General features: G+C 48.6%; 2 protein-coding genes and 1 long non-coding RNA gene across 12 annotated transcripts in view; 2 read left to right on the top strand and 1 right to left on the bottom strand.

Moving 5' to 3' along the window:
• The first annotated feature begins 4,121 nt into the window (after positions 1-4,121).
• On the top strand, positions 4,122-24,744 carry LOC311626099 (E3 ubiquitin-protein ligase TRIM39). Of its 7 annotated transcripts, XM_084890982.1 has the most exons (10): positions 6,441-7,641; positions 9,701-9,796; positions 16,105-16,335; positions 17,704-17,726; positions 18,338-18,453; positions 19,135-19,319; positions 22,212-22,312; positions 22,417-22,499; positions 24,356-24,481; positions 24,568-24,744. In XM_084890982.1, exons 1-10 carry the CDS (start codon positions 7,189-7,191, stop codon positions 24,732-24,734), a joined length of 1,581 nt encoding a protein of 526 aa, XP_084747108.1. In that variant the 5' UTR covers positions 6,441-7,188; the 3' UTR covers positions 24,735-24,744. The 7 variants fall into 7 exon arrangements, 6 of the variants coding, with proteins under 6 accessions (XP_084747103.1, XP_084747105.1, XP_084747104.1 ...); XM_084890977.1 differs by lacking the exons at positions 22,212-22,312; positions 22,417-22,499; positions 24,356-24,481; positions 24,568-24,744 and adding an exon at positions 4,122-4,257 and having other exon boundaries at positions 7,182-7,641; positions 19,135-21,067; XM_084890979.1 differs by lacking the exons at positions 22,212-22,312; positions 22,417-22,499; positions 24,356-24,481; positions 24,568-24,744 and having other exon boundaries at positions 6,382-6,482; positions 7,182-7,641; positions 19,109-21,067.
• An 8,725-nt stretch (positions 24,745-33,469) lies between these two features.
• LOC311626107 lies at positions 33,470-37,022 on the top strand. Its single transcript, XR_014795639.1, has 2 exons — positions 33,470-33,606; positions 34,645-37,022. It is a non-coding gene; the product is annotated as an uncharacterized lncRNA (long non-coding RNA).
• A 29,217-nt stretch (positions 37,023-66,239) lies between these two features.
• The window catches only part of GNL1 (G protein nucleolar 1 (putative)), an 8,252-nt gene continuing 4,366 nt past the window's right edge, over positions 66,240-70,125 (bottom strand). Inside the window, exons 9-13 of one of the 4 annotated variants that reach the window (XR_014795632.1) lie at positions 68,053-68,231; positions 67,825-67,987; positions 67,477-67,617; positions 66,559-67,135; positions 66,240-66,503 (exon numbers count right to left, since the gene is read on the bottom strand). Coding sequence is in view for 2 of the 4 variants with exons in the window: in XM_084890973.1 (XP_084747099.1) it covers positions 66,888-67,135; positions 67,477-67,617; positions 67,825-67,987; positions 68,053-68,231 (731 nt within the window). In the remaining 2 variants the exon portion in view is untranslated. Of the gene's footprint in view, positions 67,136-67,449; positions 67,618-67,824; positions 67,988-68,052; positions 68,232-70,125 lie in introns of all 4 variants that reach the window. The other 3 variants (XR_014795633.1, XM_084890974.1, XM_084890973.1) reach the window with 3 other exon arrangements.

Here is a 70,125-nt window from a genome sequence, read left to right on the forward strand (position 1 = left end):
TGTGATGTAAGTAAATATACATCAAATTTTAAAGACTTAATATTAAAAAAAAAAAAAAATATCTCATTAACTATTGTTTAAAATGAATTACATGTAAAACTGTATTTTTAAATATATTTTATTGATTTTTTACAGAGAGGTAGAGAGAGGGATAGAGAGTTAGAAACATTGATGAGAGAGAATCATCGATCAGCTGCCTCTTACACACCCTCTACTGGGGATATGCCCACAACCAAGGTACATGCCCTTGACCGGAATCGAACCAGGGACCTTTCAGTCTGCAGGCCGACGCTCTATCCACTGAGCCAAACCGGTTTTGGCTGTAAAACTATTTTTTTACAGAATGGATTAAGTTGGTGAAATTAAATTTCACCTATTCTTTTTAATTTTTAAAAATGCAGCGACAGCCGGGACCGTTTTGGCTCAATGGATAGAGCGTCAGCTTGGGGCCCCGGGTTCGATTCCGGTCAAGGGCATGTACCTTGGTTGCAGGCATATCCCCAGTAGGGGGTGTGCAAGAGGCAGCTGATCGATGACTCTATCTCATCGATGTTTCTAACTCTCTCTCTCCCTTCCTCTCTGTACAAAAATCAATAAAATATATTATATTATATTTTATATATTTTATTGATTTTTGTACAGAGAGGAAGGGAGTTAGAAACATCGATATTATATTTTATATATTTTATTGATTTTTGTACAGAGAGGAAGGGAGTTAGAAACATCGATATTATATTATATTTTATTGATTTTATTGATTTTTGTACAGAGAGGAAGGGAGAGAGAGTTAGAAACATCGATGAGAGAGTCACCGATCAGCTGCCTATTGCACACCCCCTACTGGGGATATGCCCGCAACCAAGGTACATGCCCTTGACTGGAATCGAACCCGGGACCCTTCAGTCCCCAAGCCGACGCAATATCCATTGAGCCAAACCGATCTCGGCTAAAATATATTATATTAAAAATAAATAAATAAAATAAAATGCAGCGACAAATAAAAAACTTAAGTGTTTTACATTATATTTCTAATGAACAGAACTGCTCTAAGGAAAAATAAATATCTTCCATTTACATCATATTTTTAAAAAATAAAGATAAAGAGTTAAAATAAAAAATACCATATGAGCCGAAACCGGTTTAGCTCAGTGGATAGAGCATTGGCCTGCGGACTGAAGAGTCCTGGGTTTGATTCCAGTCAAGGGCATGTACCTTGGTTGAGGGCACATCCCCAGTAGGGGGTGTGCAAGAGGCAGCTGATCGATGACTCTCTCTCATTGATGTTTCTAACTATCTCTCTCCCTTCCTCTCTGGGAAAAAAAAAAAAAAAAAAAATACCATATGAGATCCTAGGAAAGTAAATTAGAATCAGGATGGACTTCTTAAAGAGGACAACTTGTCATACATACACGTGTATGCAGACATAGATAAAAAGATAAACAACCCAATAGGAAAAGCAGGCGAAGAGCAGGATTGGAAATGCCCAGTAAAGCAAATGCTACTGACAAACATTTAACAAAAAAACACTCTAAATTACTAAAGAGAAAATGCAGTTTCAGTGACTGAGACATCTCTTCACTGGTTGGGGGTGGCCAATGAAGATGACACCTGTCAGGGTGTGGGAGAGGGACAGCTCATGCTCGGCTGCCAGGGCCATGTGAGGAACAGGCTTCTGAAAAACCAACACTGCAGTACGCATTACATTAAAACTAACATCCTCAACAGGGAGCCATCCTCCGAGTGATATTCCACTATACATACTGACATATGTTCAGAGACTATTGTAACACTGTTTATGCAGCAGCAAAAATTTAAAAAGGAAACCAAGAAACATTCAATAAATTAATAAATGCCATCTGCTGACAAAAGGCTGAAAAATGTATGGTACCTGCAGCATAAGACCAGCTAGGCAATCATTAAAAATATTAAATGAGCCGAAACCGGTTTGGCTCAGTGGTAGAGCGTCGGTCTGCGGACTGAAAGGTCCCAGGTTCGATTCCGGTCAAGGGCATGTATGCTGGTTGCGGGCACATCCCCAGTAAGGGGTGTGCAAGAGGCAGCTGGTCGGTGTTTCTCTCTCATCAACGTTTCTAGCTCTCTCTTTCCCTTCCTCTCTGTAAAAAATCAATAAAAAATATTTTAAAAAAATATTAAATGAGAAATATTAGCAAAAATGTTTACACTTGAAATATCAACACTGGCTCCGTGGTAGGGATAGACTATCTCAACATGCAGTGTGGGCATCAATAGGTACAACCTTATGGGAAGACTCTATTAGACGTTTCATGTCCTAGCCTTTTGACCCAGCAACCCAACTTCCAGAAATCTTATTGCTCTATGGCATGACAATCTAAACATTCCTGTGCAAACATGCCAGATCATTACGTTGCACACTTTAAGCAATACAACATTGTATGTCAATTATATCTCAAAACTGAGGGAGAAAAATGTATGTACAAGGATGTTCACTATAGCCTTTATTTAGTAAGTCTTGGAAAAAGCTAAATGTATACTCTACATAAAAAGCTGCATAAGCTATGTCTACAGAATAAAATAACACAGACTCGCCCAACCCACCATACATGACCTTAGCAGTTTTCTACCTGCGCTGCTAATTTGGCTATTTCTTCTATACGACTCATTAATTTTAAGCCATCTACTAGTCTCCCTTTCTGATATAAAAACAACATTTAAAATGTTTACAAATTTTCATCCCATTAAAAAAAATCATCTCATTGTAATTCACTTTTTGCATCCTTTGGTATAAATCAGCATTACACACTCATCACTCTCCCTGCAAAGCCAGGCTACCTTAGAATTGGGGCATTTTGTGAACTAGAACAAATACTGCTGCTACAATTTCTTTTCTTTTTTTAATATATTTTATTGATTTTTTACAGAGAGGAAGAGAGATAAGAGAGCTAGAAACATCAATGAAAGAGAAACATCGACCTTACACACCCCCTACTGGGGATGTGCCCGCAACCAACATACACGCCCTTGACCGGAATCGAACTTGGGACCTTTCAGTCCGCAGACCAACGCTCTACCGCTGAGCCAAACCGGTTTCGGCCCGCTGCTACAATTTCTAATGTCCAACAGCAATGAGGCGGGTAGGGAGTTAATAAATGTAATTTTCTCAAGTTTAATCCTCTTCAATCATTGGCTATCGAAAAGTGAGCAAAAAGCAAAAGAGCAGTGAAGAAAACACAGACCACCTGTAGGTAGCATGTGTGATCACAAATCTTTATAACTCGCACATTTGAGTAGTTTCTGGCTCCCAGGACGTGCGGCTAAACACCGAGCATTGTCAAGAGCATCACAACTCACCCGGACACGTGGGGCCTCGGGCCACCGCCCTCGCAGGTCCCCTCCCTCTGCCGGATGCCGCAGCCCCGGGTCGGGGAGAGAAGGCGCGACCCTTCCGCCGGCCCCAGCTCCAGCCCTCCCGCCATCGCCCATCCCTCCGGCCCGGGCCTGCGAAGCTTCCAGCGGCCAGGGCGCTGCGCGGCGCGGTCCACACCAGACCGTCTCCCCGCGGGCAGAGGGCGGCCTCGGCGCGGTGCGCAGGGCGGCGCCGCGGAGCCGGGCGGCGCGCAGGACGGCGGGAGCCGCTCCCGGCCCCGCTCCAGCGGGGACGGAGGTCACGGCGAGCGCACGAACCCCGCGGCTGGGAGCCGGGCTCCGAGGGCAAAGGGCGCGCCCGGACCCGGGCGGAAGTGACGCGCACGGAGCCCGCAGGCCCGCCCCGTAAATGGCGGCCGCAGCGAGGCGCCTTCTCCCGGACTGGCCGGCAGGGGCAGGGGTAGCTCCAAGTCCGACCCGCCCGGCTCCGGCAGCTCCCTGCGCCACCAGAACCAACCGACCGAACCCGGCCCGAGCCGAGCCGGAGCCCGGCCCCGCCGGGCGGTCCCCTCCCACCGCGCCCGGCGGCGCCCGGCGGGCTGGCTTCAGCGCTCAGCCACGCGCATGCGCGGCCCTCGGTGCCGCGGGTTCCTCGGGCCGCCGGGCGCCCCCGTTCCGGCCGCCTGCCCCGCGGTCCCTTCTCGCCCTAGACTCCGGCCCGCGTCCCTCACCTCCGGCTCCCGCCCTCGGCGGCCGCCGCCGCCACGGGCTCCCGGCCGCCAGCCTCCAGGAGCCACTTCCGCTTCCGGCGAGTATTGTGTGTCGCGCCGCGGGCGGGGCGGGGGGAGGAGGAAGGAGGAGGCAGCGCTCCGGCGGCTCCGCGCCCGCACTGCCGGATCCGTGGCCGGGAAGGTAGGTGCCGTCCCGCCGCCGGGCCCGGGCCCGGGTCCGCCCCGCCGGCCGGGCCCGCACGCCGCGTCCCAGCGCTCGCGTCACCGGCCGCACCTGCCCGCCGCCTCCGCCCGCCTCGGGCCGGGGACGTTGGCCGCCCCGGCGACGTCAGCGCGTCCGGCGTTGCTTGGCTACCCCGCCTGCCCCCTTCCCGCCGCCGCTGCCTCCCGGTGAAGCTGACGTCGTCCCGGCGGTTCCGGCTGCGCCCGGCTGCGGGCACCCCACCTGCACGTCCACTCCTCAGCTGGACACGCACCCCTCCCTCCCTCTCAGCCCCCGCGCCTGACCTGACGGGAGGAGATGGAGACCGGGTGGGACCGAGTTGTGAACCACGCTCAGGAGAGGGTCGCCCGGTGGGGCCCGGACAGTGTAGAACCAAATGAGGACGAGCCTGGAGTTGGCGCTTCTGCACACACGAGAAATAGAGAGAGACCTGCAGCCCAGAGCGCCGCGGCCCCAAGTCTCCTTCCCTAACCTCCTCCCATTGTTTCCCCTCACATTGCCAGTCTAGTTCCCTAACTGCAAACAGTTCAGCTCCCCCAGGAGAGGAGACCTCCTAATTCCTGGAAGACTTGGGGAAAGGGCAGGCTCACCACCATTGGGGTCCCCTAGGTGGGGAAGCCTCATGGACTGAACAGTCTCTCCTGGTTGAGGGAAGAATTTGAGATTCAAATAAGTTACTCCAAATTAAAGACTAAATTTGTGCCATCAATATACACAGGAATAATAGTCATTATTAACCCAACTCATTATAGGGTCACTTCTCTCTCAACACAGACCTACTAAATTTCTTTCCCTCTGTCCGGTCCCCTGTAGGGGAGGGAGGTGGACAGGAGGGGTCATGCAGATAGAGAAATCAACCATTTTGTGGGTAAAAGTGGTGTTTTACCAGCAGAGGACTAGGTTTCTGCCTTATATATCTCTTTAATGCTTTTCTCATTCTTTTGAGGCTTCACTTGAGGGAGGTTTTGATTGCCTCTTTATTTTCTTCCCCAACCATCCAATACCCATTAGCTAGAAGCACAGTGTGTCCAAGGAATTTGTTGTTGATAGCTGTTTCATAAGACTCCAGTCACTACTGAGTGAAAGAGACTTCAGCTCTCTTTTCAAGAAGTTTGAGTTATTGGCCTGGGTCAATAATACACTCTTTAGTATATATAGTTGCCATGAATTTATCACTTTTCAGTAGTTCTAAATGTCCAAATGCAGGAATAGAAATGGGATTTGTATAAATCGTTTCACTCCAAGAGGAGGGCACGCGTCCAAACTGCGGCTCTCGAGCCACATGTGGCTCTTTGGCCCCTTGAGTGTGGCTCTTCCACAAAATACCACGGCCTGGCAAGTCTATTTTGAAGAAGTGGTATTAGAAGAAGTTTAAGTTTAAAAAATTTGCTCTCAAAGGAAATTTCAATCGTACTGTTGATATTTGACTCTGTTGACTAATGAGTTTGCTGACCACTGCTCTAGATTAATCTGATAGAAGGAAGAATAATATCAGACTTTCCTGAAAAGAAGAGGTTGTTACCCTTGCCTAACTAATTCTGCTTATTATTATTTAAAAGAGTGAGAGAACAGTGTCGGAGAATCTGGCTTAGGCTCCAGGGGACTATTGCAAAAAAAATTCTGTAACGTGCCCTGGCTGGTTTGGCTCAATGGATAGTGTCTGCCTGCAGACTGAAAGATCCCAGGTTGGATTCTGGTCAGGGCATATGCCCAGGTTGTGGGCTCTATTTCCAGTGGGGAGCATGCAGGAGGCAGCCAATTGGTGATTCTCTCATCATTGATGTTTCTATCTCTCTCCTTTCCTCTCTGAAATCAATAAAAATCCGTAAATTTAAGAATTCTTAATACTTTGATTTTTATAGCACTGCACTTTCTCAAACTCCTTTTTCATCTATTAGAAAAATGTCAAACTAGGCATAGAACTGGTGGGGAACATTGGCCCATGGCCATATAAAGCCTGTAAAATCATTTGGTCTGGCCCTGTTAGGGCATTAGATGTGAGTTAATTAAATGTTAGACAAATATACCAGGCTAATTTTTTTTTCTTTTCTTTTTTTGTTTTCTTTTTTTAAAAACAGGCTAGTTGTTAAGTTGATAACTTTGTATGGCCTACAACGCTACACTAATAAAAGAGAAAGATGCAAATTGACCGTACCTTCGTGATACCCACCAGCCAATCAGGAGTGAGTATGCAAGTTAACCTAACAAAGATGGTGGGTTAATTTGCATACATAGGTGCCAAGTGGCTGGAGGCGGTATGCTTGCATCGTTGCCATGGCGACAACACAGGCATGCCAAACCGCCCCAGTCTCTCCAGGCCTCTGGGCAGCATGAAGGCAGAAAAGCGACTCTGGGCAGAATGAAGGCAAAAAGGTGGCTCCGAGCCGGAGCAAAGGCAGTGCCGCCAGCAGCCAGGGGAAGGAAGGCCCATTCTTGCATGAATCTTCATGCATCGGGCCTCTAGTGATGTTATAAATATCCAAATGGCCCTTAGCAGAAAAAAGGTTCCCCAACCCTGGTCTAGAAAATTGGTTTTAGGATACAAGTGGGATGAGCCTGGATCAGGGGTATGTTGGGCTATAGTTAAAGGAAGCCTCTGTTTCTAATAAGGGAAAGCAGAGCTAAAAGACAGAAGAGATGGGGGAGAGGGGTATCAATTTGCTGCATAGGAAAAAAAATTTGATTGATGGCTGGGAGTCACAAGTTTTGGAACTAGAGTAACAAAAGAGAGGTTGAATCTAACAGAAGATGTAAAATACCAATGTGGGGCTAACTCTAGAATTGGGGTTTTACATGTGGGTAAATGTCGGGGCAGGGATGTAGAAAAAGAAAGATTTAAACCTCCAACTAACATTTTTCTCTGCCTCCTTCCTATCCCGAAGTTAAATAATGGCAGAGACGAGTCTGTTAGAGGCTGGGGCCTCTGCAGCGTCCACAGCCGCGGCTCTGGAGAACTTACAGGTGGAGGCCAGTTGCTCTGTGTGCCTGGAGTACCTGAAGGAGCCTGTCATCATTGAGTGTGGGCACAACTTCTGCAAAGCTTGCATCACCCGCTGGTGGGAGGACCTAGAGAGGGACTTTCCTTGTCCTGTCTGTCGAAAGACCTCCCGGTACCGCAGTCTCCGGCCTAATCGTCAACTAGGCAGTATGGTGGAAATTGCCAAGCAGCTCCAAACTGTCAAGCGGAAGATCCGGGATGAGAGCCTCTGCCCCCAGCATCAGGAGGCCCTCAGCCTCTTCTGCTATGAGGACCAGGAGGCTGTGTGTTTGATATGTGCAATTTCCCACACCCATCGGGCCCACAACGTCGCACCACTGGACGACGCCACACAGGAGTACAAGGTGGGGAACCAGGCACGTGAAGTCAGCATGGGGCAAAGGGAGGCACACTGTGGAGGGAGGCTCTGGGTAGAGGATCAAAAGCTCCTGAGGGCAAGACTGTATCTGGGTCTCATTCTATAGTTCCCTCTAAGGCAGGGGTCCTCAAACTTTTTAAAGTGGGGGCCAGATCACAGTCCCTCAGAGAGCTGGAGGGCCGGACTATATGAACTACTAATTCCTACTGTAACACCTCGGCTGTGCTCACTGCCCAAAAAACCTGGCGGGCCGGATCAGACTCCTCTGCGGGCCACATGTGGCCTGCGGGCCGTAGTTTGAAGACCCCTGCTCTAAGGTGCATACACAGGGGACTCCCACACAGTACATCTACCAGCCATCCTCAAGCATGAAGAACAGTGGCAATGAGTACCCCAAAATTTCTCTCTGACCTTTCTAACACATTTGAGCATGAGAGGTTTTGGACTATAACATTTATATATATAAAAGTCTAAGCAACCATTTGATCAGTAGCAATGACACACACTGACCACCAGGGGGCAGACACTCAACACACAGGCATAGAAACATGGAACAGACTGATGAATCTCAGAGGGGAGGAGGAAGGGCGGGAAGAGATTAACCAAAGATCTTATATGTATGCTAGAGGCCCAGTGCATGGATTTGTGCACCAGTGGGGTCCCTTGACCTGGCCTGTGGGGGTTGGGCTGAAACTGGTTCTCTGACATCCCCTGAGGAGTCCCGAGTTGTGAGAGGGTGCCGGCCAGGCCGAGGGACCCCATCAGTGCCTCTAGTATTTTTCATAATGAATGAGAGCACATACAGAAAATCCACGTTGGAAAGAACTGAAAAGTTGTCTAGTTTCCTCATTCTGTTCCCTGCTCAGAACATCCCTTCCCTTCCCGTTGGCACTGGGAAGACTGTCATTCCACTTTAGACTGAGCCAGTCTGTTATTTGCATCTTCCCCAGATAATGGATAACATGACATCTGATTTAAATTATTGCTGGGTCAAAGTAAGTGTTTGAGAAACAGAAATTAGACCTGCTAATGTCTTAGTACTTTATCAAGTACTTAATTTGTTTGTGTTTTTTTTAAAATACATTTTTATTGATTTCAAAGAGGAAGGAAGAGGGAGAGAAAGATAGAAACATCAATGATGAGAGAGAATCATTGATCAGCTGCCTCCTGCATGCCCCCCACTGGGGATCAAGCCCACCACCTGGGCATGTGCCCTTGACTGGAATCAAACCTGGGACCCTTCAATCTGCAGGGTGACGCTCTACCAAGCCAAACCGGCCAGGGCTTAGTTATGTTAATAAAACCTTAGAAATAAGATTTAAAGCTGAAACGGGTTTGGCTCAGTGGATAGAGCGTCGGCCTGTGGACTGAAAGGTCCTGGGTTCGATTCTGGTCAAGGGCATGTACTTTGGTTGCGGGAACATCCCCAGTTGGGGTGTGCAAGAAGCAGCTGATCAATGTTTCTAACTCTCTATCTCTCTCTCTTCCTCTCTGTAAAAAATCAATAAAATACATTTGTTTTTAAAAAAAGAAAAAGAATAAAGCTTTCTGAATTTAAAAAAAAAAAAAGAAAAGAAAGAAAGATTTAAGGTTGTTTATAAGTAAGATTTCATTGTATTTGTAGATGGTTAGAGTTGAAGAGGAATGCAAGTTTAAAGATGGACATCAGAGTCCAGAGGTCACTTTGACAGTAATAGGTAGTTACTCGAGTTAGAAGGTGGATGGAGTTGGTGACCACTGGACTGCTGTGGTTCAGTGAGAGGATATTTACCCACGTGTAAAACCCTAATTCTAGAGTTAGCCCCACATTGATATTTTACATATTTTCTTCTGTTAGATAGGGGGGAGAGGTGGTGATAGAGATAGGCTGGTGGCAGGAGGAGAGACCTGTAAGAAGTTAACATCGCAAGTGATAGGCAAGGGAGGAAGTAGGCTTAAGAGCTGGTGAGAGGGGTAGGATGCAAACAGACGGTTTAAAACAAATGGGTTAACCTCTGAATGTAGGCTATGCCAGCCAACCCCCCTCTCCCACTTCCTGCCCTCAGGAAAAACTGCAGAAGTGCCTGGCGCCTCTGGAGCAGAAGCTACAGGAGATCACCTGCTGTAAGTCCTCGGAGGAGCAGAAGCCTTCAGAGCTCAAGGTAAGGCAGGCAGGGAACCAAGCATTACCACATTATCTCACCCACCAGTTGTGATTCATTAGAAAAATGCTGTACTCTCAGAAATGATGGTATCTTCTTAAGCTTGATGGTCAGTAGACATTGTACTGACATTGCTTGTCATGCGCTAAGTACTGAGGAAGAGGCTGGAAGGGTAAAGGACAGGCAGGATGCCTTACACCTGGTGAGTGCCTGCTGGGCTCCTGTGCAGCAGGAGGAGGCTGTTCTGCTGAGTGTGAGAGGTGGGACTTCCTGAGAAGCCCCCGCCCCAGTCCCTCACCACTGTCTGTGCCCATGGGTTATGCATATGTGCATACAAGGTCTTTGATTGATTATCTTCCACCCAATCACCCTCCCTTGCCTTCCCTCTGAGATGACCCAAAGACTTTTTAAAACTAATGTGTTAGTTAGGGTGGCAAAGTCCTGGGGTAGGGTGGGAACCGGATGGAGGAAACAAGAGGGACATCTGTAATAATCTCAACAATAAAGATTAAAAAAATAATAATTTGTATTTAACCATGCTGAAATGATAATTATTCATAAAATAATCTATCTACATAATTTTAAAAGTAAACTGTCATGTCCAAATATAGTATAATACAACAAAAGAAAAATAATGTGTAATGAAGTCTGCTGTGTGATATTTATTTTTATCTTTTTTTTTTTAAAGGCTATTTATTTTTTTATTATTATTTTTTTAATAAATTTTTATTGTTCATATTATTACAAATGTTCCTTTCCCCCCCCTTCTCATCCCACCCTCTGTCCTTTCCCCACCCCCCATTGTCCTCATCCATAGGTGCACAATTTATGTTCAGTCTCTTCCCACATCTTCCTCTCCCCTTTTCCCCAAGAATCATCAGTTCACTCCCCTTCCATACCTCTGATTCTATTATATTCAACAGTTAATATTGTTCCTCAGATTTTTTTTTTTAGTTTCCATGGTTTTTAGATTCACTTGTTGATAGTTACGTATTTGTTGTTCATAATTTTTATCTTTATTTACTTTCTCTTCTGAAAGAACCCCCTTCAGCAATTCATATAATTCTGGTTTGGTGGTGATGAACTCCTTTAGCTTTTTTTTATTAGTGAAGCTCTTTATCTGACCTTCGAATCTGAGTGATAGCTTTGCTGGATAGATTATCTTTGGCTGTAGGTTCTTACTATTCATCACCTTGAATATTTCTTGCCATTTCTGTCTGGCATGCATGGTTTCTGTTGAGAAATCAGCTGACAATCGTATAGGTGTTCCTTTATAGGTAACTACCTGCTTAGCTCTTGCTGCTTTTAATATTCTCTCTTTGTCTTTTGCTCTTGGAATCTTAATTATGATTTGTCTTGGTGTGGTCCTCTTTGGATTCCTTTTATTTGGAGTTCTGTGTGCTTCCTGGACTTGTAAGTCCAATTCTTTCACCAGGTGGGGGAAGTTTTCTGTCACTATTTCTTTCAGCATGTTTTCTATATCTTGCTCTCTTTCATCTTCTGGGACCCCCATAATTCTGATGTTGGATCGTTTGAAGTTGTCCCAGAGGTTTCTTACATCATCTTCAATTTTCTGGATTCTCTTGCCTTCTAGCTTCTGCAGAGGAGTGTCTTCTGGCTCTTTATGTTCCAAATCTTTGACTTGATTCTTGCGATCTTCTATTCTGTTTTTAGGACTCTGTAAAATATTTTTTATTTCAGACAATGTATTCTTTATTTCTTGTTGATCCCTTATCATTTCTTGTTGATCCCTTTTCATATCCTCATAGGTCTCATTTATTTTATCGGCCTTTTCTAGGAGACTCTTGAAAAACCTTATAAGTGTGGTTTTGAACTCTATATCCAGTCGCTTTTTGTCCTCCATTTCTTTCGTTTGTGATCTATTTGGTTTAGGCATTTTCGCAGGCAGCTTTTCTGATGGGGCGGGGTTTCAGGGTGGAGCCTACAGCCTTGGCTTCCGTCAGCCCCGCCCTATGCGACTCCTGAGACTCAGGGTCCTTCAGTACTTGTTGCAAGCGCCTCTGAGAGAAAGGTGCCCTCGATTTTCGCCTGCTGCCAAACTGTCTATGCTCTCCCCAATGAGTCCGGTATTGGGGTTCAGTTCAGTTGGAAGTGGAGTTGGAGGTGGCGTTCAGAGCAGTCTGGAGCCTCTGTCTCCTTCCCGTCAGGGCAATCCCGCGGCACAGCCGGCTGGCCCTTCTCTGCGCGCAGTGTGCGCGCCTCCGGGACCTCCTCTCGCCGTTCCCTGGGGTTCCGCCTTACAGCCCAGCTCCCTATGGGTGAGCCTGGGTCCCAAGGGTCTGGCCTAGAATTGGGGTTCAGAGCAGTTGGAGCTGGGCCCAGCACAATCGGAGCTTTTCTCTGCTTCCCGCTTGGGAACGCCAGCCAGGCACTCGGCCTCCCTCCTCTCCGGCTCCGTCCTCTTCGCGCGCCGCGTGTCTCCGTACCTTAGGCTTTTCCAGCTCCTCCGCGCTTCCTTCTGGTTTTCTCCTTGCTTCTTGTTGTAGGATTTCCAGTCAGTCGACTTTCCTGTAGTTCTGGGTAATGTCCATTTTATATTTTAGTTGTATTTTATTGAAATTGTTGTGTGCGGCTGTGGCTAGTTGCCTACCCGAGCAGCCATCTTGGATCTAAATCTATTTTTATCTTTATTGCTCAGATTATTACAGTTGTTTCTCCTATCCCCCCCCCCAATAGCTCCTTTCCACCTGGTTCCCACCCCACCCTCTGCCCTTACCCCCCCCCATTATCCTCATCCATAGGTGTACGATTTTAATCCAGTCTCTTCCTGCACCCCCACACCCCTTTCCCCTGATAATTATCAATCCACTCCCTTTCTTTCCCCCTGATTCTATTATATTCACCAGTTTATTCTGTTCCTCAGATTTTTAATTCACTTGATTTTTAGATTCACTTGTTGATATATATGTATTTGTTGATCATAATTTTTATCTTTTTTCTTTTTTTCCCTCTTCTTAAAGAATACCTTTCAGCATTTCATATAATACTGGTTTGGTGGTGATGAAGTCCTTTAGCTTTTTCTTTTTCTTTTCTTTTTTTTTTTTTTAATATATTTTATTGATTTTTTACAGAGAGGAAGAGAGAGTGATAGAGAGTTAGAAACATCAATGAGAGAGAATCATCGATCAGCTGCCTCTTGCACACCCCCTACTGGAGATGTGCCCGCAACCAAGGTACATGCCCTTGACCAGAATCGAACCCGGGACCTTTCAGTCTGCAGGCCAATGCTCTATCCACTGCGCCAAACCGTTTTCCGGCCCCTTTAGCTTTTTCTTATCTGTGAAGCTCTTTGGCCTTCAATTCTGAATGATAACTTTGCTGGATACAGTAATCTTGGTTGTAGGTTCTTGCTGTTCATCACTTTGAATATTTCTTGCCACTCCCTTCTGGCTTGCATAGTTTCTGTTGAGAAATCAGCTGATAGTCTATGGGTACTCCCTTATAGGTAACCAACTACTTTTCTCTTGCTGCTTTTGATATTCTCTCTTTGTCTTTTGCCCTTGGCATTTCAATTACAATATGATGTGTCTTGGTGTGTTCCTCTTTGGATTCCTCTTGTTTGGAGTTCTGTGCGCTTCCTGTACTTGTAAGTCTATTTCTTTCACCAGGTGGGGGAACTTTTCTGACATTACTTCTTCAAATAGGTTTTCAGTATCTTGCACTCTCTCTTCTTCTGGCACCCCCATAATTCAGATGTTGGTTCGCTTGAAGTTGTCCCAGAGGGCTCCTTACACTATCTTTAGCTTTCTGGATTCTCTTTTCTTCTTGCTTCTCCAGAGCAGTGTCCTTTGGCTCTTTGTATTCCAAATCTTTGATTTGATTCTTGTGTTCCTCCAGTCTGCTGTTGGATTTCTGTATAATATTTTTTTTATTTTAGTCAGTGTATGTTTAGTTTCTAGTTGGGTCTCATTAATTTATCAGCCTTTTCTAGGAAATTCTTGAAAAAGTTTATAACCGTGGTTTTGAACTCTATATCCAGTCTTTTGTTCTCCTCCATCTCTTTCGCTTGAGATCTGTTTCCTTGTCTGGGCATTTTTGCTGTAGGATTGCTTTGTGTGTTTGGTGTCCTATATGGCCCAGTGGGTCAGCCTCCCCAGTTACCTGAGGTAGACACTCTTGGTGCTCCCCTTTGTGGATTGAGTGTACAGTCTTGTTGTAGTTAAGTCTTAATTGTTGTTGGTATCACTGGGAGGAATTGACCTCCAAGCCCATTGGATGTGGGTATCAGCTGTGTATACACCAGGATACCTTCTGTATTGGAGACAGTTTTATAGGATCAGACTTGCAAAATTGCAAAAGCCTCTGTGCTCAGCTTGAATGGGGTGGAGTCTCAGGGCTTAGCTGATAGTCTTGGCTTTGTGTGTGAGCCTCAGACCTCTGCCTTCCACGGCTCCCCTGAGTTTCCACCTGACCAGCCCAGATTCCCCGTGTAAGAGTGTGGGTGCCCCAGGGGCTCACCCAGAATTGGGTTGGGTCTCTGTAGTCTGGAGCTTCTGACTCCTTCTGCTATGGAGAGGCTGCGGCAACCTCCACGGACAGACCTCTCTGCTCGCACTGACTCGCGCGCGACTGTATACCCTGCCCGCTGCGGCTCCCGGCTCCCCCAGTCTCCCAGTCTCTCAGTCTCCAGGTGCCTTTCTCTACTGTCCAGACTCCACCCGTATGAGCCTGGGTCCACGGGGTTTCGGCCGGGGTTGAGGTTCAGTGCAGTCGGAAAGGGTTCAGTGCAATCGGAGACTTCCTTTCCCCTCCTGCCAGCCAGGCATTCGGCCGCCCTTCCTCTCTGTACACAAGCGTCTCCCTACCTCAGCGCTTTGCGGCTCCCAATCCGATCCGTGAGCCTCTCTCCTAATTTCTAGTTGTAGATTTCCCACTCTGCCAGCTTTCCTGTGGTTTTGGATGATGTCCGTTCTGTCTTTTAGTTGTTGTTTTGAAATCGTTGTGCGAGGCAGCAGCTTAGGTGCTTACTGGTTTTGCTGTGTGATATTTAAACACAAGTGCCCTGAAAGACACGGCAGTATGGTTTTATCCCTGCACCTACACGTGCCATCATTAACCACGCACCTAAATGTGCCATCATCAACCATGCCGTAAATGCAGGCTCAGACCGAGGCAGTTGAGAGTCATGTTGACTTACATACCACAAGCAGCTTAGCTCTTAGTGACATGATATCTCAGAATGATATTTCCAAATATCATTTCACTCCCTCTCTAAGAACCACTGCACTGCAAATGCAGAGTGACAAAAGAGAAGGGACTGTAGGGCTATATGAGGGAGAACTATTTTGCTATCTGTTTATCACAGTATGACTTCTACATTCCACTTGTTGCAGTGGCAGTACAGAGGTGGGCTGTGCTTGCTGACTGTCCCCAATTAGCAAGTTTTAGGAATGGGAAAGCTTCAGTCTTTGTGCTGGCTAAGAGAAAGCATGTTTCACATTTTAAGCAACTCATTTACTAAGAAACTTGGGAACCTGCTCCTGGGATGGCAGCTAGCAAGTCTCAGAAATGACTTGAAACTATTTCATGAACAGCCCTGAAATCTCTGTATTTGTTGCAGCCCATTACTAGAACCTTACTGATTCTTTTCCACTTAGTTCTCTCTGATCATGTTTTCATCAGGTAGCTATCTTCTAACATACAAATGATGACAGTCATATCACTTAACTGGCCAGTATTTGTATTTTCCTTTTCTTTATTTTTGTTATTAATATATATTTTTTTATTTTGGAGAGGAAGGATCAGGGGAGAGAGAGAGAGAGAGAAACATAAATGATGAGAAAAAATAATTGATTGGCTGGCTGCCTCTGCACGTCCCTACTGGGGGCCCTTGACCAGAATCGAACCAGGAGCCTTCAGTCTGCAGGTCGACTCGCTCTATCTGCTGAGCCAAACTGGCTGGGGCTGTATTTTCCTTCTCTTAACAAATTACAGTACCTAGAGCTTTATCATCAGATATGGCTTGTGTCTGAAATAGGTTGTCATTATATTATTGAGTTCTTATGTCTTGAATTATTTTTCCTAAAACATAAAAGCATGTTTTTTTAGAAGTTAATATAATTTAAGAAAATTAAAACTTATAAACATTGATTTTTATCTTCCCAATGGTCTTCACTCCCAAGTCACCAGTGGGATAGAGCCATTCTTTATAGAAGGAAATGACAGTGGAGAGAAACATGAGTGTCCCGTTAAACTGTTTTTAATGACACTGGAATTTATGCATGTGGCAGGTAGGGAGAGGGACACTGTGCCCCTCTAAGGAAGCAACACCGTCCCTCTTTCCTCAGAAGCTGGTGGAGAGTCGCCGACACCAGGTCCTGAAGGAGTTTGAAGAGCTTCACAGGCGGCTGGATGAGGAGCAGCAACTGCTGCTGTCCCGACTGGAGGAGGAGGAACAGGACATTCTGCAGCGCCTCCGAGAAAATGCTGCTCGCCTCGGAGACAGGCGCCGAGAGCTGGCCCACCTGGCTGCCGAGGTGGAGGGCAAGTGCTTGCAGTCGGGCTTCGAGATGCTTAAGGTTCGCCCTTTGCCCTGCGTGGCCCCTCAGGTCGGGCACAGGCTAGCTTTGCACAGGCGGTCCTGTCAGCCGGATTGCTCGCTCCTCTGCTCTGCTCCTTTAAACCCAGTCCTTCTAGGCACACGCAGAGGGGCTGCCCCCAGAGAGCTCCTCTCACTGCTCCCGTTTCCTCTGAGCATTTCTGTGTTCTTACATCTTGTCAACAATTATGTGGTTGATTGTACCAAAGGAAAATCCATTCTTTTGAAAGGAGGGAAATCTAGTCTGAATTCATGAAAAAGCAAAAAAACTACGCATTAAAAAATGTGTAAATGCAGTCACCATTACTTTTAAGTCCTGGCATTTGATGGACCTAGTGCTGAAAGAGAAGAAGAACAGCCCAGCCAGTGTAGCTCAGCTGAGCATCAGGAACCGATTCCCGGTCAGGGCACATGCCAGGTTATGGGCTCAGTCCCCCGGAGGAGGCATGCAGGAGGCAGCTGATTGATGTTCTCTCTCAACATTGATGTTTCTCTCTCTCTCTCTTTCCCTTCCTCTAAAATCAATAAAAACATACATTTTTAAAAAACAATAGAAACCTAGTTAAAAGACACTTAAAGTTATGTATTAAAAAATACATTGTTTTTGATATGTAAACACCTCTAAAATGTTTGAAATCATTTGTTGTCTTAAGGAGACGCATGGTGTTAGCAAAGCTGTAGGAAACATGTTTCTCACCTTAGAGATCAGACCAGCAGCATTGGAATCGGCGAGGCGCCGTTGCACATTGATCTGCATGCTGATGTACTCCTTGGTGTTTATTCTCATGTCCTTTCATGTATGTGTGTTCTGCCTTCCACATTAAACTGGGAAATCCTGGGGGCAGAGATTTGTCTTCTTTGTCTTCTGGACCCCAAGTATTCGCAAATCAGGATTGGCACACAGTTGTTAGTGTTTATTAACCAACACCAAACGGGATGCCAGCCCATAGTGGGAAGCAGGATCTGTTCCTCTACCACAGCCTGGAGCTCTCTGTACTAATCCTCAAGGAGGCAGGTGTTGTGGTCGGTACTTGGGGGACAGAGCGAAGAGCAGACACAGTCCCTGCGCCCTGCATTGCGCTCCCAGTGTCCCTGAGGAACAAAGACAAACGTACAGGAGCCATTTGGAAGGAACATAAGTTGCCGAGCTTCGTGGTGACCAGAAGTTGAAAGTGAGGATGAAGTTGGGCGAGATGTGCTCAGACCCCCCTGGAGCTCTCCCGCATGGCAGCCTCCCTCTGCCCTGTTCCTGTGTTAGAGATCTGGAGCTTGGGGGGGAGGGGGCCCTTTTGCCTGTAGGACCCTGACTACCAGGACCAATACTGCTTTCTTTTCTCCTTCCCTTTAGGATGTCAAAAGTACCCTGGAAAAGTAAGTGATTCCTGCAGCTCTTTCAGTGAATTAGATCTTGGCGTAGAGCCTGGCGGCACAGTAAGGAGTGGGAGGGTAAGATGGAAAAGCCGTGCAGCTTCTGGGAGGCCGTGGGAAAGGGCTATACATCCGTGACGCCAGTCAGAGAGCAAATCATCGGGAATAGTAGCCCTTCGAGCATCAGGACTTCCTGGTTAAGGAAAATACCAAGGTCATGTAGAACCAGATTCTGCCTGTGCCTGTATGTGGAATTGTGCCCAAACAAGATGGAAGAAGGATAGGGTTGGGGGGGGGGGGGGGTGATAATTACCCATTTGCAAGAAATATAGCAAATAGGGAGGGAGGATATGTATGGGGGGGGGGGCAATGGAAAAATATGTACACAGATAATAATTTAATTTTATAAAAAAGGAATATAACAAATACCTCCAGAAAGTCCTGAGGCTCATTCTTAAGGATTTGTCCAGGGGACCATATGGCTATCCACAGATTGGCAAAAGGAAGCGATACTCAAGTGCTTGTCCTCAGGGAGGAAGGAGAAAGTGGAAGGATGGAGCTTCCCTGACCTTCCCTTCCTGCCCTTTCTTCCCCTCTCTCCCTGCCCCTCCTAGATGTGAGAAGATGAAGACCATGGAGGTGACTTCAGTATCCATACAGCTTGAAAAGAACTTCAGCAGCTTCCCCCGACAGTACTTTGCCCTAAGGAAAATCCTTAAGCAGCTAATTGGTGAGTTGTTCCCAAAAGGAAAATAGCAAAGGGAATCGGCAAAGAGCAAAAAGTCTTTATCTGGGCTTCAGCTGCCCTATCTGTCACCCATCCCTTTACCTGGCTTTCGGTCACTCTGAGTCACAGAACTCGCAGAGAAAAGCTTGTGTCATCTTAGGCCCACGCTTTTCTGAACAGGGGCCCAAAAAGGTTAAATAATTGGCCTAAAATTAGTCCACTCTAGAGAGTGAAGGGATTGTCATTCATTTTCACTCAGAGAATACAGTCACATAGTTTCCAAGAAAACAGGTGTCAAGTCACCCTACCCCTAGACCCAATGATGGTGTCTTCTCAGTATCCTTCTTCACATACACTTTCCATTCTCTCTGGCCCTTGACTGTGCCTGGTGCTTCTCTGCACCATGAGATGATGATGATGTCGGGGGCTGTGGATGGAGGGCCTAACCCACCGGCCCTGGCAAGGCAAGAGCGAGTTAGTCACCTGCGCCTTTTAGGGCCGGTGAAACGCGAAGCAGTGTCCTTCCCCTGCCTCAGGTGACACCAGGGATGGAGAAAGTTGCCAAACCACAGTGCTCTGGGCCTTTAAGGGAGCAGGCTCTGTCAGGCAGGCTGGAAGACTGAGGCAGGGCGTTGAGCTATTCCCCGTCCTCATCTAGCTCCCCACTCTGGCTTCTCCCGCCAGCGGATGTGACCCTGGACCCGGAGACTGCTCATCCTAACCTAGTCCTGTCGGAAGATCGGAAGAGCGTCAAGTTTGTGGAGACCAGACTCCGGGACCTGCCTGACACGCCTCGGCGCTTCACCTTCTACCCCTGCGTCCTGGCCACGGAGGGCTTCACCTCGGGCCGGCACTACTGGGAGGTGGAGGTGGGCGACAAGACCCACTGGGCAGTGGGCGTGTGCCGGGACTCAGTGAGCCGCAAGGGCGAGCTGACCCCGCTGCCGGAGACTGGCTACTGGCGGGTGCGGCTGTGGAATGGAGACAAGTATGCAGCCACTACCACGCCTTTCACTCCTTTGCACATCAAGGTGAAACCCAAGCGGGTGGGCATATTCCTAGACTATGAGGCCGGCACACTGTCTTTTTACAACGTCACAGACCGCTCCCATATCTACACATTCACTGACACTTTTACTGAGAAACTGTGGCCCCTCTTCTACCCGGGCATCCGGGCTGGAAGGAAGAACGCTGCACCACTTACTATCAGGCCCCCGACAGACTGGGAGTGACGGGAAGGCCGGCATCGCTGGGACGAGGCAGGATCGAGAGCTACGGGCCTGCCTTCCTGTGACCTGTGACCTGCGGGAGCCGTCGCGGCTGAGGCAGCGGGCGGAGCCCGGTCTACAGTGGTTCTGTGGAAGCGTAGGCAGGCCTGGCCGGGTGAGAGCACGCTGTCGGGTGGGGCGTAGGCTCCCAAGGACTCAATCCCCTGAAGCCAGTCAGGCTTTCTGTTGCACAGGACCGGTCGGGAAGGGAGGAGGGGCTTTTCCAGAAGCAAAAAGTCTGTGGGAGGGTGTGGCACTCAAACCAGAGGAGCGAACAAGCCCATGGGCACTTGGGCTCTTGAACGCAGAATAGTCAGGTTTCCTGAGGAAGAGCACAGGCACGTGAACCGCTGACGGAATACAAATGAATGGCAGCTGCTCTCCTGGGGCTAGGCGTTGAGGACCCACGAGAGCAAAGATTTTTTTGTGGGCAGAGATCCGGCATCGAGCGAGAGAGAAGGTCAGGGAAGGGGCAAAGGAACAGACCCCTAGATACTAATGACGGGGAGAGAGGTTTCTTTGGTCATCTGTTCCCAGAGTGAGGTTGCCAGTGTGAGTTGGATTGGCCAGAGGAGCACTGTGGGGAGGAAAGGATGAGGAGGAGGAGAGGAGAGCCTTCAGCAGAGCTGGCTATGGCCTGCCTCCTTAGAGTTGATCGTGTCCAAGACGTTGGTCACCTTACTCTTCAGGGATGAGTTGCCAGAGATCCTGCAAGACAGCCTGTCCTTTTACTGCTTTCCCAAGGGAACGCGGAAAAGAGAGAGTCTGGTATTGGAGGAAAGAGAAAAGTATTTCTATCCAAAGCTTAAGGAATGTTACAAAATAGTTACTCCCAAGTTGTCAGCTTTCTTACCTGGGTAAAGTGTCTAAGCCAGAAAGGGAGAGCGGTGTAGAGTCTTCTCGCCCTGAGGAAAGGGTAGAAGAGGGTGGACTGTGCAGGGAAGGACAGAGAGGCAACTTCATTGTGCCTGCGTGCATCTGGCCTGGAACTAGTGTTCACAGGAGCCAGACTTTTGCTTGTTTGCTGCCATCCCTCACCGTTTGCCATTTCCCACATCAGAAAATGTAAGTCACTTAATGTTAGGCCAAAATAACCTGTAGGGTACATGTCAAAAAAGGCAGAGCGATGCATGCCAAACCAAAGGGACACGACTGAACCATCTGCTGCTCAGGTAATGGGGTTCACAGGTGGGACAAGCTGCAGGTTAGTGAGGGCATTTCAGTTCCTCCGACCACCTCCACAGGACTCTGTCCAGACTCTCCTCTTACCTTTGTGCCTTGACTGTGGTTCTTTGTGGCAAGACACTTTGGTGGGTAAACAATATGGAACAAAGGATCCACTGACGTGCTCTTTGTGCTGTGTGCTGATTTGATGGCCGCCACTGCCAATGTGTCAGAATCTTTGGGTGTTGAAAATGGGTGTTCCTGGGCTCATCCCAAGTGACTGATCAGGTCTGTGGGCCTGGGCTTCTGCATTTTGGGCATCCTCCTTCCATCTGAGTCTGGGGACACTGGTCAAACTCTTGTGAAGACGTTAAGCCACGTCCTGAGCTGGAGGCCTGGTTCCCTGCCCAGCCAGAGGGGGTTAGCAAGGGGAGAGGCCTCACCCTCCCAGAACTTGGGCCGCCCTCTCCCTGTCTCGGAGTTCATCCATGTTCTCCCCCTCCGTCCCTCTACTCTGACCTCAGGAATTGGTCGTCACCTATGAAGCAGAGGTGAAACAGGGGGCCAAACAGAACAAATGGGAGACAGGTCAGAGGAAGGGACTGCCTGTGGTGGAGTGGTTTCAGGGGCAGGAGATGCTGTTTCTCTGTGCTCCAGTACCTACGATTAGGAGTTAGTGTCTGTTTAGAACTAACAGACGCTAACTGTGTGTGTGGCTCCAAGGAAAAGAGTTGTGCTGAGGGCCAGAGCCCTGTTCCTCCCCTCCACCACCCTCATGGTCCTTTCCAATTTCACTCCCACTGGCATCAGTGGTTTTTTAAGTGTATAGCCTCTGTTCCTTCTATCTGTACATCTTCCAGGCACTCACCTTTGGCTTCAAAGAGTAGTGCAGAACGTCTATCTGGCTATAAATTGTACAGAACCATCCCCCCTACCTAGCTGCATAGAGACCCCTCTTCTGTTCCACCAGCCTCTCCAGTCTCTACCGAGTACTGCTAGTGACGGACTTGGAAGCCTGGACTAGGACTCATAAAGGGACCGTGGCTTAGAATGCAATTCAAACAGATGGATCTGTGAGGCCACAGGGTGGTGCCTCGCGGACCTGGAACTACGTTTCCCAGGAGGCATTGCGCTGGCTTCGGGGCGGGCCTAGCTGAGGGGCGGGGCCTGCGGGCCAGAGAGTGCGTTCGCGAGGCCCGGATGGCGGGGCAGGTGAAGGACCGCGAGGCCTTCCAGCGGCTCAGCTTCCTGTATCAGGTGAGTCCGGGCAGGGGGCGCTCGGACGGGGCGCCCGGTGCCGCCGGCCCCGGGTGACCGCCTCTCCCCCAGGCCGCCCACTGCGTCCTCGCGCAGGACCCCGAGAACCAGGCGCTGGCGAGGTTCTACTGCCACACGGAGAGGACCGTGGCCCGGCGGCTCGTGCTGCGCCGGTGAGCGGGGCGGGGCGGGGCGGAGGGGCGGCCGGCGGCGGGGCGGGGCGGCCGGCCGCGAACCCCCCCCTCCCTCCCTCCCTCCCTCTCCCCTCCGCCCGCAGGGACCCGTCGGTGAAGAGGACCCTCTGCCGTGGCTGCTCTTCCCTCCTCCTCCCGGGCCTGACCTGCACGCAGCGCCAGAGACGTGAGTGCGCCCGGAGGGGGAGCGGGCGCCGCGGTGCCGGGCGCGGGCGGACTCCGCCGGCAGGAGGGGCGGCTGCGCGGACTGCGGGGGACGGCCTCGCCTCGGGCTCAGGGGCTTGTGTTCCAGGGTGTGCCGAGTCCCGAGCCGGACTCACTGTCCGTGAAGGCACAGTCTGGTGGGCAGACTGAGGAAGGAGCCGCTCAAATAGTGGAGCACAGCGCTGCTTAGCCTTTTTCACCTCTTGGCACACACAAACCGGTCACTAAAATTCTGCAGCACACCCAACTCTTCTCTGCTGACAAAAAGAAATAAGTACGATGTTGGTTCCTTCACAGCAGACCACTGTTGTGTGGGCTGTTTTTGCCCGAGGGTGTGTTCATTGACTGAGAGAGCGGTCGGGCGAGCCTCCCGCACCTCGTCAAGGTGCCTGGGACCCGCAGGTGCCCTGACCAGGACGGGACCCGCAGCCTTTTTTGGTATCTGAGCCACCTTATTTGACAATCTAAGGGGAAAGAGGTCAGTGCCCCTGACTAATCAGGTATTGCATTTTTTAAAAATTATTGTAGCTGGTGGAGGAAATGCTTTAGTTGGAGGAGTACAATGCTGTGCCTTATGCCAGTGGTGATGAGATGCTTAAGAAGAGGCAGTAGGAGATGGAAATTCTCAGCATGGGTGTTGACTCTGAGAGGAGAGCTTTTGGGGCAGGTGCTGTCAATTAAAAGAGCACTCTGGTCAGTGGTTAGAGCACATGTGTCAAACACAAGGCCCACGGGCCAAATCCAGCCCGCCAGGCCTTGCAATGTGGCCCGCACCGCGCTGTCATCACTGCACTCCGCTGTCAGTTTATGACATTGTCAGTTTATGACTGTTCAGTAAACCATTCGGCCCGCGATTTAGGCTGGATTTTAGATTTTGGCCCCTTCTCTGATTGAGTTCGACACCCCTAGGTTAGAGCATTAAAAGACTCTCATTCGGTCAAGGGCATGTACCTGGGTTGCAGGTTCGAGCCCCAGCCCCAGTTGAGGTGATGCAGGATACAGTCAATAAATGCGTCTTTTTCACATAAATGCTCCCCTCCCCCTTCCACTCTCTAAAAATCAATGGAAAAAATATCCTTGGCTGAGATTTAGCCAAAAAAAAAAAAAAAAAAAGCAAGAGTTTAGGAGACTGGAGTTTAAAGTGCACGAGACATGAGGCTGGAGAAGTAAATGGCAGATGTTTTAGAGTCTTGTAAAGGTGTTTGGACTTTATCTTAAAGCACACCGAGGCCCTAGCCCATTCAGCTCAGTGGTTAGAGTGTCAGACCTGGGACTGGAGGGCTGCAGGTTCTACCCTGGCCCCTATCTGATCTCATGTGGGAGGCGTCTCTCACATCAATGCTTCTCTTTCTCTGTCTCTCCCCTTCCACTCGCTAAAAATCAATAGGAGAAAATATCCTCTGGTGAAAACTTAAAAAAAAATTACCAAGAAATTGATAGTTTAGCTCTGGGCAGTTTGACTCAGTGATTGATTGACCCATCAGTCTATAGACTGAAGGGCCTCAGGTTCCATTCCCTGTCAGGGGCACATACCTTAGCTGCAGGTTTGATCCCTGGCCCCTGTCAGGGTGTATGCAGGGAGCAGCTAGTCAATGTCTCTCTTTCCTCTTCCTCCTCCTCCCTCCCTTCCATGCTCTCTAAAGATCAATGGAAAAAATATCCTCGGGTGAAATTGATAGTTTATGCAGGGAACTGACACTATCAAATTTTCATTGAAAGTGGGACCAGGTGGATTCCTACTAGAAAACAATGGAGACAAACCGGGTATAAGAGCCCTTTTCTCCTGACCCAGACTCTTCATTTCCTGCTCTCCCCCAGGCTGCAGGGGACAGCGCTGGACGGTGCAGACCTGCCTGACGTGCCAGCGCAGCCGGCGGTTCCTCAATGACCCTGCGCACGTTCTCTGGGGAGACCGGCCTCAGGCCCAGCTGGGGGGGCAGCCAGGTGAGAAGTGGGCAGAAATGTGGACTATCCCCCGGGGAGAGGGATGGATCGGGGACACACAGGTGAGTTCTGGCTTGGTGTGACAGGTGCCACAGTCTTGGAAAACTCTCCCATCTATCCAGATCTGAGACCACCGCAGCCCTTGCCAAGCACAGCCCACCCCACCCCGCCCCACCCCGCTGAGGAGAAAGCGCAGCCCCAGAGCTCTAGTCCCAGTGATGGAGTCACTGTCTTCCAGACAAATAAAGTTTAATTCTGTTTCACTTTGGTGAGTCGGTAACGTAGGTATTTCAGCTCTTACTTCCATTTCCTCTGTCTGTATTTCTCTGTCGCCAGGTAAGGGCTCCTTTGTCTTTTCCGCCTTCCTACTCCCACCTTCCAGGCAGGCCCTATTTCCATAGCCCACAGCCCCACTGAGCAGCTCGCACACCAGGCCCCAGCTCCAGGGCCCTCGCACCTGGTTCCTGTGGTTCCTAATGCAGCGCCAGGACTGGGACTTGGACCCTAGGGTGGCCTGAGCCTCCTCAGGGCATTCCAGATTTAGGTGACCCTGACTTGTTGACGGATGGGCTGGACAGACCGCTGATGCCACGGGTGCTGTTTTTAAATAGGGGAAAGCTGTGGGGGAGGGGCTTCAGACCCTCGGCCCACGCCAGCATTGGTCTTTCCCATCTCTGGATTTTCTCCTTTAACATTCTAGTGAGGGCCGAAACCGGTTTGGTCTGCGGACTGAAGGGTCCCAGGTTCGATTCCGGTCAGGGGCATGTATGTTGGTTGCGGGCACATCCCCAGTAGGGGATGTGCAAGAAGCAGCTGGTTGATGTTTCTCTCTCATCGACATTTCTAGCTCTCTATCTCTCCCCTTTCTCTCTGTAAAAAAACAATAAAATATATTTTTTAAAAACCAAAAAAAAAACATTCCAGTGAGGGAAGTTGTACAACCAGAATGAACAAGGTCAAAGGTGATAATCACAAGGACACTGCAGACATACAGTATGCTCTGTAAGTAACCCTCAACATTTTCTTGAGAATTAGTAAACAACAAAATAGTTTTCTTCGGGACCCTAGAGAACTTGCTCAGGGACAGGATTTCATCCTGACCGCGGTGTTAGGTGCCAGTTAATCAGTCTGCCCCAAAAGTACATAAACAAAATTGCTCTTCCCACAATGCAGTTCTTCCCTTTCTCTCATCAGTCCTGTGCTACACTTACTGCTGCATTAAAATCAGCAGCTTCATTAAAACACACGGTGGTGCTCTCCCTCCAGGGAGTGCACCCTGCCAGTCTCTTCCCCTCTCCTCCCCTCAGGCAGGTAATCCCTCCCCCCAGCGGAGCAGTGGACATTTGTCCTGACTAACGCCCTGACCCTGTCCCCATGGCTCCCTTTTCTCTGCCTTCCCAGTGACCAGAGCAGCCCAGCCTACGCTCTCCTGTTGCTTTTGTGCCCTTCCTTGTTTCTTGTCCTAAGTAATTTTTGCTGCAAATTCTTGCTTTCTTTAAAAAAAAAAAAAAAATACTCCATCATGTTGTGACTTAAAACAACAGTCATTTATTGTTTCCTCTGCTTCCGTGGGCTAGGCTGTTTGAGGGCTGGCTGGGTTGGATGGTTCTTTTTTTTGGGGGGGGGGCGGTGTGGTGGTGTTTTTTGGTGGGGGGCGGGGGGTTAGGTTTTTTTTAATTCCATGAAATGGGTGGCTCTTCTTTTCCAACTAGCACCGCCTGGAGTTACTCCACTGTATTTTGCTGGTGGCCGGTACCTGGCCTGGAAGATCAAGAAGCTTCGTGTATATGAGTGGGACCTCTCATTGCTCCTCCAGGTGGCCTTGCTAATGTCTGCACAGCGGGGCTGTCTCAGGGTGCATGGGCTTTTCTCCGAGAAGACAAGCTCCAAATGCCAAGTGCTTGTCAAGCCTCTGTGCTCTCCGTGCTGGCTAATTCCTCCCCCTTGGCCAGAGCAAGTCACATGGCCAAGCCCAGATCCAGCACAGGCATGAAGGCCGGGAGCCCACTCCCCTGGGACCACGGGCGCAGCAGCCTGCCGCGGCTGTTTTGCCTTTGTCCCTGACTCAGTCTCCATTTAAAAGTACTCAGTGCAGATGCTGACCTCGGCACGGGCCGAGTGCTCCGAGTTAGCCTTCCACAGCTGGCTTCTGGTGCTGGAGCCTCCGTGGCCAACTGAAGCCGACGTTAGACCCGGAGCCAGAGCAGCCCGGGCAGCCTGGCCCTCCCGCCTTCAGCTGACCCGCGGCTGCACCCACCGCTCCCCTTTCCGAGCTCATTGGCTCACGCACCAAACTGACTCCTGGCAAAGGTTATCTTGAGTGTGATTATGGCTGCACGTGCCTGCGGTGGAATAGCAGTGGGGACCTTTGAGTTCTGTTTTCGTGACTGAGCCATTAAGTGATTCCTCGTGTGGGAGAACATGGGAATCAGATCCCAGTCAGTGTGAGATGTGGTTCCTTATGGGCCTGGCTTGTTGGTCTGGTTTGTGTTTGTATCACTAGGGGTTCCTGTAACTCTGGTGAGGTCTGTCCCTGCCAATGCATCTGGGGTGAGGTAATTAAATGTTTCACCAAATAGGCTGGTTTTTAAGGTGGTAACGTGTATGGCCCACAAATGGTGTTACAAATACCCAAATGGCTGCTGGCAGGAAAAAGTTCCCTAGGTCACAGCCTCCATCCAAAACTGTCCTTTTTCATGCTTGCTTTTTTTTTTTTTTTTAATCTTTATTGTTCAGCTTATTACAAATGTTCCTCTTTCCCTCCCCTCCCCCAATTGCTCCCCTCCACCAGGTTCCCACTCCACCCTCTGCCCTTTCCCCATCCCCCATTGTCCTCATCCATAGGTGCACAGTTTTTGTTCAGGCTTTTCCTGCACCCCCCCCCCACTCACCTTTTCCCCAAGAATCATCAGTCCCTCCCCTTCCATACCTCTAATTATATTATATTCACCAGTTAATATTGTTCATCAGGTTTTTTAATTCCCTTGGCTTTTAGTTTCACTTGTTGATAGTTACGCGTTTGTTGATCATAATTTTTATCTTTATTTTCTTCCTCTTCATAAAGAACCCCCTTCAGCAATTCATATAATTCTGGTTTGGTGGTGATGAACTCCTTTAGCTTTTTTTTATTTGTGAAGCTCTTTATCTAGCCTTTGATTCTGAGTGATAGCTTTGCTGGGTAGAGTATTTTTGGCTGTAGGTTCTTGCTAGTCATCACCTTGAATATTTCTTGCCATTCCAGTCTGGCCTGCATAGTTTCTGTTGAGAAATCAGCTGACAATCGTATGGGTGCTCCTTTATAGGTAATACCTGCTTGTCTTTTGCTGCTTTTAATATTCTCTCTTTGTCTTTTGCTCTTGGAATTTTGATTATGATGTGTCTTGGTGTGGTCCTTTTTGGATTCCTTTTGTTTGGAGTTCTGTGTGCTTCCTGGACTTGTAAGTCTAATTCTTTCACCAGGTGGGGGAAGTTTTCTGTCACTATTCCTTCCAGTATTCTTTCGGTATCTTGCTCTCTCTCCCCTTCTGGGATCCTCATAATTCTGATGTTGGTTTGTTTGAAATTGTCCCAGAGGTTTCTTACACTATCTTCAACTTTCTGGATTCTCTTATCTTCTTGCTTCTGTGGAGGAGTGTCCTCTGGCTCTTTGTGTTCCAAATCTTTGACTTGATTCTTGCAATCTTCCATTCTGTTTTTAGGACTCTGTATAATATTTTTTATTTCAGACAATGTATTCTTTATTTCTAGTTGATCCCTTTTCATATCCTCATAGGTCTCATTTATTTAATGGCCTTTTCTAGAAAATTATTGAAAAACCTTATATCCGTGGTTTTGAACTCTATATCCAGTCGCTTTTTTTTTTTTTAATCATTCTCCTTTTTTTTAAATATATTTTATTGATTTTGTACAGAGAGGAAGGGAGAGAGATAGAGAGTTAGAAACATCGATGAGAGCTGCCTCTTGCACACCCCCTACTGGGGATATGCCCGCAACCAAGGTATATGCCCTTGACCGGAATCGAACTCGGGGCCCTTTAGTCCCCAAGCCAACGCTCTATCCATTGAGCCAAACCAGTTTTAGCTCCAGTCGCTTCTTGTCCTCCATTTCTTTTGTTTGTGATCTGTTTCCTTGTCTTGGCATTTTCACAGCTTCCCTGAGTTGGTAGGGTGGCTTTGTGTGCTAAGGTGTCCTATATGGTTCAGTGAGTCAGCCTCCCAGTTACCTGAGGTGGACAGTCTTGGTGTAGCCCTTTGTGGGCTGTGTGTGCAGTCTTGTTGTTAAGCCTTGCTTGTTGTTGGTATCACTGGGAAGTGCTGATCTCCAAGCCAGTTGGCTCTGAGGATCAGAAGTGTCTCAGCTAGGAGGGTTTCTGTATTCCACTTGGATGGGGCGGAGTCTCAGGGTGGCACAGCCAAGCTTTGGTGAATCCCGCAAGATTGGTTGCAGATGCACGCACCTCTCTGGTATAGGCACAGACAAGCTTTGGATTCCTGTCTGCCCCTCCCTAGGAGAGTCCTATTCTGAGCGAACGAGAAAGCTAGCCACTGGAAGGGCTTCTGTGCTCTGCTTGGATCGGGCGGAGTCTTGGGGTGGTGCAGACAAGCTTTAGTCAGCCCCTTCGTACAAGGGTCTGGTTTCTGAGTCCCGCAGAATGGCCGCTGGCTTCACACACCTCCGAGAAATCTCTGCCCACTGCCTGACAGTCTGGCCTCTCCCTATCTGGAGCCGTCTATCAGAGCAATAGGGTGGTTCTGTTTTCCTCCCGAACAAGAAAGCCAGCCGCGCATTAGCTGTCCGCCCTCTCCACGCACAAGGAGTAAGCCAGTAGCGAACTCAGTCCGCCCTCTCCGAGCTCCGCAAGCCAGCAGCGGCAGCCTTTTCGCGCACACAGTTCTCCGCACCTTCACAGTTCCTGAGGTTCAGCGTGCCTTCTCTCTCCTTCCCAGAGGGTAGGAGCCAGCCATCCAGCGCTTCAGGGTAATGTTTCCCCTGTTTTCCAGTTCTAAATTCAAATTTGTTGTGGTAGGCTGTATTCAGGTGTCTACCCTATGCCGCCATCTTGGTTTCTCCTCTCATGCTTGCTTTTTATGATGTGCCAGTTATCAATATATGCAAAAAAAAAAAAAAAAAAAAAAGATTTCCTTTAACAGGAAATCCCTGTTGTACACAAGTCAGCTTTCTTCAATGTTTCTAAACAGTTTAGTAATTCAAAATTTGAATCCTCTTGAGAGTCTTTAAATAACATTTAGCAGAGGACAAAAAAGAAAACCTAGATCTTTTCTAGAAAATGATACCTCCCAAATGCCATAGAAATCAAGACTTAATCCCCAAGTCACAGGTAGGTACATTTAGCACTTTTAAAAAGTGGTAACAATGAGTATTATTATTATCAAGGGGAGAGCACAAGAGAGGAAAGGATTGAAAAACCATCCTTCTGAATTCAAAAGGGAATTGGAAACTTCCTTAGTCTTTCAACAAAGGGAATGATTCTGATATTTTCTATATCACGTAGTTACTGCAAATGAGAATATAAGTGAAGACACCTTTAAAGGCTATTATAGGGCATTGTAATAAAGTACGTAGGAATCAATACTTTGGAAGTGTGCAGGCTGATGGACTAACCACTGAGCCACTGGCCAGGGGTGCACATGCCCTTGTCTCACTCTCCACTCCCTCACCATAATTTCTGGAATAATCTTCCAGGTAAACTACCTGCACCAAGTTGTCTCTGTTTGCTTTGAAGGAACCCAAAATGAGTGACATTTGAAAAAAGTAAGTGAGGGAACTACCATGTAAACATCTGGGGAGGACCTGAGCAGAGGGAACAGGAAGGACAAAGATCTTGGAGTAGGAGCCTGCCCAAGGGGTCCCAGAGTCTGAAAGGCCAGTGTGTGGGTCAGGGAGAGTAGGCAGTGTGGCCAATCATAAGGAAGTTGTTCACTGGAGGCCATTGGGAAATTTTAGCAAGGAAAGACGGCTTAACATTTTAAAAGAGTCACTCTTGCACTAGCTGGATTGGCTCAATGGATAGAGTGTCAGCCTGCTGACTAAAGGGTCCTAGGTTCGATTACAATCAAGGACACATGCTTGGGTTGTGGTTTGATTCCCAGTGGGGAGTGTGCAGGAGGCAGCCAATCAGTGATTCTCTCCAATCATTGATGTTCCTTATCTCCCTCTCTGAAATCAAAATAAATAAAAGGGTTACTCTTTTAAGATATTTTTTTCAATTGCAGTTCACATTCAATATTATATTAGCTTCAAGTACAATGAGTGGCCAGACGTTTATATAATTTATGAAGTGACCCTCCCAATAAGCCTAATACCCACCTTGCACCATACATAGTTATCACAGTGTTACTGAGTGTATTCCCTGTGCTGTGCTGTACACACCTATGGCTGTTCTGTAAATGCCAGTTGGTACTTTTTACTCCCCTTTTCACCTCCTTCCATCTGGCAACCATCAGCTTGTTCTGTCTGTGAGTCTTTCTGTTTTCTTTGTTCGTTTACAGTCTAACCTCGGTTCTCCAACGTCTCCCATCTGAAACAATCCGGGTTCGACCAAGTTGTTCACAGAAAAGTGTCTCAGGTGTTGAACAAAACTTCGGTTCTCCACCCAACAGCCCTTTCATGCTGACCGCTGCATGGTGAGGCATGCCTCTCTAGGGTGACAAAGGAGAGGATGCACAAGTGTGAGTCACTGCCGCTAAGCCTCATGCTGTTAACGTCTCGGGAAACTGCTCTGGGTGTTTCTGTGTTTTGCCTTTTTACTGCTTATTATTAAGTACGGACAGTAAGTCATCATGGGTCTTAAGAAAATCAGTGATAGCAAAGTGAAGAGGAAAGTTGTGAGAACAACGATAGAGCTTAAAAAAGAAATAATTGCAAATTATGACAAAGGTGTTCGTGTATCTGATCTGGCTACCAAGTATGGCATGGCGAAATCGACAATCAGCACAATTCTAAAACATAAAGAGGCCATCAAGAAAGCTGCCAAGACCGGTTTGGCTCAATGGATAGAGCGTCGGCTTGGGGACTGAAAGGTCCCGGGTTCGATTCCGGTCAAGGGCATATACCTTGGTTGCGGGCATATCCCCAGTAGGGGGTGTGCAAGAGGCAGCTGATCGATGACTCTCTCTCATCGATGTTTCTAACTCTCTATCCCTCTCTTCCTCTCTGTACAAAATCAATAAAATATATTTAAAAAAAAAAAAAAAAGCTGATGTTGCTAAGGGTGTGACAGTGCTCACAAAACAACGATCACAGGCAACTGAAGAGGTAGAAAAGTTGTTGTTGGTTTGGATAAATGAGAAACAGGGAGCCGGTGACAGCATTTCGGAGGCAATGATCTGCGAAAAAGCCAAGCTGCTGCATACTGACCTCCTGAGAGACTCCCCTGCAGTGAGTGCGCAGGGGGGTTCATTCAAGGCTAGCAGGGGGTGGTTCGACAAATTTAAGAAAAGAAGTGGTATTCGTCATGTAGTGAGGCATGGGGAGTCTGACCGCTCTAACAAAGCAGCTGCTGATAATTTTGTGACAGAATTTCAAGAATTCGTCAAGGCTGAGGGATTTGTTCCCCAACAAGTGTTCAATTGTGATGAGACCGGCCTCTTCCGGAAGAAAATGACAAAGAGGACCCACACCACACAGGAGGAGAAGGCACCGCCAGGACACGGGCCGCTGAAGGACTGGCCGACGTTGCTGTTGTGTGGGAATGCGAGTGGGGACTGTAAATTGAAGCCTCTGCTTGTCTACCGTTCTGAAGACCTCCGGGTTTTCAGGAAAAAAAATGTCATGAAAAACAGGTGGAATGTGATGTGGAGGGCTAACAGCAAAGCTTGGGTGACCAGGCAGTTTTTTACTGAGTGGGTTCAGGAAGTGTTTGCCCCAATGTGAGGCAATACCTCCGGGAAAAACAGCTGCCGCTCAGGGCACTGCTTGTCATGGACGAGGCTCCTGCCACCCTCCGGGCCTGGAGGCTGAGCTGTCGGAGGTGCACGGCTCATCACGGCGAGGTTCTTGCCACCTCCCATAACCCCGCTCATCCAGCCCAGGGGCCAGCAGGTCACCGCTGACTAAGAAACTCTACACAAAGGCGCTGTTTCAGAGGTGTTTGGAGGTGACCTCTGAAACGCTTCTGACCCTCGGCGAGTTCTGGGAGGAACATTTTCACATCCTCACTTGCTTGAGGCTCGTAGACGAAGCGTGGGGGGCAGTGCGTTCCGGGACCCTGTGGGCGGCCTGGAAGAAGCTGTGGCCCGAGTCTGTCGCCCACAGAGCCTGTGAGGAGAGCCCGGGTCTGTGGTGGAGGACATTGTGTCTCTGGGCAGGTCCATGGGCTTGGAGGTGGATGGTGATGATGTGGAGGAGTTGGCGGAGGACCGCGGCACTGAGCTGACCACCGAGGAGCTCCAAGACCTTCAGAGGGAGCAGCAACAGCCGGCAGCTGAGGAGCGCTCTTCAGAGGAGGGAGGGGAGGCTATTCCCACTTCACCGATCAAGGGGATGCTTGGGAAATGGGGAGAGATGCAGTGTTTCATTGGGAAATATCACCCTGACAAAGAGGTAGCAAACCAAGCAATAAATTTGTTCAATGACAGTGCCGTGTGGCACTTCCGGCCAGTGTTAAACCGCAGGCAAAGGAACCTCTGGGTAGGTTCTTAGTGAGACAGAGGCCCAGCGAGCCTGAGGCACGTTCTGTGGAGCAAAGAGACGAAAGAGGAAGAACCCCAGAATAGCCACCTGACGTTTTTATGGACGGAGCTCCCCTTCCAAACAAGAACACCATCCTCCACATGCAGTCCTCAGTCGCTCTCAGCGTTAAGTTCTAGTGTCTGTAAATTTCCATTTTTATTGTACATTCCTTTTTGTTTCTTATTTACTTATAAATAGTACATTAGATGTGTACTGTATGTAAGGAAGGTCAAAACAAAATCATTTGGGGTTCTAGAATAGATTCAATTTACAGTTAAACTTCAGTTCTTGAACATCTCTCATCTCAATTCAATTCTCAACCAAGTTGTTCATGAATAATGTCTCTGTTGTTGAACAAAATCTTCAGTTCTCAACCTGACAACCCTTTCCTGCTGATACATCATCATGACAAAAAGCTGGCCTGGAGCAGCCGGGTTGGGAGCGGCCAGGCCCGGAGCAGCAGCAGCCACACCCGGAGAAGCCAGGTCGGGAGCGGCAGTGGCCAGACCTGGAGCAGCTGGTTGTGGAACGGACCAGAGCAACAGAGGCCAGGCCCGGAGTATCCAGGCCCGGAACAGCTTGCTCCTCGCCTGCCTCCGCCCCAAGGCTGCCTCTCAGACATGGTTGGAAACTTTTGTGGGAACTTGAGGGTCTGCTGAATCAAATGAGGAAGGCTTAGATCTGGATGTGTTGAGTTAGTATAGCGCTGGAGTGTTGATCTGTGAGTGCCTTGTGCGGGGCCTGGATGAGGTTGGTTGATCTATTTGGAAATGTCTTTTGTGTGAAGTGTATCCTTGGGCATGTGGAGGTATTATTGATTTGAGAAAATGCTAAGTAACTGATTTACTATCTGAAAAATTTAAAGTTCTGAAAGTTTAAGGTCTCTTGCCAAAAAGAGGTTTTAAAGCTAACACCTTAATTTTAATGGAAAAGGGGAGGACAAGCCCTTCCCACCCAGAACAGGTAATCCAATTCCAACCAGCAGCTATGTTTAAACAATGTGTCCATTTACACGAATGGCTACACCTTTTGATAGCCTAAGGGCAAGTTTACATGTAAACAAGTTTGCTTCTCAATTCCCAGGGCAGAAAAAGAACAAGGTTTAAAATTATTAGATTTTAAAATTTATTCTTAGAAGTGTAAAAGTTAATTAATTAAAAAAAAAACACACAACAACAACAAAAAGGAGATTGAAAATCCTGATGAACAATAATAGCTGTTCATTGTAGTAGAGTCGGCAATATGGGAGGGGAGTGGACTGACTGTTCTCGGGGAAAGGGAGGGAGGAAGAGACTGAACATAAACTGTGCACCTATGGATGAGGACAATGGGGGGTGGGGAGGGGGCAGAGGATGGGGTGGGAACCTGGTGGAGGGGGGAAGAAATGAGGAACTTTTGTAATAATATGAACAATAAAGATTGATTAAAAAAAAAGAAACATGACAAAAAGCTTTTTCAAGCCACAAACAAAGGGATGTGAATCAGTTGTCTATATCTCAAGAACTCATGCTGTATTAAGGGTTTTTTGCTTTTGTTGCTGGCAAAATGGATAATTAGCACAATTTCAAAACATAAAGAGGCCATCAAGAGTGCTAACGTTGCTAATGGTGTGAAGAAAAATGGTCACAGACAGTTGAAGAGCTGGAAGACTGTTGTTGACAACAAGATGTGAACAACGGGAGATGCCACATGCTGAACTCCTGAAAAACAAACACCCCAAACAAGTGCTGAAAGCGATTCACTTAACAGTAGTAGGGGTGGTTCCATAACTTTAAGAAGTGTTTGTTTATAGACTAAACAATACATTAGACATGTTCTGTATATAAGAAAGGTTAAAATGGAAGCATTTTGGGGGAGGGGTCTGGGATGAATTAATTTACATAATTTATAATGGGGAGGGGAAATGATTCAGTTTTTCAAAATAATCGTTTCTCAGCCTTCCAGAACAAATTAAATTTGAGAACCAAAGTTGCAAAGTGGTTTTTTTAATATATATTTTATTAATTTTTTACAGAGTGCAAGGCGAACCTGAGGAGGGGAGGGGTGGTGAAGGATTAAAACAGACAAGAGAATATAGTTTGGGTCAGGTGATCACTGCGCCTGGATGAGGACAAAGACTGTAAGCAGAAGCTTTATTTTATAGTCAGATCATACAAAGCAAAGTGGTCAAGATATTTCCAATGTTCTTGCAAGTTTCAAATCTGCTTCTTTCCTGTTGCAATTCTCTGAACTCTATCAAGCTTTGTTTTGGTAGCACTTGCTGTACCTCCTGCAGCCAACATCCCTCAGCTACCTCAGACTACAAGGTTGGACTATAAGGTCAAGCTTACGTACAACCATAGCCTTTGGCTATAATTGTGCTGGGAGGGCTTTGCCCTCCAAGTGGGACTTGTAAGTGGCTTTGCCACAGAGGACCGTGCCCTCTCATCAGTCCGAGGCTTGATCTGTCCAAACGCTGTAGCCGCTCTCCACACCTGATGACTTTCAAGCTGCTGCCCCAGTGCTGGAGCTCAGAGCTAGTGAGTCTGAATAAATCTGTGCATGGGCCCTTTAAGAGGAACACCTGGGACTCCAGCATTCCATCTCATTCATCCATAATCCCTGCTGGTTTTTACAGCCAGAAGTTCCTCCTGGCATTGGAACCCTGTGTTGAGGGGCTGAGACCCCTCAGGGGGGACCTCCACGGCCAACTATCCCTCCCTGCTTTTATCTGCCACCTGTGGTGTGTCACCATCCTGTTCTGCATCTCTGCCTCACCTCCAGTCTTTATTTATATAAATACAATTTATTGATTTTTTACAGAGAGGAAGGGAGAGGGATAGAGAGCTAGAAACATCGATGAGAGAGAAACATTGAACAGCTGCCTCCTGCACACCCCCTACCAGGGATGTGCCCACAACCAATGTATATGCCCTCGACTGGAATCGAACCTGGGACCCCTCAGTCCACAGACCGGTGCTCTATCCGCTGAACCAAACAAGTTTATATCACCTCCAATCTTGATGTGGTTTCTTCTTTATATCCTTAGTTGTAGGACTTTTGTTCAGCCAGAATTCCGGTGGTTCTGAATATTGGTTCTTCTATAGTTTTGTTGTAATTTTTATGTTATTGTGGAAGGATGTGAGTACTGCATTTACTCTTGCCACCATTTTCATCATTGGTATTTTTATAGGAATTGCATTGAATTTGTAGATTGCTTTGGGTAGTATGGAAACTTTAACTGTATTAATTCTTCCCACCCATGAGTACAGTATATCCTTCCATTTTTTTGTATCTTCTTACATTTCTTTCTTTGATGTCTTACAATTTTCATAGTACAGGTCTTTTATCTCCTTGATTAAATAAATTCCTATATATTTTATTTGATACATTGTAAATGGGATTGTTTTCTGAGTTTTCCTTTCTTACAGTTTATTATCAGTATACAAAATGCATTTGATTCCTGAATATTAATTTTGCTTCCTGCTACCTTTCTCAATTTGCTTCCTGCTACCTTTCTACCTTTTTAGTTCTAATAGCTTTTGGTGGAATCTTTAGGGTTTTCTCTCCATAATATATATTATTATATATTACTATGTCATCTGCAAATATTTACAATTTTGTTTCTTCCTTTCAAATTTGGATGATTTTTTTTCTTGTCTGATTGCTATGACTATGTTGGATATGAGGAGTCAAAGTAGACATCCTTGTCTTGTTTCTGATCTTAAGGAAAACGCTTTTAGCTTTTCCCTATTTTGTATGATGTTAACTGTGAGTTGGTCATATATGGCCTTTATTATGGTAAGGTATACTCCCTGTATTCCCACTTTGCTGAGAGTTTTATCATAAATAAATGCTGGATTTTATCAAATCTGTTCTTTTATCAATAATCTAGGCGAGCAATATTGGGAAAGAGAAAACAGGAGGCTGTGAGAGATGATAGTGGTTTGGACCAGGATGTCAGCAGTGAAATGAAGGGAAATGTTCAGATTTAATTGTAGTTTGAAATTGGGACCCATAAATTTCCCAAGACTAGCAGTGGGATATGGGGGGGAGGGGGGAAGGGGAGGATAAACAATTCCACAACTAAAGTTTAAATTTCTTGATATGTACTGTAATATAGTCAAAATAGAATATTGGTCTGTACTTTAAAAATATCCTTTGAAAGAGATACTTTCTGAATTCCTGTTTGATCAGAATGGAGACACCATTAAGTGTATCTCTCATCCTGATGTATGAGAAGATGTGCATTAATTTCCTAAATAACAAAATACCACAAAATGGGTGGCTCAAAACAACAGACATGGCCGTCCCGGTGTGGCTCAGGCTATGAGCCAGGAGATCACAGTTCAATGCTCAGTCAGGGCACATATGTTCTTGCAATCCAGCCGGCGTTTCAGGCTCAATTCCCAGTGGGGTGTACAGAAGGCAGCCAATCAATGATTCTCTCCTCCCTTCCTCTCTGAAATCAACAAAAATACATATTTTTAAAAACCAGAAATGTAAGGGTGGGGGATTCAATTGGGGAAAAAGGAGACATATGTAAAAACTTTACAAATGTATTCTCTCTCAGTTCTTGAGGCAGAAATCAAGCCATCAGCAGAGCTTCTTCCTCTGAAAGCTCTAGGGGAGGACAGGTCCTTGCCTCTTGCCAGCGTCTGGGGGCTACCACCAATACTTGGCAATCCTTAGTTTGTCAACACAGCATTCAGGGGTCTGCCATTATCATCAGGTGGCATTTTCCCTTGTGTCCCGACCCGCGGGGCAACAACGGGGGTACGCAGGAACCACCTAAGAGAATGAAACAAACAAGGAACGTGGAAGAACGGAGGCAAGACAAGGTTCTGATCAAGCCTCAACTTTATTCTTTGAAATGGCTGTATATATACAGCAGAAACAAAGGGGGGCAGGGTTGCCTATGCAGAGGGGTCTTTGGCAGTGTATAATTGGTTTAGGCACTGAGTGGCAAGGTGGTAAGATATCTGGCAACACAGGATTGGCTAACTGCCAGGGCGGCGTAACATTCCAAGGTGTAACCTTCCAAGGCTGGGCTATCTATGGGGGAGGATCAGGAAGGGGAAGTTGCAAAGATGTTAATCTTCTGGCCAAACCCTCAGGGCACCACATAACTTCTGCTAGAAGGAACTTAATTCTATTTCCTTAAGACTGAGTTGCTTGTCTCAACTCTGATGGCTCCCTACACCCTTGTGTGTCTGTCTCTGTCCAAATTGTATTTTAAGGACAACAGTCTTTGGCATATGACCCACCCTGATCCAATATGACCTCAACTTGATTACAACTGCAAAAACACTATTTCCAAATAAGATAAATTCACCGTTTCTGGAAAAAACTTTTGGACAAAAGTTTTGCCCTAGCTGGTTTGGCTCAATGAATAGAATGTCAGCCTACAGACTGAAGGGTCCCAGGTTCGATTCCAGCCAAGGGCACATGCCTGGGTTGCAGGCTCGATCCCCAGGAGGGGGTGTGCAGGAGGCAGCCAGTCAATGATTCTCTCTCATCATTGATGTTTCTCTCTCTCTCTCCCTCTCCCTTTCTCTCTGAAATTAATAAAGTATATTTAAACAAAAGTTTTGAGGGTTGGCTTTTGAATGTAATCCTGTCATTCCGAGGGCTGATGCAGAGTATACTGTAAAGCTATTTAGAATGGAGAGACATCCTGTCATGTCTCTAACTCTCTCTGTAGTGTTAATGCTATATGGGTTCTTAGCATATATTCTTTCTTTATAACGCTAAAGAAAAGTTAAAAGATCTACCAAGCTCACTGCAAAGCCAGGACTAGAGCCCAAGCTTGCTTATTCTAAGGAATATTTTTTTAAATATATTTTATTGATTTTTTACAGAGAGGAAGGGAGAGGGATAGAGAGCTAGAAACATAGATGAGAGAGAAACATCGACCAGCTGCCTCCTGCACACGGCCCACTGGGGATGTGCCCACAACTGAGGTACATGCCCTTGACCGGAATCAAACCTGGGACCTTTCAGTCCGCAGGCCGAAGCTCTATCAATTGAGCAAACCAGTTTCGGCTCTAAGGAATATATTCTTTTTTTTTTTTAATCAATCTTTATTGTTCATATTTAAGGAATATATTCTTTAAATATACTTTTATTTATTTCAGAGAGGAACAGAGAGATAGTAACATCAATGATGAGAGAATCATTGATCGGCTGCCTCCTGCAAGCCCCCAACTGGGGATTGAGCCCACAACCTGGGCATGTGCCCTGACCAGGAATCAAACTGCAACCTCCTGCTTCAGATGTCAGCACTGCACCATTGAGCCACACCGACTGGACACTAAGGAATATTTTTTTTATAATTAAAAAAACTTTATTTAAACACATTTCTAAATCAGTTACCGATAAAATAATAAATGTATATAAAATCATAAAATACTATAAATATGAAATAATAAAAAATTATATTCATAGTAGCTGCTGTGGGTGCCCCAACCATATTTTTTTAATTATTATTTTTTAATCTTTATTGCTCAGATTATTACAATTGTTTCTCCTCCCCCCCCCCACCCCATAGCTCCCTTCCACCAGGTTCCTGCCACACCCTCTGCCCTTACCTCCCCCCCCCCCCGCCATTGTCCTCATCCATAGGTGTACGATTTTAATCCAGTCTCTTTCTGCACCCCCACACCCCTTTCCCCCTGATAATTATCAATCCACTCCCTTTCCTTGCCCCTGATTCTATTATATTCACCAGTTTATTCTGGTCTTCAGATTTTTTGTTTTTTTGTTGTTGTTGTTGTTTTTTTTTTGCCAATGCAAAAACTAAACCACATACATGTTATTTTCAAAACTTGAATGTCAAGAGCAAAACTCTGGCTATTAAATAATAACAACAATGTCAATGCAAAACAACAAAATGAGAAATCAGAATTATGGACATTAATATTTTTAGCTACTAAATGAGTCTCTTTTGTTGCTGGTGTAGATTTACTCAGAGTCCTTGGACTTGCTGCACAAGACTTTGCAGCAGACTGGAAGCTAACAGATGCTAGCATGAGCAGGAACATGATTAAAGAAGTAGCTTCCACTTCAGTCTTTAATTTCTTCAGATGACTCCATGCTGGCACCTCAGTCCCTTGCGTAGCCTTCAGTTTTCTTCTCCCACTTTGCTGTCGTCTGGGCAACTCTCAGTCCTTTTGGGTGAAGGGACACAGGAGCTTCTCTGAGTCCATTGTGATGACGGACATAACACTCTGGTACCCGAAATGGCTGCATTGCTCCTTCTTTCCTTTCATTTTGAACCCAGGGTTCGACCCCACAACACTCCGGGCCTGGCTTCTCTGGGCCTGGCTACTGCTGTTCTGGGCCTGGCTGCTGCTGTTCTGAGCCTGGCTGCTGCTGCTCCGGGCCTAGCTGCTCAGGGCCTGGCTGCTCTGGGCCTGCCTGCTCCAGGCCTGGATGCTGCTGCTCCGGGCCTGGCTGCTCCGGGCCTGGTTACTCCAGGCCTAGATGCTGCTGCTCGGGGCCTGGCTGCTCCGGGCCTGGCTGCTGCTCAGGGCCTGGCTTCTGCTGCTCCCGGCCTGGCTGCTCCGGGCCCACCACTCCTCCACTTCTCCAGCTGATCACATTCCAAGAGCCCCATCAGTCCCTCACTGCTCTCATTATCATGTTAATTGTTGACTATTAACTATCCAGTACCTCCTTCCCATGGTCTTGGACAATAGATGTCCCTCATATCAGTTTCAACTTTTAAATTGTTGTGGGAGCGGAAGACCAGCCGCTCACCTACGCCGCCATCTTGGTTTCTCCTCCAATCGGTACTCTCGTTTGTGATCTATTTCCTTTGTCTCTGCATTTTTGCAGCTTCCCTGAGTTGGTAGCCTTCAAAGTCTCTGTGTTCTCGACACTAAGGAATATTTTCATGGTCACAGTGGCTGAAAAGAAGGTGAGACCCTCCCGGCTAATTCCAAACTAATAAATAAAGCAACCTTGTTTTGTAGATTTCTTCACATTAACCAGGATACTTTACCTATGTTCTACTGAGTGACCCTGCTCCCAGGAAGGTGGAGACCAGGCAGATGAGTCTCAGACTTCAGTTCATATCACAAATGAATAAACTGAATTTGAGGATACTGTTCTGGCTTACTAGAAAATTAAAGATTAATCATCTGTTTGTTGCTAGAGCTGCCATAACACAATGCCATGAAGTGGGCAGCTTAAACAACACAGAGCTATTGTGTCACAGTTCTGGAGGCTAGAAGTTCATACTCGGCAGGCCATGAGTGAAGGGTCTGTCCCCGGTCGCTGTCCTTGGCTTGTAGGAGACCCTGTTATCCCTGTATCTCACATCATCTTCTGTATGCATGTGTGTGCAAATTTCCCCTTTTTATCAGCACCAGGGCCCACCCTAACGAGCTCATTTTAACGTGCTTTCCTTTGTAAAGACCCCATCTCCAAAAGAGTTCACATTCTGGGGTACTGGGGGTGACGGCTTCAATGTAGATTTGGGGTGGGGCAGTTCCCTCTTTATGGGGCATTTGGGGAGTGCTAGCCTGTGGTCTACAACAGACGAATATATGCCATAGCTTTACCCAGGCATGTAAACAACTCTTCGTCATTCATAACAGGATAATCAATGTGCATTCGCTTACTGGATGGCCATTTTCCTTATACAGAGTCTTTAAACACCATAACCAGTCCTCCCACTGCTGCCATCAGGCACCAGTAATTCATCGTGGCTGGTCTGTTACAGGTACACATTTAATTTTGGATTCTTGAAGATGTGATTGAACTTTCCAGAGCCTTATGACCCTCACATACCTGATGCCCTGCAAGGCTGAAAGCTCAGACAGCAGCCAGTGACCCCAGCAAGCTTCAGGCACAGGTCTTTGTAAAGACTTGCATTTTATTTCTTCAGTTTTGCCAATTTTATTGAACCAATAAAAGTCCTACTAGTAACAATGAAATAATTTTTTGCAAGTAAAATGTTTAACAAAACTGTTGTTCTGTACCTATAAATAGATTTTCAAAATGTTATAAAACGTGCAGCTATGAATTGTTATCATGGTAATACACAGTTCCTTCATTTAAAACTAGAGGCCTTGCCGAAACCAGTTTGGCTCAGTGAATAGAGTGTCAGTCTGCAGACTGAGAGGTCCCAGGTTTGATTCTAGTCAAGGGCATGTACCTTGGTTGCGGGCATATCCCCAGTAGGGGTGTGCAGGAGGCAGCTGTTGGATGTTTCTCTCTCATCAATGTTTCTACCTCGTTTTTTTGTTTGTTTGTTTGTTTTTTAATTGAGTTTTTTACAGAGCGGAAGAGAGAGGGATAGAGAGTTAGAAACATCGATGAGAGAGAGAATCATTGGTCAGCTGCCTCCGGCACACCCCTACTGGAGATTTGCTCACAACCAAGGTACATGCCCTTGACCGGAATCGAACCCAGGACCCTTCAGACCACAGGCTGACGCTCTATCCACTGAACCAAACCAATTTTGGCTCTACCTCTTTATCTCTCTCTCTTCCTCTCTGTAAAAAATCAATAAAATATATTTTAATAATAATAATAATAAATAAAACTTATTTTAATAATAATAATAATAATAATAATAATAATAAATAAAACTAGAGGCCTAATGCATGACATTCGTGCACTGGGGGGAGGGGATCCCTCCATCTGGGACCCCTTGGCACTGCCTCAGAGGCGGGAGAGGCCCTGCCACTGCTGCCGCACTCTCCAGCGGTGAGCCTGGCGTCTGGCTGCGCGGTGCTCCTCCTGTGGGAGCGCACTGCACCGAGTGCCTGCCCCCTGGTGGTCAGTGCACAATAGCAACCGGTCGTTCTGCCGTTGGGTCTATTTGCCTTTTATTATATAGGATGTGTTTGTCTTGACTCACTAACAATACCTTCTGCATCTGTTCAAATAACATTACCTACCCCTCCAGGAAAAAAGGCACTAAAGCACTAGAATATTACAAATACATTGATCCATCTCAGCTTTAGTCAGAGTTATAAAACCAGCAGCGTAAGAAAAATAAAGTCTAGTTTCACATACAAAAAGCTTACATGGGTTCTATAATCTCCTTTACTATTGACTCATATGGAGAGGGCTCATATGGGTCACTACCTCAGACTGCAGCTACAGAGGGTCTCATTTGCCAAAACACATTGAAAGTGGCTGTTGCTGAAACCAGTTTGGCTCAGCAGATACAGTGTCAGTCTGTGGACTGAAAGGTTCCAGATTCGATTCCGGTCATGGGCATGTACATTTGGTTGCAGGCATATCCCCTGCAAGGGTGTGCAGGAGGCATCTGGTCAATGTTTTTAGCCCTCTATCCCTCTCCTTTCCTCTCTATAAAAAAATCAATAAAATATTTTTTTAAGTGGCTGTTTATCAAGTTTGCTATTTTTGAAGTTGAAACTATAAAAGTGCCATTTGACAGTGCAAATTGTGTAAAACCTAAACTGCATCAATGATCTATTTAATAAAAGCTTATTCTAATGGAAACCATATCCTATATAATAAAACCCTAATATGCAAATTGACTGAACAGCAGAACAACCAGTTGGTATGATATGCACTGACCACCAGGGGGCTAACACTCAATGCAAGAGCTGCCCCCAGTCGGGACCAGCGAGCGGATAGTGCCAGGCTAACAGTCAAGGTGGGTGCCAGTGGGGTGGGGGGAGGCCAATTGCCCTGCCCACTGGTCGCCCCACAGATTGGCCCTGATCGCTGGCCAGGCCTAGGGACCCTACCCTATGTATTGGGAACTGTCTCTTAGATTTAAACATTAAGACCCGGCAAGGCTACTCCAACAGTGAAAAAAACAGGATGATGTGGCGATGGCTGCATGGATTCAGTTTGCGCATTTTGTGGTCAGCCTGATTCTGACACTACAACTGCATGACAAAGCCAATCACTTCACTTCTCTCTGCTTCAGTGTTTCCACCCAAAAGATGGGGAAACTGTACTACTGCCTCAGAAGGATCATGTTATGTACTTTTTATAACCAGGGCAAAAAATGTAACTGCCCACACAACAGCAAGATGCCGTTCACATGCAGGAAAAGCATGGTTACTGGTGCATGCAGCGTCCCGGATTGCAAGAGGGTGCAGGCCGAGCTGAGGGACCCCCCACACACACACGTGCACAAATTTGGGCACCGGGCCTCTAGTTTAGTGAGAGTGATATATATATATATATATATATATATATATATATATATATATATATATATATATATATATATATTTCAGCCTTAAGATCATCCACTTCACATTAGTCCAAAGGCATGTGCTTCATAAAAAACAACAACACATTACAGTAACAAAGCACAGGACTACAAAGGCAAAACATCAGCTTCTGATTACATTGGATAAAAATGACCAAGGAACACAAAAGATATTCTCTATTAATACTGTGAATTAAAGAACTGTAATAGACATTTCACAGCATGCTACATATATTGCTTATCACTTAGGGATAAATGAAGTCTAAATTTGAAAGTCAAGAAGTTGGCAATCTGATTTCATGTGCAATTCAGCTACAAAGTCTTAATATATACATTCATCATGTAGCTACCCTGCAAAATCAGGATTAAAAAAAGATTTCAAGTTCAAATCCTGTTTCATAAGCTAAAGGATACATCCAGTTCTCCCGTGACCAGAAAAGGTGTTTCCAGGTTGGAAGGAGCTAATCCAATAGCAAGGCCATGTTCCACGCCGACCTGACGGGTCCTATGGGCCTTGCTCAGACTGTGCCTGTGAAGCCACTCTGCTAGTAGCACAAAGACGCCACACCGGCTGTGGCTTGCTTTTTCTGAATATCCTATCCTAGGTTGGAAAGAGGAAATGTGAAGAGAAAGAGGAAGGGGAAAATTTATTTTCTTTTAGGGAAGATATGTGAATGCAAAGGAAATATCCGCATTAGGTAGAGTTCTCATAACTTTCCTTCAGGCACAAGGGTACCATTTACCTCTTACATTTTGTTTTATTTATTTTTTAAAAAAATATATTTTTTATTCATTTCAGGGGGAAGGAAGAAAAGTCAATGATGAGAGAATCATTGATCGGCTGCTTCCTGCACTCCCCTTACTGAGGATTGAACCCACAACCTGGGCATGTGCCAGAGTCAAACCCGGGGCCCTTCAGTCCCCAGGCCCATGCTCTATCCACCGAGCCAAACCAGCCAGGGCACATTTTGTTTTAGAGAAGCACTAAACTTCAGACAGGAGAGAACAGCCTCCACGTTACCCAGGAAAGCACTTGCTACCCAGTCTATGTATTTCCTTTAGCCTACATTTTTATCCTTCTTTGTAAGATTTAGAAGCCAGTTGCAAATTTGTGAAGACTGGTTAAGAAAGAGATGTACGTCCATTTCATTCGGTGTCATGATGCATACATCTAGCTAACCAGGGCACATTTGCTTCTAAGAGGTTAAATGAAGGGGTGGAAGAAAAGAGAAGTTTAATTTGACACATTACACTTCTGTTTGACACTGTCCTATGAGCTATAAAATGGGATGTTTATTCTAAAGACTTTTTTATAGTATGCATTTCATTATTCCAGAAATTTCCACAAGCACTGCAGAGAAGCAGATATTCTTCCTCCCCCCCCCCCCTTCTACCCCCTTTTTCAATTCTGTACTTCATGGTGGTGCAGCCATGATGAATGTAAAGCTAGGACAAATACTTCTTGACATGTGATTGAATAAAAACCATTCCTTCAGTCTCCATTATTGTCTCGTTCCTTAGTGCGGCATCGCTCCATTCCTGGGCCCGTAAAGGCATTCACTAGCCAGGCTGCCAGGCTGGGTTGCTCACGAATGGGAGCGGAAAATGTCCAGGTGCCACCGTTGGTCATAACAATCGGTCCTTCAGACAGGTGGTTCAAACAGGATGTCCCCCGTCAGACAGCCATCCACAGACGGACCGCCCTGTGTGAGAGCCTGGCAGGTCTCCGCGGCGACCCGAGCGCCCGGGCAGGAAAGGAGGAGCTCTGTGCCTCCTGCTCCTCAGACACTGGGTGGGCCGGAGCGCAGCCAGAGAGCACGGCGAAGCCTGCACTCCCTTTCCGTCCCTGGATGTTCTCCCCGAGGAACAGGGTAGGCCTGGGGTCAGAAGCTTAGTCTTCATCAAACTCTCACGCAGCTATTTTGTGGTATTTTAAACATTATAATCAAGTGGGCATCTGTGATCCAAATATGATAACCATCTTTTATCATATAATGGAGGCTCAGTGCATGAAATTCATGGGGGGGGTCCCTCAACCCAGCCTGCACCCTCTCCAATCTGGGACCCCTCAAGGGATGTCTGCCTGCCTGCTTGGGATTGGGCCTAAACGGACAGTTGGACATCCCTCTCACAATCCAGGGCTGCTGGCTCCCAACTGCTCGCCTGCCTGCCTTCCTGATTGCCCCTAACCGCTTCTGCCTGCCAGCCTGATCACCTCCCAACCACTCCCCTGCCAGCCTGATTGATGCCTAACTGCTCCCCTGCCAGCCTGTTTGTCCCTAAGAGCCCTCCCCTGCAGGCCTGGTCACCCCTAACTGCCCTCCCCTGCAGCCTGGTCACCCCTAACTGCCCTCCCCTGCAGCCTGGTCACCCCTAACTGCCTTCACCAGCAGTCTTGATTGCCCCCAACTGCCCTCCCTTGCAGGCTTGGTCTCTCCCAAGTGCCCTCCCCTGCTGGCCTGATCACCCACAACTGCCCTCCTTTTCAGAGCTGGGCCCTCCCCTGCTGGCCATCTTGTCCACATGTGGGCAGCCATCTTGTGTGTTGGAGTGAAGGTCAATTTGCATATTATTATTTTATTAGATAGGATAGACATCTGGTGTATGGGTGGGGGCTGGCTGATTTGCCCTGAGGGATGTCCCAGATCAGGATGAGGCTTCCCTTGGGGCATGGGGCGGCCTGGGTGAGGGGCCTGTGGTGGTCTGCAGGCCAGCCATGCTCCTTGGCTACCCAAGTAGAGGCCCTGATAAATGGGATTTATTTATCTTCTATAATTGAAACATTTCAGCCTTCAGCAGAGGCCAGGGCAGGTCAGGGCAGGTGGAAGGCTTGGCTTCCTCCATTGCCAGGAAACCCAAGCCTCCTGCTCGCTTCGTGGCTGCAGCCATTTTGTTGGGACTTATTTATCTTCTATAATTTTTTAAATATATTTTATTGATTTTTTACAGAGAGGAAGAGAGAGGGATAGAGCGTTAGAAACATCGATGAGAGAGAAACATTGACCAGCTGCCTCTTGCCCACCCCCCACCAGGGATGTGCCCACAACCAATGTACATGCCCTGGACCAGAAACAAACCCGGGACCTTTCAGTCCACAGACCGACCCTCTATCCACTGAGCCAAAGGGCTGCAGCCAGACATCTTGGTTGGGGTTAATTTGCATACTTGCTATTGACTGGCTGGTGGGCATGGCTTTGGGTGTAGCAGAGGTATGGTCAATTTCCATATTACTCTTCTATTAGATAGGATTCTTCTATTAGACATACTAGAGGCCCAGTGTATGAAATTTGTGCACGGGGATGGGGGGGCGCCCTCAACCCAGCCTGCACCCTCTTCAACCCAGGACCCCTCAGGGATGTCCAACTGCTGGTTTAGGCCCAATCCTGCAGTTGGATATCTCTCACAATCTGGGACCACTGGCTCCTAACTGCTCACCTGCCTGCCTGATCACCCCTAACTGCCCCCCCATGGCCTGGTCACCCCCAAATGCTCCCCCTGCAAGCCTGGTTGCCCCATGCAGCCCTCTGTTCAGTCATTTGGTCCCTCACTACCCCCCTGCCGGCCTGGTCGCCCCAAGTAGCCTATTCAGTCGTCTATTTGGTTGTTTTGGTTGCAATGGTCACTTGGGCTTTTATATATATAGATGTTTCAAGGCCTAGGTGCCACCAAATGAAACAAATGACCTGAAACACTGCTTGTTTGGTGCCAGAAACGCTGATTTTGGATCTGTCTGGACCCTGGGGAACTTTAACTTCACATTCCAATACTCAGACTAATACCAGTACTTACTACCTAATACAGATCCAAGTTAAAATGGCAATTCAATCACTTTAAAACCCTGTTGCCAAAACTGGTTTGGCTCAGTGAATAGAGCGTTGGCCTGCAGACTGAAAGGTCCTGGGCTCGATTCCAGTCAAGGGCATGAACCTTGGTGGGGGATGTTCTGGAGGGGGCTGATCAATTTTCTCTCTCATTGATGTTTCTGGCTCTCTATCCCTCTCTCTTCTTCTCTGTGAAAAAATCAATAAAATATATAAAAATAAATAAATAAATAATAAAACCCTGTTAAATGCTAAAATTATGCATGGTAGAAATAGTTTAATTTCTGTATCCTTTCTAGATAATAAAAGGGTAATATGCTAATTGTCCCCTCTACTAGGAGTTTGACTGGAGTTCGACCAGGAGGCAGGACCAGCCTGCCATGGCCCTCAGCCCCCACCCCTGCCCCCTGCAGGGGGAGGGAGACAGGCTGTGTGGGAGCTGCCCAGGGCCCAGCAGAGACTGCTGCTCCAGCCACAGAGTGTGGACCTTGCTGCAAACCCCAGGTATCCAGCTGAGACGCCAGAAGACTTCTCCACTGATGTTTAGTGAGAGCGGGAGGGAGGGAGAGAAACATCAATGTAGAGACACATCGATTGGTCGCCTCCCACCTGGTCCCCAAGTAGGATGGGACCCTTCCGCCCCAGGGCCGGCGCTTAAACACGGAGCACCAGCCGGGCGAGTGCTGGATTTATCTCCCAGGCTCAGGGCAGTCAGCCCGCAGTGACCCTGAGCTGCCCGAGCTGCTATTGGCAGTATCTGCACTTTTCTGCCTCCTCAGTTGGGGAAGCGCCTTTCACTGGGACTGACTCCAAACTTGAGTCTAGAGGCGGGTGAGTAGCCAGGCCCCTGTGGTCAGAGCTCAGCACCCTGACTCCTCCGGGGCGGGCTCCTGAAGGCGGTGGCAGTGCCGCCGCAGACCGAGGAGCTTGGGGACAACGGGAAGCGGTGTGACGGCCACCACAGAGCAAGGACGAACCGCACGTGGACTCCCCGCAGCCCGCCTGCGGCAGCGCCAGGGTTTGCCGGCGGCGGTGGGACGCAGCCGGCGCAGGGCGCCCGGGGGACGGTGGCCTTGTGCTCCAGGGATGGGGAGTCAGAAAAGCAGGTTCTGGCTTCTGTTGGAGAAAGGGGGAGGGCTAGCCACATGGGGACCCCAGCGAGGAAGGCTGATGCAGACACCAGGCAGCCACAAGGCCGCATATGTGCTGTCCAACGGTTGTTGAGGTGGCGTCCCGGACCACCAGGGTCTGCCAAATCGTATGTCCATATTTATACTAAGACTTATTTTATTTATGTTTGCCATTTACCCTGTGTTGACGTGCCCCGTGGTGGATAACTGGTACCTTAGGATGGATCCAGACAGGGGCGGCGATGCGATGCCTCACTGCCACACACCAGGCAGGGCAGGCATGGGTAAGCCAGTTCCACGTAAGAAGCCAGTTCCTCTAAAAAGCAGTAAAATTCTGCCGAAACAGGTTCGGCTCGGTGGATAGGGCGCCGACCTGCAGACTGAAAGGTCCCGGGTTCGATCCCGATCTAGGGCGTCTACCTTGGTTGCGGGCACATCCCCAGTGGGGGGTGTGCAGGAGGCAGCTGATTGATGTTTCTAACTTTCTATCCCTCTCCCTTCCTCTCTGTAAAAAAATCAATAAAATATATATATATTTTTTTCAATCTTCGGGTGAGGATTAACAAACAAACAAACAAAAAGTCAGGCACCAAGCGTCAGTTCAGGAGTGTTGAGACAGCACAATGCAAGTATTCTGCATTATTGAAAAGAACCCCGAATTAAGATTTTCTACTTTATTTTCTTTCTTTTTTTCTACTATATTTCCAAGAGTACTACCTAGCCACGTTCGCTGAGTGATATTTATCAAAAATGCTGTAAAGGAACTATAAAATCAGCAGTGGGTGTTCTGTTGAAACGTGTGTTGCTGGAATGCAGTCCTGCACGCACCGTGTGACGCGCACAGAGCGCAGCTGCCGCTGAGCCCAGAGCTGTTCGCGGGTTCGCGCGCGGAATTGCTGCTAAGGTTGTATTTTCTTAGCAAATCCTGGCGTGGAAAACAACACGTGATAAAAATACATGCAATTAGTTTCTGTTTCTCGAAGGTAATGAGGTTCGATATTTGCCAAACTTTTATTTTTCAATAAATACAGGAGCTGACGCGCCCGGGCCGCCGCCGCAGAGAGCGCTCCGGCGCGGCGGGGGCTCCAGCCGGCGCTGGGCCGCGGGTGGCGAGCCGGCAGCCCGCGGGGCCATCACCTCGCCGCGCCCCTGAGAGGCAGCTCGGGCCGCGCTGCCCGCCCTGTGGCGGCCGCGCTCGGAGGCACGTGCGTCTGCGAAGGGAAGGCCCGATGGGGATGGGGCGGCGTCAGGTGCAGCCAGGCAGCCCCGGCCCGATGGGGATGGGGCGGCGTCAGGTGCAGCCAGGCAGCCTCGGCCGCCGGGCGGTGGAGGGCGCGCACCGTGCAGGGCGCACCCACCCGCCCGAAGCCCGCATCCCGCCCGAAGCCCGCATCCCGCCCGAAGCCCGCATCCCGCCCGAAGCCCGCAGTGTGCAGCTGCTGCCGGAGAAGCTCGGCGTGAGCCGCGGGCGCGGGAACACCGCCCTCAGCCGCAGCCCGAACCGCCATCCCGCAGAGCCGGGAGGTCCCGCGGCACCTCTGCTGCCGGAACCGCGAGCGGCTGTTCCGAACCCACCAGGACACCAAGGTGGACATCCCATCCCTCCTCCAAACCACACGCCGCGGTGCGGGGCCGGCCGGGGCCGCGGGGGACGTGGACGGCAGCCTCTCCCCGGGCGGCGTGCGGGACGCACGGGGCGGGAGCGCGGTGCCGGGCGCCGCGAGGCCGCCTCAGGTCTCCTGGCAGATCCATGAACCTCACGTACCTGCGGGGGCGGGAGGTGGGTTCGAGGTGTCGCTCCGGGGGAGGGGAATGTGTGTGTGTGTGGGGGGGGGGACGACGGACACCTACGTGACGTACCTCCTGGCCCTGCAGAACCACACCTTCACCGCCTACCTGGTGCGGGTCCGCTGCATCTTCCACCAGCTCCTCCTCGGACCCTTTGCAGCACGGAGCGAGTGCGCCGAGGCCGGCCCCTCCAGCGCAGTGTCCCTGCGCCCACCCCGTGGCGGCTTCGGGAACTGCGTGTTTACTTATTGAGCAGGCCTGCCCTGGGCCTGTGCCCCTGTGCCCCTGTCTTCTTACTGCCTCTGGGGTGTGGGGTTCCAGCACTCCTCTGTGCCCTGCTGTGGTGGGATACCCCCTCCTTCCCCGCCTTCTCCCTGAGCATCCATTTCCCAGAGAAGGCCCTTAGGGAAGGAGAAGGAAGGTAAGAATCCCCAGGAACCTCTTTGGCTGAGGGATCATGCTGTTCCTTACTGAGTTTTTCTGGTTGGTACCCAGGTTTCTGGAAATGGCAAGTAATCAATCACGGTGGTTTGGGCAAGTGGTTCATCAGCTTCCATCACTGTAAAATCCACCTGCATCCATTAAATGATTATTAACACCTTAAAAATAAATAAATACAGGAGAGAAGTGCTTGATGAAAACAAAACCTTGAGTTAAAAAGCATTTCTCCCACCTTGGCCAGTGGCTCAGTGGGTTGGGCAGCGTCCTGTGCATAGGAAGGTCCAGGGTCTTGTTTCTAGTCAGGACACACACCAGGTTTCAGGTTCAATCCCTAGAGTGCATATGGAGACAACTTTTTTTTTTTAATTTAATAAATATTTGCCTTCTTGCAAAGCCACGAAAAGAACCAGAAGCATAATGCCTATTTGTGGGACAAAGACTCCAGAAAGATATGAAAGAGAAGCCCCCGCATGTTACTTTACTCAGATTTGGGAAGTTATTCCACTGAGTCTGCTGGCATATTAAACAATATAACTCCTTTTCTCTAAAAGCATTGCTGGTTTTTCTTTAGTCTTCTCCAACAGTTTATTCCAAAATGTTCCCCGGTAACATTTTCTGCATGTTAGGTGCCATAGATATATGACCACCCATCTCGCTCTTCTCCTGCTTCACAAAGCACAGGAGAGTGCACCTGACTGCAAGGTTGTGCAGGTGAGACCCCAGCAGAGGGTCCCATGGCTTGCAGTTTAGCAAGCTACTCCAAGTCCCATCCCGGAGCCAGTGTGCAGTGCCATTACAGTGCCAGTTGTCCTGGCCAGCACCCTAGAGCATCAGGTCTCAAGTCAAGGATTAAGTTGCTAACACTTGCTGGGCAGGAAGCAGCCAGTGTTGACGTTTCTTTCTCATTGATGTTTCTATCTCCCTTACATCTCTCCCTCCCTCTCTCTTCTTCTAAAACCAATAAAAAAAAAATAGATAAGTCCTTCCCACCCAGAATGGGTAATCCAATTCCAGCCAGCAGCTATCTTTAAACAATGTGTTCATTTACATTTGAATGGCTACATGTGGAGCTGGTGGAAGATGCAGGGGACCCTAACCAGGTAGGCGGTGAAGGTGTGGTTCTGCAGGGCCAGCAAGTGTACATGTAAACAAGTTTGCTTCTCAGTTCCCAGGGCAGAAAAAAACAAGGTTTAAAATTATTACATATTAAAATTTATTCTGAAAAATATAAAAGTTTATTAATAAAAAAAACAAGGAAATAAAAAAAAGATAGATAGATAGATAGATAGATAGAATTAGGTTGCTAAAGGAGAAATCCACGAGGCCAGATTGGTGAGGAATGAGAGAAACCAAGATGGTGGCAACACCTGAACTGCTGCCTCGCACAACCACTTCAAAACTACAACTAAAAGACAAAACAGACATCATCCAGAACCAGGCTGGCTGAGTGGAAATTCAACAACTAGACAGGAAGAGAAAAGCACACTGAGACTCAGAGGAGCTGCAGAAGTAAAGGCAGAGGTACGGATGCGTGCGCCCGAGAGGTCTGGCAACTGAATATGCAGCTGTCTTTTTCAAGTAGGAGAGAGACACAAGCTACTGACTGCTCTGAACTCCAGTTCCAGGCGAGACTCTGGAGACCCAGACTCATAAGCGGAGAAGCAGGTGGAAACCGAGGAAGTCAGAGGTGCTTGCAGCAATTACCACAGGACACTGAGACCCAGGGGCCTCTTAAGGCAGGGCTGACAGGAAGAGATTGCTGTTTGCTCTTCCCTGAGACCCCACTCCAGCCAAGCTGTACACAAAGGCTTTTGCATATGAATGGCTTTGTCCTTTGCAATCTAAAATTACCTAACAAACTGCAGCTGAGTCAGAGAGACCCAGAACATCCAAAAGAAGGCTCAAGGCCCCATAGCAGCTTGCATTGCTTCACAGCTAGGCCTCATCTGGGCACCTCCAAAACCCAAACAAAGAAGAGGAATCTGCACATCTCTCTGTAGCTGGGAGGCACCAGGCAGAGGGTAAATTAGCACCTCCTTGGAGATCCAAGAGCCAGTGTACCCAGGGGTCAGAGTGGGACCATCCAGATTACAACTCCTCAGATCCATAAGGGACACATTCAGGGAGCAGACTCAGTGAGCACCAAAGCCCCACTGAAGCAAGTCTTGCCTCATAAGGGTGTCTCCTGCACAGAAGTTCTCTCATCGTAGATACAGCTGGACCTCACAACCAATTGGCCTGGAGGTCAATTCCTCCCAGTGATAACAACAATGAAGGCTTAACTACAAGACTGTGCACACAGCCCACAAAGGGGTGCACCAGGAGTGTCCACCTCAGGTAACTGGGGAGGCTGAGCCACTGGCCCTATAGGACACCTCGCACACAAAGCCATTCTATCAACTTAAGGAAGCAGCCAAAATGCAGAGACAAAGAAACAGGTCACAAATGAAAGAATGGAGTAAAGCAAACAACTGGATATAGAGTTCAAAACCATGGTTACAGGTTTTTCAAGAATTTTCTAGAAAAAGCTGGTAAATGTAGTGAGTCTCTTGAGGATATAAAAAAAGACCAACTAGAAATTAAGCGTACACTGACTGAAATAAAAAATAATATATTGAGATCCAACAGCAGACTAGAGGATAGCAAGAATTAAGTCAAAGATTTGAAATACAAAAAGCAAAAGATAGTGTAAGGAGGCTCTTGGACAACTTCAAGTGTACCAACATCTGAATTATGGGGGTGCCAGAAGAAGAGAGAGCAACATACTGAAAACCTATTTGAAGAAATAATGACAGAAAACTTCCCCCATCTGATGAAGGAAATAGACTTACAAGTCCAGGAAGCACAGAGTACCCTGAACAAAAGGAATTCAAAGAGGATCACATCAAGACACATCATAATTAAAATGCCAAGGGCAAAAGACAGAGAGAGAATATTAAAAGCAGCAAGAGAAAAACAGTTAGTTACCTACAAGGGAGCACCCACAGGAATGTCAGCAGATTTCTCATCAGAAACTATGCAGGCCAGACGGGAGTGGCAAGAGATATTCAGTGATGAATAATAGCAAGAACCTACAACCAAGATTACTCTATCCAGGATTAAAGAGCTTCACAGATAAGAAAAAGCTAAAGGAGTTCATCACTGCCAAACCAGTATTATATGAAATGCTGAAAGGTATTTTTTAAGAAGAGGAGGAAGAATAAAAAAGTAAAGATAAAAATTATGAACAACAAATACATATCTAAAAATCAAGTGAATAAAAAATCTGATGAACAGAATAATCTGGTGAATATAATAGAATCTGGGGCATAGAAAGGGAGTTGACTGACTATCCTTGGGGGAAAAGGGTGTGGGAGGTGCGGGAAGAGACTGGACAAAAATCAGACTCCTATGAATGAGGACAGTGAGGGGGGTGAGGGCAGAGGGGAGCTAAAAGAAGAACAACTATAATAATCTGAACAATAAAGATTTATTTAAAAAACAAAAACAAAATGTTGAGGGATTGTGAATTTTTTAAAACATATTTTATTGATTTTTTCCAGAGAGAAAAGGAGAAGGATAGAGAGTTAAAAACATCTATGAGAGAGAGACATCAATCAGCTTCCTTCTTCACACCCCACACTGGGGATGTGCCCGCAACCAAGGTACATGCCCTTGACTGGAATCAAACCTGGGACCCTTCAGTCCGCAGACCGATGCTCTATCCACTGAGCCAAACCGGTTTCGGATTATGAATTTATTTGATCATCCGCACACCAGGTGGCTGAGCCTGGATGTCTTCAACCCCCGGTGAGGGTAGTGGGCGGTTTTAAAGGACTCTGGGTGGGCTTGTTCTGGTGGAGAACTCGTTGCAGGTCTGGATTCTGGGTGGTCTGGATGGGAGGGAAAGTGGTTTTAGCAAGTTGATTGTGGTCTAGGCAAGTGGGATGTCCACTGTGAAGTGAGAGGGCTCATTGATTCAATTCTTTGATCAGACCTAAAAGTCCAACCTTTTTGTTTTATGAATAGGGGCCAAGGTCATATCTTCTGTACTTACTGCCTGCTGAGGGGGGTGTGGAGGTCACAGGGGAATGGACGTTGATAGTAGCAGGCTGGACCAGGGCTGCAGCAGCATGATTTCCCCGGAGACTGGTTGGTGAAGACTTGAAAGCAGTCCTGTTGAGTGACTTGGGAGGTAAAATCTGGCTCTAAGGCTGCCACAGAATCACTTGTCTGCTTTTGCTGCTTTTCTAGGCCTGGAGCTGAAATACACCTGAGGCCTCGATGTCATCTTGAGTGGGGAAAGCTTGGGTCTCAGTTGCCTGACTAGTGATGTAAAAGGGGAAGAGAGGTTACCCTGGGGCTGAGGTTCTTGTTTTCCCAGTTTTGCTCCACTGTGCTGAGCCCCCACCGCTGGTCCTGAGAAGGTGTCCACAAAGGTTAAGAGACACTTGGTCCTTCTAATAGGGGGCATGTGAGCACAATCAGTCTGTCGGTCTTGTCCAGGGTTGGCCCCTTGCCTGATGAGTGGAAAAAGAAGAGGTCTCCCCTGTGCTTGGGGAGATGTTGAGTACCAAGTGGAACAGGTTTGGGGGACATCTCGCAGTAGGGAGGCTAGGCTAGGACATGTGATGGGTTAGGAGTTGTAGAAGCGGTCTGTACCCTCTCCGTAGCAAATGGTGAATAGCCCGTAAGGTATTGTGAGCCTGTCCCTGGGGAAGTATATATTTCCCCTGAAATGTTAACCATGGATCTTCCTGAGTGGCCCCACTAATTAATAGGACTGAATTCCTCTGGAGTATATTAGGGTGTTATATGGGTTAGCTGAGAGCTGGGAGATGGGGCTTCCTCTGAGCTGCTGCCTTGGCCTCCTGGTCTGCTTTATCTCCCTGTGTTAACTCATGTCTGACTCGGTGTCCTTTGCAGTGAATGACCTCTAAGAAGACTAGAAAAGAGGAGAGAGGTTCCTAAATGCCACCAGGAAGACCTCTGAGGCTCAATGTTTCAGTATTTTATGGTATTTTGAAATATTTCAATGTTTACCATTTAACCCAGCAATGCTCCAAAGCCTTTAAGTTACTAAAGATTTTGGAAAGTTATACAGACATACGAGGCTGGAGAAAAGTCAGGGAGGAAGAAGAAGGCCCAGCAGGCTGTTCCCAGGCCTCTAGCTGCTTGGATTCAAATCTGCCGGGTTTTCCCTCAGAGATAACATGCTGGGGTTTGGGTGATAATGAGTTCAGCTTCTGATAGTAGCAGGACTGGTAAGTAAGTTTTCAGTTTTGCATAAAGAAAAGTGTTCTTTGGGAAGGGGGTGAGAAAGTGCTGAGGTGAGAGCTGTTTTCAGAGCACGAAAGGGGTGAGAATGTGTCCTTAGGATCCAAAGGCTCTGTGAGGGGTCCCTTCACCTCATCAGAGAGGGGCTTTGTGAGGAGACTAAAGGTGGAAACTCAGCTGAAACCAGTTTAGCTCAATGGATAGAGCGTCTGCTTGGGGACTGAAGAGACCCGGGTTCGATTCCGGTCAAGGGCATGTACCTTGGTTGCAGGCATATCCCCAGTAAGGGGATGACTCTCTCTCATCGATGTTTCTAACTCTCTATCTCTCTCCCTTCCTCTCTGTACAAAATCAATAAAATATATTTTAAAATAAATAAATAAATAAATAAATAAATAATAAAGTTGGAAACTCAGAGGCGCGAGTACCCAGTGAGCCTGAAAAAGGATGAGGACAGTGGGGGTGAGGGGGTGAGGGAAGAGGGAGCTATGGGGGGAATAAAGAGGAACAATTGTAATAATCTGAACAATAAAGATTTATTTTTTAAAAAATATATAAGGATTCCGGTAAGTGACTTTCTTCCCAAAGTGAATAAAGTAATTCTCTGTGTTAGCATAGGTGTCCCAGCTCCTACTCAGCAAACGTCAAGGTCAGTTCTGCAGGCTCCTCCACTGCCAGCCTCAGAGCAGGTGGAGCGGTGAGAAGCATGTCTAGGGTCCCGTCCACTCCTCCTCTGGTTGGCCCATCGTCCTTGCTCTGCTCACGTCTGTCTAACTGCCTGCCACGCCCCTCAGGGTTTGGCTCTGAATCCTTCAGAGAAAAGGGACACAGGTTCTCTCCTGTAAGTGCTTCCTGCTGAGGAGGGGCAGAGTTATTCCCTTTGAGCCAAGAGATCCTCGCTCTTCGTCAGGGGGTCAGTGAGGCCAGGGCACAGAAAGAGGTGGCAATGGAGCCGAAACCGGTTTGGCTCAGTGGATAGAGTGTTGGCCTGAGAACTAAAGGGTCTCAGGTTCGATTCCGGTTGTGGGCACATCCCCAGTGGGTGTGTGTGTGTGTGTGTGTGTGTGTGTGTGTGTAAGAGGCAGCTGATCAATGATTCTCTCTCATTGATATTTCTAACTCTTTATCCATCTCTCTTCCACTCTGTAAAAAAATCAATAAAATATATTTTTTTAAAATAAAAGAAAAGACAGAGGTGGCAATGGTACCTAGAGATGATATTCCCTGGATCTGAGTAGGGTTTGTAACCTGGTGGAGACAAACTGTGGAGTAAAAGCTAGAGACAGTCTAATATTCACAACCATACATTCTAGTCTACTGAAACACAATTTTCCCCTAAAATCACCTTCATTTTATTAAAGAGCCAAAGTAATACCAATTTATTTGCTGTGTTAAGTATAGTTACAATATGGCCTGATTGTTCGTATGAACACAACAAGAATAGCAACTCTCGCCGAGACCGGTTTGGCTCAGTGGATAGAGCGTCGGCTTGGGGACTGGAGGGACCCGGGTTCGATTCCGGTCAAGAGCATGTACCTTGGTTGCGGGCATATCCCCAGTAGGGGGTGTGCAAGAGGCAGCTGATCGATGACTCTCTCTCATCGATGTTTCTAGCTCTCTATCTCTCTCCCTTCCTCTCTGTACAAAATCAATAAAATATATTAAAAAAAGAAAAAAAGAATAGCAACTCTCTATATAAAAGGTTATTATGCAAAGAATTTTCCTGGGAGACTGGGAGTTCCCTCACTCGCCATGATGTGTGCTGACCACCAGGTGAGGGCATGGAACATGGTGGGTGACTAGTGGCAGCAGAGTCACAAACAAGTACCAGCTTGGAGGGCAGAGCCCTCTTAGCACAATTAAACTTGACCTTATAGTCCTCCCTTGTTCCTTCCTAGGTAGCCAATAGTCTGTGAGAGGTGCAGCAATTGCTTCCAAAACTAGGTGAAACTTGCAAGAACATTGTAACCATGTTAACCACTTCCCTTGTTTTGCCTTGTGTGCTCTGACTATACTAGTAAAATAAAGCTTCAGCTTGCAGGCTGGGTCTCTCTGTGTCCTCATCCAGGCACAGGAGATCCACCTAGCCCCAGCTGTACTCTCTTGTCTGTCTTCTTTGATCCTTCACTGCCTCTCTTCAGATTCAATGTAACATTTTTCCAAATGCATTATAACAAAAACAGTGACTGTGTTTAAATGACATGACTATGGATTTGATTATAATGCAAATTACATGGAATCTTGTCCTTTCTGCAAAACACAATAATCCAAAATAACAGAGTTATATTTTTAAATATATTTTATTGATTTTTCTTACAGAGAAGAAGGGAGAGAGATAGAGAGCTAGAAACGTCGATGAGAGAGAAACATCAACCAGCTGTCTCTTGCACACCACCTACCAGGGTTGTACCCGCAACCAATGTACATGCCCTTGACCGCAATCGAACCTGGGACCTTCCAGTCCGCAGACCGACGCTCTACCACTGAGCCAAACTGGTTTCGGCAACAATTAGAGTTATAAATGAAAGCATAATATAGTTATTTATTTATTTTTATTTAGTTTTTAACATGCTTTTATTGATTTTATGGAGAGATAGAGAGAAACATCAATGATGAGAATCACTGATTGGCTGCCTTCTGCATGTCCCCAAATAGAGATAGAGCCTGAAACCTGGGCATGTGCCCTTGACCAGAATCAAACCTGGGACCCTTCAGTCCACAGGCTGATGCTCTCCACTGAGCCAAATCAGCCAGAGTAGTTATTTCTTTCTTTGACAAGGCTTCCCATGCACTTGAAGCAGAGAATTTTCCTTCACCAGAGAAAACAAATACTTGAGGCATCCAGGCCTGTTGGAATGACCTAACGCCAATTCTAGCCAAGAAAAAGTTTCTTAGAATTCAAACACTGGGAAGGTTGTCAAACTTATTTTACCAAAATATCATACTAGTATATCATTATTATGCATTAAAAGTGAAAAAGAGTATCAAAAATAAACATAGGCTATCAACCTTCAACTCCCATGGCTAAGAAGATGGCTTTTATTTTTAATAATCAAACTCCTGATTAATATGACATATAACCATTTATTTTATTTTTCACATAACCATTTTAATAACTTATAGAACTTATGTTTCTTGGGCAAAAACAGTAAAGACCTTTCCCCTTTTAACAGACTAGAAAAAGGACAAACCAAAATGAGGTTTATTCTCTAACTTCATTTGTCCTTGGGTGTGGTCAGCAAATGGCACTAGTTGGATTTCTGCTGAGTAGGTTGATATAAGCTATTTACCCTCTGGTTAGGGAGGCAAAATGCAAATCATTTACTCTTAAGTGTCCTTGGTTTAGGGAAGATAGGGTTAACTAGGAGGCTCCAAATTGCCGTTTAACCATCTCAGTTTCCCTATTCTACTTGGGTTTCCCCGGCAATGGAGGAAGCCAAGCTTTCCACCCGCCCTGTCTTGACTTGGCCTCCGATGAAGGCTACAAAGTTTCAATTGTAGAAGATAAATTTATCCCAGATACCAGGGCCTCTGCTTGGGTTCTGGGAGTGTAGCCAGCCTGCAAACCACAACCGGCCCTTCGCCTAGGCCGCCCCACACCCCAAGGGAACCCCTCCCTGACCCGGGACACCCTGCAGGTAAAACCAGCCTACTCATGTATGAGGCCTCAATCCTATATAATAAAAGGGTAATATGCAAATTGACCATCACTCCAACACACAAGGTGGCTGTCCCATTTGGACACAAAATGGCTGCCACAAGATGGCCAGCAGGGGATGGCAGTTAGCAAGGACCAGGCCTGCAAGGGAGGGCAGTTGGGGCTGATCAAGCCTGCAGGGGAGAGTAGTCCAGGCTGACAAAGGAGAGATGTTGGGGGCGACCAGACCTGCAGGGAAGGGCAGTTGGGAGGAACCCAGGCCTGCAGGGGAGAGCAGTTGGGGGGGGCCAGGCCTGTAGGGGAGAGCAGTTGGGAGGAACCCAGGCCTGCAGGGGAGAGCAGTTGGGGGGGACCAGGCCTGCAGGAGAGGAGAGTTAGGGGTACCAGGCTTTCAGGGGAGGGCAGTTAGAGGTGAATGGCAGGGGAGGGAAGTTAGGGGCAATCAGGCTGGCAGGCAGAAGAGCAGTTGGGAGCCAGTAGTCCTGGATTGTGAGAGGGATGTGCAACTGTCCGTTTAGGCCCAATACTATTGGTATCAGGCCTAAATGGGCAGTGGGACATCCCTCGAGGGGTCCCAGATCGGAGGCTGGGGCTGAGGGACACACCCCCCCCCCCCAATGCACGAATTTCATGCACTGGGCCAAACCCTAATATGCAAATAGACTGAACAGCAGAACAACTGAACTGGTCACTATGACGAGCACTAACCAACCACCAGGGGCATTTGTGGAACATGGCAGGCATCGGCTGTGGTGGGATGGTGGAGCAGGTAAGCAGAGGTGCCAGACCAAGGAGGGCACGACTTGCTGTCACCGGGGCGAGCCTCTGGTGTTACTCAAAGTTCTTTATTCCCGCACACTGCGGTCTCTCTGGGTGCTCACATCTGCTGCCAGCACCAGAGCCACCGCTCAACCCACTCACCGCTGGCACCCAGTGCTGATCCCGATCGCTTAGCGCTGAGGCAGGTGGGAGCGGCCGCTGCTGGCCCCAATCACCCTTGAGGGCTTAACCTCCCCCTGCTCCAGAGGAGCTCTCAGGGTGGCAGCTGCTGCTGGCACACACTGATGGTTCCACCCCAATCGCTCCATGCCATCAGCGGATGCAAGCCGGGCTGGTACCATCAGCATGTGGGAGCAGCAGCAGCAGGGCTGCCTGCAGACAGGGGACCAGGGGCTGCAGTGAGATGGACTGGGCAGGGCATGGAGGATGGCCAAAACCCACCCCTGTGCCTACCACAGCCTCTCAGCACACAGCTCCCTTCAAGTTCCACAAATTCATGCAGTGGGCCCCTAGTAAAATAATGAAAATAAAATTTCTTCTAATTGTTATTAGTGTATGGAAATGTGATGGACTTCTGTATATTAATTTTGTATCCTGATACTTTAGGGAACTTTCAATTACTTTCTTGGTGGATTCTTTAGGGTTTTCTATATATAACTAGAGGCCCAATGCATGGGTATATGCATCATTGGGGCCCCCTCATCCTGGCCTGCAGGGATAGGCCGAAACCAGCTCTTTGATATCCTCCAAAGGGCCCTGGATTGCGAGAGGTCACAGGCCAGGCCAAGGGACCCCACCGGTGCACAATCAGGGCCCAGGAGGGCTCCAGGGCGTTTCTGGCCCATCTTGCCCAGTCCAGATCAGACAGACCACAGCAGCAAACTAACCTACTGGTCAGAGCGTCTGCCTCCTGGTGGTCAGGGTGCATCACAGCAACAGGTCAAAAGGTCAAACAAACGGTTGGACACTTAGCATATTAGTTTTTATTATATAGGACTAGAGGCCCGGTGCATCAAGATTCATGCACTGGAGGGGGGGGTCCTTCAGCCCGCCTGCCCCCTCTCACAGTCCAGGTGCCCTCGGGGGCAGGTGACCCGGCAATCAGGGGAAGGTGACACCCCCATCACACCTCTGCTGGTGCCGCTGCTGGCAGCACAAGCCTCAGCTGGCCCTGGTTACCTGAGCCTGGGATGGCTCTGGGCGGCTGGGCAACCACCATCTGAGACTTGCCTGTGCCTCATGCTGGCCCTGGGTGGCTGGGGAGGAGGGGAGGCAGACTGAGGGGACTGGGCAGCACCATCTTTGGCAGTCAATTAGTATATTTCCTCCTTATTGGCTGTGGGTGCAGCCATCTTTGAGGGTGGGGCAATTAGCATATTCCCTCCTTATGGCTGTGGGTGCCGCCATATTTGTGATGGTGGGAGGGTCAATTAGCATATTCATCTTTATTAGATAGGATACCATGTCATTTGCAAATAGTTTTACTTCTTCCTTTCCTATTTGGATGCCTTTTCTTTTTCTTGACTGATTGCTGGGGCTAGAACTTGTAGCACTGTATTGAACAACAATGGTGAGAGTGGGCATCCTCATCTTGTTGCTAATCCTAGAGAAAAAGTTTTAAGCTTTCCACCATTAAGTTTGATGTTAGGTGTGGATGTATCTTATAAAGCCTTTATCAAATTGTAAGCCCTGGCCGAAACCGGTTTGGCTCAGTGGTAGAGCGTCGGCCTGCGGACTGAAGGGTCCCAGGTTCTATTCCGGTCAAGGGCATGTACCTTAGTTGCAGGCACATCCCCAGTAGGGGGTGTGCACGAGGCAGCTGATTGATGTCTCTCTCTGACCGATGTTTCTAACTATCTCTTTTCCTCTGTAAAAAATCAATAAAATATATATTTTAAAAAGTTGTAAGCTTTCTCAACCCATTTTGAGGTGTGGTGAGATTATGTTTCCCCCCATCATAAATGGATATTGAATCTTGTCAAGTGTTTTTATGCCTCTATTGAGATAATTATGTTTTATCCTTGGTTCGGTTGATGGGATAATCACATTGGTTTGTTAATGTTGAACCACCATTGCATCCCTGGTATAAATTCCATTTGATCGTGGTGTATGATCCTTTTAATGTGCTATCAAATTCAGTTTGCTAGTATTTTGTTAAGAATTTTGGTATCTATGTTCAGCAGAAATATTGGCCTGCAACTCTCTTTTATTGCAATGTCTTTGTCCGGTTTTGGGATCAGAGTAATGTTGGCCATATAGGAGTTTGGAAGCATGCCTTCCTCGATTTTTTTTGGAATAAAAATTGTTCAAGGAAAAGTACTGATTTATCTTTAGTATTATTTTTTTTAATGTTTGGTAGAATTTATCTGTGAAGCAGATAAATTTATCTGGTCCTGGGCTTTTGTTTGTTGGAAGTTTGTTAAAACACTCAAAAGTTCATATATAAAAAAATTAATTCCTCAATTCCATATGGGTTCTCCATTTTTCTTTTGTTGCAAACATAGCCAAACTGGAAAGCTAACATTTCCTCCTCTACCTCCACTCCTTTTGCCCATATTTCTCAGTCCCCCGGCATTTAGGGTTTCTGATCTATTTGTCCAATTCAACTGCTCCCACCAGATCACGAAGGCTCCCTGTTGCCAAATCCACGGACAAGCACGCCGCTGCTCCTCAGCACGCCTCCTTCCTGCCCCCTGCTCCCCCTGCACGAGGTTTGTCCTGTCTGCCGGCTCCTTCCTTGCCCTTCCTGTGTTCTCCGCTTTCTTCCTCGGCTCGTCTCATGTTACACACTTCCTGTGACGTTCCTCTCCACTTACCTGTACGTTAATGACCCACACTTGTCCTCAGTCCCCAACCTCTACTTGCATAGGCCAGCTCAGGAAATGGCCCACCGTCCACCCTGTGGCATAGTTGGAAAAATGGGGTGCACACTTGACTTGCTCCTCTCCCGCACCCACAGCAAAGCAATGTTCAATGTCCTGGCCAGTTTTCTCAGTGGTTAGAGCATCAGCCCTCAGACCAAAGGGTTGAAGGTTTGATTCCCAGTCAAGGGCATGTACATTGGTTGTGGGCACATCCCCAGCAGGGGGCGTGCAGGAGGCAGCTGGTTGTTTTTCCCTCATGGATGTTTCTAGCTTTCTCTCTCTCCCTTCCTCTCTGTAAAAAATCAATAAAATATAATTTTTAAAAATTATTGCATTACGCCAGGACCGGTTTGGCTCAGTGGATAGAGCGTCAGCCTGCGGACTGAAAGGTCCCGGGTTCGATTCCGGTGAAGGGCATGTACCTGGGTTGCGGGCACATCCCCAGTAGGGGGTGTGCAGGAGGCAGCTGATAGATGATTCTCTCTCATCAAGGTTTCTGGCTCTCTATCCCTCTCTCTTCCTCTCTGTGAAAAATCAATAAAATATGTTTTAAAAAAAATTATTGCATTACATTATCATTACTAGTGTCTGGCTATTCCAATCCGTGAGGTATATGCCTTATTCAAGTCTTTTACCCCAGAACTTGACATTTCTGCCATATATTGTTTTCAGCCCTTTCCCCCCCTTCCCGCCCCCCCCCCCGCCGCCAGAGAGGGAGAGGGAGAGATAGAAATATCAGTGATGATAATCATTGGTCAGCTGCCTCTTGCATGCCCCCAACTGGGGATGAAGCCTGCAACCTGGACATGTGCTCTGACTGGGAATCAAACCTGGGACTCTCAGTCCTATGTTCTATCCAATGAGCCAAACCAGCTAGGGCTCAACCAGTTTTGTTGTTTGTATCAATGATGTTAAGAAATGAGGAACTACCCTGGACCACACGTCCACTGTGTCTCAGCAGCAGGGCTAGAGCTGGGTCTGGAAAGAGAAGTTTGGAAGGAACTCGCTCCAAGTCCAAATGGAATCCCAGCATAAACCAGACGGCCTGGCCTCCCTCCGAGAGTGGTCAGAGGCTGTGGAAGCACCTCCTGGTAAAGTCCCCCCGTGGGGTGGCCCAGGCAGAGTGGGTCCGGGGCAGGCTCTGGGCGTTCACAGAGGAGCGCAAGGCCCCCACGCCCTTGTCCCTTGCAGTGCGTTTCCACTCGAACCTCAGGTGCTGGTATATGTGCGACTTACCACCCTCCTGCCCCAGCGGCGGCGCCGTGGCGGCCCTTTTCCCAGGTCTGAGCAGGACGAACCACGCAGCCAGGCCCGCAGGGAGGTCAGTGCCCGCTTCCAGGTTTCACCCCGAAACGCCCCTCCTCAGCTCCCCTTCAGCGCCAGCCTGAGCTCCGTCCCGCCCGGCTCTCCAGGCCTGCTGTGCGGCCGCTGGACACCTTCTCCCCACGTTCCGAGGAGCTGCAGCCGCAGAGGAGACCGGGGGAGGCGGAGCTGGGCCCGCTGTCCCGTCCACGGCCCCGGTCTGCGGGTGAGGAGCCCACATGGAAGCCAGGGAGGTTTCCTCTCAATCTGGAACCTCCTCTGCCTGCATGTGGGCAGCGTCCAAGCCCGATCACACACTCTGCTCCACAGCACCAACTCCAGGGCTTACGCGGGATGGGACCGATGACGGGCGGAGCTTGAAGGGCTGTGTGGCCCCAACACCTCAGCCTCTTTTGCTCCACTGCCGCCCAGTGACCCAGACCCTGAATGGGTGCCAGAATGGAGAAGGGAACCTGGCACTGCCCTTACCCTCACCCCTACCTAATGGCTGGCCTGGCAAACAGCCCTTTTACTACAACCCAACCGAGACAACACGAGGTCACCAATAAAACAAGCCATGCCCTTTTCCAGAGGGAAACCCAGAAGTCCGGCTGTCTGCCTGACAAGGGAGACGCACAGCGAAGCCTTCGGCCTGGACTCAGGAGAGCGGCCGCTGCTGGAGTACAGGCCGTCAGACACTCACCCCAACCAGGGAGCTGGGACTCCGGAGGCCCGTCCGGGGCCCGGCTCTCTGAGCCCCATTCATCCTTAGTGCCTACAGGCTCCTGAAAAATGAAACTTAAAAGGTGGGTCTGCTCAAATCACAAATGTGCACGCTATTTGTTTTCCAGTAATTAAGACTCTACTTGGACACATTTAATCAACATTTTCACAAGCATTTAGTCTTAACTAATATTTTCATCAACAGGAAGTTCTAGAATTGAGCCCCAAGAATTTGGAGAACACTACACACCGTTCTTAATCCAGAAACGTGGACGCCTGAGCGTGGTCTTGCCACGGCCAGGCTGCAAATCCCAGGCAGGCCGGTCTGTGCGTTACACCTGGTGCTGAGCCCAGCCGGACACACCCGCGCTCCGGAAACACTGGCGGGATTAGAGTAAATCCTGTGAATTCTCACGTGGACACGTCAGTAGTGACACTTCTTCCTGCTTCTCTCCCAGAAGCTCCTGGTAGAACCCAGGTCTGGCAGCAGGGCGCACAGGCTGCTGCTCACACCCGAGGGAGTGACACACTCCTGGGGGGGCCTGCGCTCCCCTGGGGCCATGCCTTCCTGAGGTGCTGGCAGTGGCCTCAGACCCCGACTCCTACGAGAACTTTACCTTTGTGGAGAGAAGCCTCCCATCGCTGTCCTGAGGCCGTCTGGGGAAAGGGCTACAAAGCAGACAATCTTTATTCACAGCTGGGGTGCAGAGGGGACACCCCGGTCAGTCCAAAAGCAGACACTGGGAGGGAGACGCGCGCCTGGCTCAGCACTCGTCCTCCCCCAGCATGGTGTAAGGGTTTCGAGAGGCCAGGCTGGACACTGGAGCTGAGGTTGGGGTGTCCTCATCCCCTTCCCCCTCCTCATCCGCATCCCGGTCCTCCTCTCCCTCCTCCTCACAGGAGCTGCTCAGCTCTTCCTCCTCCTCCTCCTCTTCCTCCTCGTCACCTGCTGGCCCCACCCTACCCTGCAAAGCCACCAGCTCCGCGGTCTCTGGATGGGACTCCCAGGTGCCTGCGGAACCAGACAAGAAAGAACAGGGGAGTTTTCAACAAGGGCTAACGCCAGAGGACGGGGGGAAGAGGCAGAGACCAACAACAACATTGTAGCTGCTGGCGGCATGCCTCCACCCATCCCACCTCCCACTGCCGGGCACTGCACAGCTCTGCACACGTTAGTTAATTCCGGTTTTGGGCACCGCTGTGCGGGGGGCAACCGGCACCCTGGTTTTGCAGACGGGAGAACGGCCACAGAGACAGTAACGCAGAGCTGGCCGCCAGGTGCAGACCCAGTTTGCCCGGCGTGTGCCACCAGCCCCCGGTGCCTACACTAGCGGGCAGGGCACCAGCAGCGACCTTTCTGCTCCAGGTAGCCGGGCGGGTGGAAGCACAGGCTGAGGCGGCCGTCCAGCGCCAGCCTCAGGAGACTGTTGGCCGCTCTGTACACATCGTTCCGCGCCGCCTTCGCCGTCTTGTAGCCGCGTTTCTCTGCCCAGGCTGAAGGGAGAAGAGTGGTGGGAGGGAAGCTCATGAACCCAGCTGCCTAACCCATCTTCCCAGTTTTCCCCAGAACATGCCACGGCAGAGACCGGGCTGCCCCTGTGACACCGATCTGGGTGGCCAGTAGCTGGGTGGGTGGCAGAACCCCTGAGGAGTGGGGACAGGGCAGGGCAGAAGGCCGGGGAGCCAGGCCCCGGCACCCACCTTCACAGATGTCCCAGGCACACCAGGGGTGCTCGGCCGCGGGGTCCTCGGCCTCCGGGTGGCGCAGGTGGAGCAGGGCCTGCACAGGGACCCGGGCGGCCAAGTAGCCCACGGCGGTGTACGGCTCCTGGATCTGGGCGATGGGGTAGATCCCTGCCAGAACCTGTGGGAGCACGAGCCTCAGCACCGGCCTGGACCTCCGCCCCCCGCACCCCTCTGCCCACGTACCTGCAGCTGCCTGGGCAGAAGGGAGGGGAAGATGAGGCCGGGGCAGTCACAGAGCTTCACGGAGGGAGTCAGAAAATAGGTCTGAAAGTACCGCGTGTGGCCCGGGGTTCTGGAGACACTCACGACCTTCCGCCCCACCAGCCCATTGATTAGGGAGGACTTTCCCACGTTGGGGAAACCTAGGAAAGCAAGGCAAGGTCACACCGGCAGCTCCTCCTCTGGCTTCGTGACCGCCAGGCCACCCGCACCTCCGGGCAGCCAGGGCTGCAGAGAGCGAGCACGAGGGCGCCGGGCGCCGGGCCCATCGCCGCCCCGGCCACCTCAGAGCCTGCGCAGCCCTGCTCGGCTCGCTGGTCAGTGCCATGTCCTTCCGGAGGCCGTTTCCTACACCCCCTCAGCCTCCAGCCCCGTGGACAGCCTGGAGCCGGTCACTTCAAGCTCCCAGCGGCCAGCCCCCCGCTCCAGCCTGACCCCATCTTTCCAGATCACCCATCCTGGCTCCTCCATCTCATTCTCACCCGACTCGAGCGCGGGAAAGGTTCCACTGCACTCAGGTTCTCATGTCCTCTTGCCCAACTCCGACTCCGTGATCCCACTCACCGCCTGTCCCTGTCCAGACCCTGATCCCTGGTCCCGCTCTCCCTCCACCTCACTCATGGGCAAAACCCAGTCCTGTCAAACGCACTGTCCACTCAGCACCTGCCACCGCCGCCGCCGCCTGCGGGCGCTCCTTTCCGAGGGAGGGAGGAGCAGACCGCCCCCGGCCAGCACCACAGCCGTTTCTCTGCCCTTTACGGTGAGACGCCTTCACAGACTGGTCTCCTCTGGTCACGTCCTCCTCATGACTGTAAGCTGTACCACACGCTCGTCTGTCTCTCTGTCTCTGCCCCCCACCCGAGCCCCAAGGCCCTTCCTTTGCTTCTGTAACTTGTTTCCTGAGCCCATTTCTTCTACGGCTCCTCCTTCTACCTCTGTCTTTCTCAGTGAACTTCCTCTGATATTTTAAAAGTAACTGTAACAGCCAAGCTGGTTTGGTTCAGTGGATAGAGTGCTGGCCTGTGGACTGAGGGTCCTGGGTTCGATTCTGGTCAAGGGCACATGCCTGGGTTGTAGGCTTGATCCCCACTAGGGGGTGTGTAGGGAGAGGCCGATCAATGATTCTGTCTCATTATTGATGTTCCTCTCTCTCTCTCTCTCTCTCTCTCCCTTCTCTTTAAAATCAATAAAAAATATTTTTAAAAAAGAGAAAAGCTGTAATGTACACAAAAATGTGTAAAATATAAATGTGCCAGATGAACCCACCACCCTTTGGGCCCAGTGTATGGCGCTCCCTGGATCCCAGCCCCTCCTGACCGCAGCCTGTGCCCTGCGTGAGCCGGACCTGCATGTAAGGGACTCCCTGCCCGCCTTCCTGTCAGTGCCACACCCTGTGTGCCCCTGAACCATGCAGTTCAGTTTCAGCTTTTCAACGTGGCACAAATAGACGCCTGAACAGAGACTGCCTGGGCCCTGGCTCACAGCAGGCTCCGCCAGGCCACTGTCCCCGCCCGCTGGCCGCCCAGCAGGCGCGCCCTCCCCCCACCACTGTTCACGCGCCAGGCCACTGAGCAGGCCTCGGCTCTCCTCTCACTTCACTTAGCAACACGGGGCACAGCGAGCCCTCCTTTCCTCTCCAGCACACAGCTCATCGGACTGGCCCCCCTCCACACCTGTCTGCTCCCACAGCTCGAAGCACAGGCGTACCCACCGTGGCTCCCAAACTTAAATCTCTCCCAAATGCTAACCTCGTCCTCTTCCCTACACTCCATGCTCACGCACCCACTGCCCATTCAATATCTCCGCTAGGGATACATTTTTAATCTCAAAATCAATGCCTGAATCGCCCCTCTGCAGCCCCTCCAGTCTGCTCCTCTCCCACCTTCCCGTCTCAGAATTTGGTACTCGGTACTCTCGGCACTACCGGTGGCTCAGGACAGCACCTGGAGCCCAGGACGCCACCTCGCGGTGCTCTGGGCCCGCTGGTCTGCCCGCACGTTGACATAGGCGGCTCCTGCGCACAGCGTTCTGGGAATA

The sequence above is a fragment of the Pipistrellus hanaki genome, assembly GCF_964339955.1.
Source record: "Pipistrellus hanaki genome assembly, chromosome: 7".
Taxonomy (NCBI): domain Eukaryota; kingdom Metazoa; phylum Chordata; class Mammalia; order Chiroptera; family Vespertilionidae; genus Pipistrellus; species Pipistrellus hanaki.

Coding starts and splice junctions, on each gene's coding strand:
- LOC311626099 (XM_084890982.1), top strand. CDS start 7,189: ATGGCAGAGACGAGTCTGTTAGAGGCTGGGGCCTCTGCAGCGTCCACA. Junction 19,320..22,211: donor GGCACTACTGGGAGGTGGAG/GTGGGCGACAAG, acceptor CCTCTCCCCCAG/GCCGCCCACTGCGTCCTCGC. Junction 22,500..24,355: donor CTGCACGCAGCGCCAGAGAC/GTGAGTGCGCCC, acceptor GCTCTCCCCCAG/GCTGCAGGGGACAGCGCTGG.